We start from the raw sequence: 72,089 nt of genomic DNA on the forward strand, positions 1-72,089 counted from the left end.
CGCCCGAGCCTTTGGCCTAAACCATAAAATTTTAGTGTGCTCTAGAGGTGCCACGTGGTAGCCCATAATTAGGCCATGTGGCACCATTCCATTAATCAACACAAAACCAATCAAATTTGATCACCTACATGAAATGGAGCTTGAAACTTGGAAGCACCCGATTGGTCCATACCTCTACAGTCACCCTGGATGATGTAAATTGTACGGAAGCCCAGTCAGTAGATCTGCTCAGTTTTTTAGTTGTTAGTCCAAATGATCAGAACACAATGACTTGAGCATACGGTGTCAAATTGAGGTGAAACAAACGTCATTAAATTTAGAACGATGAGCACTTCGACTGGACTCTGGTTTCAAGACTTTCAGGGAACTTTCATTTTTGAGCTAAAATTTAATCACCTTATCGACAATGTCCCTCGTTGTTAATAACAACCCAAAGTTTTTGGCTCATAAATATTGAAGGTAATCCATTATGAACCTATCAACTGTTACTATTCAGTTTGCAAGAACCAATTCTTAAACCCTCATGGAATGCCTCTTGTCATTTTTTTTTAAGTATAGAGCATGTCATCCAATTTAGTGATTTCTTGAAGGTGTTACATATAACTAGAATTCCATCTACCTTACAAAATCACCATTTCTTCTTTCAAAACTTTTTGAGTAATTAATACCTCATTCCTCAACTTGTTAACATACAATACACTTTAGTCAAATCAAAATGACTATATATTTCAATCACCATTGTTCAACATGTCGGGGCTATTAATAATAAAATTTGATTTGCATCAAACAAGGAAGGGTCATTGTATAATCTACCCTACAAATCAATAGTTTAGCACTAACAGACCTCTCTGCCACCTTATATTTTGTGAAAATTTATTCTATTTTCTTTCAGTCATGGAAAACCAAACTTTTAGTCTTGCATGACTTGGAGACATGGATTAGAGACACAAAATTGGTCTATGGAGGGAAGAAATCAATATTACAAAACACTGGATCACCATGACTTTGCTCGCCATGGTGGTAAATTGGTTGAATACTCTTCTCTCACATTGTAAAAGGGAAAGAGAGAGTTGAACTTTAATAGTTGGGATTGTAAGTTTTGCTTCCTTGTCTATTAGAATATTACTTATGCTGATGTTGGGACAGGGTCCCCTAGGGTCGATTTTAGGGTTAAAAGCCCAAGTTTTGGGGCAGAAAGCCCAAGTTTTTGTATGTAAAGTGTAAAGTCTTTGCAATTTGTGGTCACAGAGCGCATAGATGTAAAGTGTCATAAAGGGTTTCCACCCTTCTTTTATGTAAGTTTTGTCGGCTTTAGAAGATCTACCCATGGTCCGCGGACCATGGGATTGTATAAAAATGAGAGTCTTAGAAGAGTTAAAGGGGGAGTTCAGATTTTGGTATGATGAAGGTAATGGGTCATTAGCGAAAACAATGAAGAGTCTTAGAGTAGAAGAGAGGCTCTGCAGCTGTGTGCGCAGAGGCCTAGGGCAGAAGTCGGCAACGGAGTGCACGGACCCCCGCAGCTGAGTGTGTAGGGTAGTTAGAGTCTGTAAGAAGATTTGAAGCATTAATAAAGAAGACTATTCTAGAATTATTTGTGTTTTGATATATTTACTTATGTTATGAATGAATGCGATTATGTTTTGCTGAATAAAGGGGTTTATGATTTAATGCTATATTGATGTGCAAATCTACATGTTTACATTGTTATCTATCCACAAATAATAATATCTGTTTACGCGAAGAATATCTTAATGCATGTTGAAGTTATCATATATTAAGCTGATTTGGGTAAATACAAAGGTACGGGTAATTATAGAAGCACGTAAGTAGATAAATCACCCGTTTAGGGTCTGTGAATGATAGTCATAGACCTTCGCGAACGTCTAAAGGTTGATTAAGGGAAGTATATTGATAAGCCCTAAAAGGCTTATCGATTTGTGTGAAGGCAGAGTTGGGGCACAAAACGACATCAATACCATCTCTGGGTGCGGAAAATTGGTTCCTGCATCCCCCCATACTGCTTTGGGTGAGAATTTAGTCCGCGCTCCACGAATTGATGCCGAAAGGGCCAGTAGTGTAGGGATTTGTTTGGCTAATTAACGCTGAACTTTGGTCAGGGCCCACTAAGCCAACAAATGGTTCCGTTGTCGGGATCGGGATCTGCATAAAGAAATGTGTGATGTCACATCACTGGAATCCAACTAAGAAGGAAATTGAAGACTAGTTGGATAGGAAGATCCACGAATTCGTGGCGCAGGAAAATATAAGTCCGTGATTGACAAAAGAATAGTTGTTGGATAGATATCTATACACACAGATACACAAAATCTTCTTATGTTCCTTCCCGGTTGAATTATACTAGTGGATCGCTAAATTCGCAGAAGGACAAGGAAGGTGGAGGCTTGATGGTTCGATAGTGTGGACCCCGGAGTTAGTGTGGAGATTGGAAGCCTCAGAAGATAATATCACACGCGCTGTCGATCACTGGCTCGATCGTATCATAGGAGGATTTGTGACAGAGTTCGCAGTCGATACTTCGGTCAGTTGCAACAAAGTAGAGCGTTGCTTGTTCAAGGGACCACAAGGTAAGTATTTAAGGTCTTTAAATACTTGGATTAAGATGCTCTTGTGTGAAAAGCGGGTTATGCAGTTACCTTGATGTTTGGAGCTATGCAAAGTGGAAAGATCTTCAGGGATAGAGGAAGAATAGGCCTTGAATATAGCCTGTTGATCGAACCTCCTCTGAGTGACGATGAGGAAACAACACAGGCTTCACCGCAGAGCGTTGTTCAGTTAATAAAATAAGGGTTCTCGCGAATACCCCATCCACCTACCACACCTCCGCATTCAGATCCACATCATACACCTTTGCCCACACCGCCATTGTTCAACATGGCGAATGCACTAAAGTTGCCCGTTTTCAAGGGGGGGGGGGAACTGAGGACCCAGACCAGTTTTGGTTTGTCACAAAGGCCACATGGGAGGCTGAGGGTATAACGGACGATCAAATGAAGAAAGCAACGTTGGGCACTACTTTATAGGAATGCGCGCTGACATGGTACATTAAGTACTGCACTAATAACCCGATGGTTTCACTAGCAGATATTCAGACGACACTGAATAAGGAGTTCAATAGGCCTAAGTCTGAAGCTCAATCAATTCTAGAATTCAAGGAGATCATGATGAAGCTTGGCGAGAAACCTTTGGATCTGGATCAGAGAATGAAGTGCATGATCTGCGAAGCCAACGTGAATCTTACGGATGGGCAGCATCACGAATGGTTTGTGGCTTCATTCTTGCCTCATATAAGGGTTGCTTTATCGCAACAAAAGATTGGGACCCAGGTGGAAGCCCTGGAGATTGCAATAAGATTACATGAGACGCCGATGCAAGATGCTAATTTGGGAGTTCAATAGATTCATGTGCAGTTGCAGAACCTTTGCCCAGAGTTTCAAATTTTGAAGAAGGATAGAGCAATTTGGCCAGAGGTGTGCGAAGAAGTTTGGTGCCTGAAACGAAAAAGCAAGGGGCATGACAAAGAGCACTGCCTATTCTTTGCGAATTATGTTGCAGCAGGAGGGTCGATACCTTTGAGGCCAAAATATCAAGTAGGGGTAAGTATAGGGCCCGCGCTATGGTGTGCTATCTGTTAGATGGTTGGAAGACATGTGATAAACAATTGTCACCTGCTGCAGAAATTTGTACAGACACTATAACTGCTCTTCTGCAACTTCTGTCAATTGGTGGGTCATGATGAGCGTAACTGTTGTAGCTATGAGCTAATGATGGATAGAACGCCTACATATAGAGTTCAAGAAAAAACTTGGCCTTTGTATCAAGGCACTAGGGGAGCACGAGGAGGATTTCAGGGGCGCGGGCAAGGCCAAGGTGGAGGAGGACCTAGTAGAGGTCGAGGACATGAGATTTTCTACAACTGTGGGGGACCAAGAAACTATGCAAGAATTCACGAACCCGACGTGCCTATCGTGCATTTATTGCACTCAGTTTGACCAAGTGACAGAAGATTACCCTGTATTACTAGCTAAGATACATGAAAATGGGACATAGCCTCAACATCATACCCAGAATCTGCAGATGATGAGGGTTGAACCTCGTGAAGAGGATCCTAATATGAACATCTTGCTATGAAGTGGAATGACAACTGGTGAAGACAAGGGAAAGAATCCTGAAGAAGGTGAATGGGTTTGCAAAGCTCCACAAAAGGAGGTTGGCTTTGATTTGGAGCATGTGAAGGAAACCTTCATGGAAGCAAAGAAAAGCTTCGCTGAGGCTTCTACCTTAGGAAGTCAGGATAAACAGTTTGAAGAAATGGACCCATCCATGCTTACTACATTTTTTGAGACTTGCATGAAGCTGCTTTGAGATAGCAAGGCTGTAAAGGGATTACAAGAGTTGATCAATAAATGTGCTGGTAATACTCCTGACGGCCCATGCGTGGTCAGGAAGATTGGTAAGCATAAGGCAAGAACAGGGCGGGAGATGAGACTCACCGCACAGATAGGAGAATATGAAATGGACCAAGTTATTCTGGATCTAGGGTCCGACGTGAATGTTTTTCCTAAACAGACATGGGAGAGAATGGGGAGACCTGCGCTGTAGTGGTCTCCTATTTAATTGAGGATGGAAAATCAACAAAAGATTATCCCCATGGGAAGATTACAGGGAGTGACAATCGATATCGAAGGCACGAGCACATTGGCCAATTTTGAAGTAATAGAGATTGTGGATGATAGCAATCCCTACCCTACGATCCTTGGGATCAACTGGGCTATCGATATGAATGGGGTAATTAATTTGAAGAAGCGGATGATGTCATTTGAAAGAAAATTTCTCTGCATAGTAGTACCGTTGGACCCTACAAAAGGACCATGCTACACTCAACCAGTCCATGATTACGAAAGTGATGACGATTTGGACTAGATTTATAAGATAATGGCACGTGATCAAGATTGGGTGAATTTGACAGTTGATGGATGTCTTGCATGGGACCACGAAATCTCTTGCACATCAGACTTAGACAAGGAATTGGAACACTGACAGAATAGATTGCACGAAGTATCTACGCTATGATGTAACATGATGACCAAATTGCTGCGCTATGTGTCATCAGAGGTAAGAAGTATGCCTTATTATGATGGTTTAACTAATGTTGATAAATTTTTGGATGCATTTGAAAGAGAAGTGTCGGAGAAGCATCACTTCCAAGCCTTGGACTTGGCGCTGTGCGCTACGCCTATAAGATGGTGGGGTACACATAAAGACAACTTCAATGGATGGCACGAATATAGAAGAATGATGAGGGTGCAGTTTGGTCGCCCAATGGTACAGTTGACAGAAAAATACGATGGAAGGAGTGATCTGCTCGATCACTTAGCCAAATGGACTGATTCTTATGGAGTAGAACCACAACTGGAGTGGGTGCATCTGTTCTGTCACACCTTGGATGTAATACCTATGAATTGGTACTTGGAGACAGAGCTTCGCCATGGCATGGACAAATGGGATATTTTGAGATAGGGATTCTTGATGACATTCAACTTTAAAGATGGATTTGAGTGCATTGATGAAGTGCTCCATGAGGTCAAAGCATCGATATTCAGAATACTAAAGGATCCCTTGAATTTGATTCAACTGGATTTGACCATCCAGCTGCGCCACGTGCTGGAGTTCTACAATGTGACTGCTAAAGAGAAATATGAGGATTTGAGGAACATTAATATCCCAAAAACAGAAGTTCACTGCGAAGTTGAGGGGCTACAAATAGAAAACCCAGATATCACCATGCTGCTGAAAACAAGACAAGTGAACATCAGGAGGGAGGTGGAGCCAAATTTTGCGAAGATAGGGGACTACTGGGATGATGCTATGGTGGATAAGGCCACTAAGTTGCTCTGCGAATACCAGGACTTGTTCCCTACGAAGTTCTCATACTTATAGGGGACTTGGGAGTTATGAAAATTATGTTGAAACTGGACGCAAAGCCGATCAAGCAAAGGCCTTGCTACCTCAATCCAAAGTATAAATAAAAGGTCCACTTAGAGTTGGATAAAATGCTTTCGGCAAGTATTATTGAACTAGTGGAAGAATCTGATTGGGTGAGCCCAATAGTAGTTCAGGAAAAGAAGCAAAAGGATGAAATAAGGATATGCGTAGATCTTAGGAAGTTGAATGACGCTTGCGTGCATGATCCTTTTCCGACTCCGTTCACCGATGAAGTGTTGGATAATGTAGGAGGACATGAAGCATATTCGTTCACTGATGGGTTCTCGGGGTACCATCAGATCAATATTGCGTCGGAGGATAGAAGTAAGACGACCTTCACAACCGAATGGGGATGCTTTCAGTATACTGTAATGCCTTTTGGACTGAAGAATGTGCCGACGATCTTTTCATGCGTAGTCATCGCGGCGTTCAAGGACTTCATTCACAAGTTTTTGGAGGTATACTTTGACAATTGGATGGTGTTTGGGCTGGTGAAATGCCATGTAGCCAGCCTACGCTTGATGCTAGATACATGTCGAAGGTATCAAATCACACTGAATTTGAAGAAATGTTTGTTCTGTTTTCCTTTCGGAATCTTGCTAGGAAATGTGGTGTGTAGACAAGGATTAATTGTGGACCCAGCTAATATAGTAGTTCTAATTAATTTGGAGGCACCAAGAAGTGTGAAACAAATGCGTGCAATGTTGGGGCATATGAGATACTATAGAAAGCTCATCAAGAATTATGCCCAGATTACCGTGTCGATGGAGAAGCTGCTGAAGAAGGATGCTACATTTTGTTGGAATGAAAAATGTCAGCGAAGCTTGGATGTGCTAAAGGAAAATATGGTCACCATGCCGATCCTAGTCTTCCTAGATTGGAAGAAGGAATTTCATGTGTATGTGGAAGCGTCATGTATTGCGCTCGGAGCAGTACTGACACAAGCCGTTGAGGGAGAGTTGGATCACCCTATAGCATTTGCAAGTAGGAAGTTATCTAAATATGAGAAGAACTATTCAACGACAGAGCGTGAAGGTTTGGCTATGGTGTACGCACTCTAGAAGTTCAGACACTACTTGCTAGGCGGACACTTTAAGATGTATACAGACCATTCTGCATTGAAGTACTTGGTTAACAAGCCTCTATTGGGGGGGAAGATATGCAGATAGCTGCTGCTGTTTCAGGAATATGATTTCGAAGTCATTGTGAAGCCAGGACAATTGAATCCAAGACCAGATCATCTGTCGCGCATTGAAATAGGAGAGGAGCCTACTAATTTGGAGGACGCACTTCTTGATGCGCAGCTCTTTGTGGTGCACATAGCTAACAATCACTTTGCAAATATCATACACTTCCTGACAACGAGGACGGCTCCAAAAGGGTATACAAGTCAGAAAAAGAAGGCGCTGGTGGTGCACGTGGTAGATTTTTCGGTCATTACAAGACATTTATATAAAATGGGCTCGGATGAAATTCTGCGACATTATGTACCTGGGTTTGAATGGAACAACATCCTCGTTGAAGCTAATGGAGGAGCTACGGGAAGGCATTATGCAGGAAAAGCAACAATGCAAAATATTTTATGTGCTGGGTTGTGGTGGCCAACACTGCATAAGGATTCCAAGGGTTACTGTAAGGCATATGATGCATGTCAGAAGATGGCCAGGCCATTATGGAGGGATGAGCTACCTTTGAATCCGCAAGTGTTGTTACGTCCATTCGAGAAATGGCCCATTGATTTTGTGGGCCCGATTCAGCCTCCAGGAAAGAAGACAGGTGCACGGTATATCATCACCGCGATAGAGTATTTGACCAGATGGGTGGAGGCCCAACCCATGAAGGACTGTACAGTGGAAGCAAAAATGAAGTTCCTCTTTGAATATGTGTTGATTAGGTTTGGTTGCCCAAATATTTGATGAGCGATTGTGGTACACATTTCCTTAATGAAACGATCATCGTGCTGACGGACAAATTCCAAGTTTATCATCAAAAGAGCATGCTATATCACCCGCAGGCTAATGGGATGGTTGAAGCATTTAATAAGATATTGGAGAATGCGTTGACGAAGGTTTGCAATGCACAAAGGAATGATTGGAATGTTCACGTACCTGTAGTGCTATGGGCTTAGCAAACTAATTGTAAGAAACTGACTTGACAGACACCCTTCAGGCTGGTTTATGGTGTAGAAGCTGTGATGCCAATGGAGTATATTGTACCTAGTCTACGCATAGCAGCGTTCACAGGAATGGTGGATCGCGGAGCCCTGGAAGAGAGGATCTTGTAGCTGACAGAACTTGAAGAAGATAGGTTTTTGGTTGGATTCCATCAGCAAGTTCAGAAGGAGCACGAAAAGGTGTGGCACGATCAACACATCAAACTGTGCACCTTCAAGGTAAATGATTTGGTTTTATTATATGACAAAAATTTTGATAAGTTTCCAGGAAAATTTTAGATGCATTGGCTGGGGCCATATGTCGTCAAAGAGATTACCAATGGTAGAGCAGTTCAACTATTGAAATTGAATGGAGATCCATTTCCCGGAAAGGTAAATGGTAGCTAATTGAATCCATACACTAGGGATCCGACCAGATGACTATATGATGGAAGCATAGTCTTAGCGCTCCAGGCAGCTGGAAGGAGGTGCGGAACTATAGACTACACTACTTGTGTTGTAGTGCTGCATGACTGGGGAATTGTGCAGGATGGAAGAATGTCACAACATCAGCAAACGCACGAAGGGAGTTGCACTATAGGAGGAGAGACTGTGCAGGGCAACCAAAAAGTGACCGTTACTGTCATTGTTCATGATTTGATAATGAGAAAACGACTAAGAGGAGCAGGGGGGGGGGGGGGGAATTTAAATGCGATATATTTGAAAATATGCTGCCAATCTAGCATTTATGAACGAATTTTGGGTGGAATGGTCAGATTTGAATTCCAATTTTCTTATAAATTACAGATCGCTTCTCAATGAAAAACACTTTTCATTTTGAGAATTGAGGTGTCGAGCTATTAGTTGCGTATGAACCTTGTGAGTTTTGAGGCTTTGGTGGCCAGTTCAGTGTTTGATATGTTGCCTAAGGAAACATAGGAGATCCTTAATAGCCTGATGTTGGCGCCCATAGAAACTGCAATTGCTAGAGGATCGATGGCCTCTGAGGGAGCTGCCCCTGAGGTCGTAAGTGTGGAGATGCCCACAGCGGTGCCAAAATCACCGAGGTCGCGTAGGCCGAAGCCTATGCTGGCAGGAGAGGATTCCAAGATGAAGAAGGAAAAATAGAAATCGACATAGCCAGTGCGCGAATCGCCAAGGAAGCACTAGAAGAAAGATAAGCCCACAACGCAGGAGAAAGGCAAGGTGGTAAACCTAGAATTCGACGAGGGCACTGAAGAAACTGGTATGGGTGCAAAGGACATTGACATTAAGGGTGTAGACCCTATCTCAAAGCTACATGAATACATTCCTTTGCTTTGGGGTAAGGTGAAGATCCTAAAGGACCCATACGAGGGAAAGTTTATAATTAATACACCCATGCTGCCAGAAAAGATCGTGTTTGAAGGACGCACTTGGCACGCATCCCCCACCTAAAACTTGAAGATTGGGACTTGGCGGACACGGAGTGGTTCCCCCACTTGGCTACTGATAATTTCATGCAGAGGGTATTCTATAAGGATTCAGGTGTCATCGCACTAGAGCTAGTGAAGTGGATTCGTGGGGTGGAGAAGGCAGGATTGCTGAACTTGCTATGGGTGCCGTATTACCACTGCACACCCATAAACTTGATAGTTATCAAACAATTGTTGTGCCTGGTGCATGACAGGTGCCTTTGGTTAGAGGAGCCAATCCCTATAACTGATATGCTGATCCATAGGATCACCCAGCTACCCCACTCAAGAATAAATCTGGCCAAGGCATTTGGCGAAAAGGTGGGCGAGCGCGACCCCACCAAGAGAATGAAGGACAAGTTTAAGCTTGTCAATAAGCTGCGCGGATATTAAGTTTCAAGCATAATCGACCCCACGGTGAAGGTAGCTACCTTGATATTAGCTGGGAAAGTAATGTAGAAGTGTCGCGCAGATGAGGTGTTGACACCGGTAGTTTCATTAGCGGCCAAGTGCGTGGAGGGCATACAATTCAATTGGGCGTGCTACCTCTGCAACAATTTCGTTACCAACTGCAGAGAAGCACAAGATCACAATAAGACGTTCCACTACTCTTGGCTTTTATTATCAATTGTGTTGGTCATATGGCAATTGCCGGAGGATGGTCAGTTTTCCCCGATCACAGCAAATTTTCCAGAAGCAGTGAAGTTTTCTTCGCTATGGGCCCCGAAGGACACTAAGCGGGTCCGCGAGAGCAAGGTCTTATGGGTTTTGATGGAGATGAGCATCAATGTGGCCATCAACCACAAGCCAAGACTATCACCAACTGTATTTGAGAAATTGTTGAGATATGCAGAGTTCAAAGTGGATTTCCACTGTATCTCCATTTGGGTGTGGAAGGACATAGAACATAAATGGTATGATCTCCCATACCTTTCAATGGATGATGCCATAGAAACAGTCCTCGATCGTTGGCCAGTCAAGTGGCGCACGAACTTAGATCTGTTAGCCAAGTCTAGTAAGTTCGCAGGAAAGTAGAAGAACGAAGAGGCCTGGTTGAAAATGAAGTAGTTGGCTGAAAAAAGGAAAAAAGAGATTGAGGAAAAAGCAAGAGTAGAAGCGGAGTGCGCCGCGAAGGAACAAGAGGAAGAGCGCGACTCTGACAGAAGTTAGAAGTCTCCTTTGTCGTAAACAGAGGAAGAGGAGAAATCTAAACAAGGAGACCAGGAGAGCACCCCCTTCTGGGTGAAGCAGAATTGGGAGCAGGAGAAAGAAGGGCCATAGAAGAAGACCAAGGCTACTAAGTCATTGCTCGACCCAATCACCTTGAAAGAAAGTGACTTAGATGACATTAGGGATAAGGCCTGAGATGCGACTGCGGAATTGCTGCAGCAGTTCGAACAGTGGCAGAAGCAAGCCTTGGTGGCCATTCAAATGGGTCTGCACGAGGTGCAGATCCAAACTACTCAACTGTAGGACGATGTAGGGCAGGGCAGCGTGGTGTCGACTAGTTTGGCACAGGGGACCACTGGAGCAGTGCAGATGGTTCGCTCCTTGGATCCTTGGGCCGTCGTGCTACTTGACGGAGCCTAAGCGCAGAGATAGAGGCTAATAGGGTTGCTTTAAGGAACATTGGTCTCAACTTGGCCGTGATCCCAAGCAAATTACTTCACACGTTGCAAGTCGGTTTGATCACGGAGTTGAGGGCCCACGAGCAGCACGCGCTGAGTGCGATCAACGAGCAGAAGGTTAAAAATGAATAATTGTTCGCTGAGAAAACACCAGCGATAGAAACCTGGAAGAAGGTCCAGGAGAAGAATGAGCACACCATAATGGTGGTAGTAGAAGCGTGCAGAATCATTCCGAAACTGTACATCCCCGAAGAGGCGCCTATGGAGGCCAAGATTCGGAAGTTGGCTGTAGGTGTACGCGATGCTCAGACCCAGATGGCCAAGGTTCAGTTTGAGTTGAACCTCAAAATTACAGAGCTCGAGTTGAGGGCACAACCTTCAACTCCACCAAAGGTCAGAGAACAATGTGAGGCAGCTGTCAAGAATGCAGTTGCTACAGTAGATACCGCGGTGGCAGATTGCACTGCGCTCTTCGAGCAATCACTGGAGGTACTTACCAGTTTGCAGGAAGATCCCAACCTGCAGAGGTTAGCAACCAAGGTGAGGGAATTGCAGCAGCGGTATGACGAGGCAAGAGAAATGGTGTGTACCGTCACTATCACACAAAAATTGGCAAAGCTACAGGAGGTGAAGGAATTGAAAGAGCAGGTTGATGCAGCGCAGCGAAGAGAGGCAGTACTCAAGGCCAAATTAGGGCCTTGGCTAGATGAGGCTTATTTTCTCACCACCACCATTGAGGAAACGTTGACTAGCCTGAAGACAACACAACAGAAGATCTAGGCAGATAGCACAGGACCAACAACGGAGCAGCTGGTAGAACAGATTAAGCAGGCAACGATGCAGTGTACCATTGAAGTTGCAGTGGTGCAAGTGGAGATCTCCGCACCAGCAGAGTGACTCGGGGGCGAGTCACCGTATTTGTGTTGGGGGCCTATTGGGACAGGGTCCCCTAGGGTCGATTTTGGGGTTAAAAGCCCAAGTTTTTGTACGTAAAGTGTAAAGTCTATGCAATTTCTGGTCGCGGAGGGAGTATATGTAAAGTATCATAAAGGGTTTCCAACCTTCTTTTATGTAAGTTGTGTTGGCTTTAGAATATCTACGCATGGTTTGTGGACCATGGGATTGTATAAAAAGGAGAGTCTAAGGGGGAGTTTAGATTTTGGGATGATGAAGGTAATGGGTCATTAGCGAAAAGAGCGAAGAGTCTTAGAGTAGAAGAGAGGCTTTGCAGTTGTGTGCGCAGAGGCCTAGGGTAGAATTCCGTAGCTGAGTGTGCGGATCCCTGCAGCCGAGTGCGCAGGGTAGTTAGAGTCTGTAAGAAGATCTGAAGCATTAATAAAGAAGACTATTATGGAATTATTTGTGTTTTGATCTACTTACTTCTGTTATGAATGAATGCGATTATGTTATGCTGAATAAAGGGGTTTATGATTTAATGCTATATTGATGCGGGAATATATATGTTTACATTGTTATCTGTCCGCAAATAATAATATCTATTTACGTGAAGAATATCTTAATGCATGTTGAAGTTATTAGATATTAAGCCGATCTGGGTAAATACAAAGGTACACGTAATTACAGAAGCACGAAAGTAGATAAATCACATGTTGAGGGTCCACGAATGATAGTCGTAGACCTTCGCAAAGGTCTAGAGGCCGATTAATGGAAGTATATCGATAAGCCCTAAAAGGCTTATCGATCTGCGCGAAGGCAGAGTTAGGGCACAAAATGACATCACTACCATCTCTCGGTGTAGAAACTTGGTTCTTGCATCCCTTGATATTGCTTCGGGTGAGACTTTAGTCCACGCTCCGCAGGTTGATGCCGAAAGGGCCAGTAGTGCAGGGATTTGTTTGGCTAATTAATGGTGAACCTGGGTCATGGCCCACTAAGCCAATAGTTGCATATGAATTTGGAATGAAGCCAAAATAAAATTATGTATGTTGATACTTGTAGAACCTCACAACGAATCAATTCGTTTTCCAATAGATCATTGAAAATATACTATACAATTAAAGTACTGATTTTGTAGACTTTAAAAGTGTTGCTAAAGTTCATAATCAAAATCAAAATTGCTAAAGTTCCATGTTATTCTAATTTAATCACTCATAGGCTCCTAACTTTCTGTTTTGTGATCTGGATAGTTTGTTCTATACTATGGTTCAAGTGGGAACACCCAATGTAACCTTACTTGTAGCACTTGACACAAGCAATTACTTGTTATGGGTACCTTGTGATTTCCTAGAGTGTGCTCCTACTTCTGCACCTAGTTATGGACCTGTATATATTGCATTGCCTTAATGTTGTATTTTATTCTTTTAATCAACAATGATGTTAAATTGCACTGGTTGTGAAATCTACTTAGTCTATGGTGTCATTTTTCTTATCAACAATGGGCTATCATGCCCATTTGTTTGGTTTTTCCATGGGCTAGTGCTGATGCAAACATTAAATGGAGAAAACACAACCCTTCTAAAGATATTTGTGAGAGTAAAAAGTTCATGATGGTTGAAAATTATTCGTAAGTTAATCTCCAGTTATGTCTGCTTTAATAGGGTCAAAACACAAGGGTTTTAGGTCAACTACACTCAAGGTAGGGACTTGCTCCCCCGTAACCCCCCTTGTTTTGATTAAGAAAATGAGATAAGAAATTCGACATGTGAATGCACTTTAATAATTTTGAATTTAAATGGGAGACCTAACTTTTCACAATTAATAACTCACTCACATTCAATGTCTTATTTCTATTATTAAGCCAAATTAAAACTTTTCACTACTATATATATATATATATATAATTTTTTTCATATTAAATAATAGTAGAAATTGTTGATCTAAAGATTATCTGAGGTTGTCATTGATGAAAACCCAAGCAACACCAAGGATGACCCTAAATTTCCATGGCACATTGGGCATCATCATTCATGGTTTCTTGTCTCATAACCATTATAGGAATACTCTACTCAAAAATATCTTTCTATCGGTATATAGCTCTCCTCGTAATTCCTCATTGTTTGTAAGTTATTTAAGATTGAAGTTAGTAACCCCAATTAGTGGGCTAAAACACCATTAGGTTGTGGCATGACATTTATCATTGATTTTGGTCATTGAATAGTCAATAATTAATATTTTTTTAAGCTCCTAAAATTCCTCCAACATTCTCTTTAGAAGCCCCTCTCAACTCTATAAAAAGAAATCTCATATATCTTCCACAAGCAGTGATCATGGAATTTTCACTATAACTCTATTTCTGCGAAGTCTTAGATGCTAAAATTAAAACCCATTTGAGCCAAAATCCTGATGAACATTGTGACCGAAATGCAGATATTTTTCGCTATATGTTCGGAGATATGATCTGTGGAAGTTAGGGTTTTTGTAGGCTCCTGAATTTCATCTCAAAGAGGTGACCTTGGGAAAATCATCATAACTCTCTCTCTGAGAAGTGGATTGAAATTCTGTAAAAAGTGGTGGATAGTGCACAAACTGTAGTTTTCCGTGTATCAATTTCAGAGCCAAAGGAGGAAACATTGACACGTTGCATGCCATACAAGTTTGCTCTACTGAACTAGTTCATAATTAGATCATTGTGAGAGATTGGGCATAACGTTGCCTTGAAGAATCCAAATCGAGTCAGACCCATGGCATTGGAAAGAAGACTCAGAGGGCTACTACACAACCAAAGATCACATATTTGGGATCTGAAATAACAGAGACACATCATATTCAATATCATGCTCCTAAAAGGCAAGAAAAAAAACTAGATCAAGTGTTGTCAAGGGGTGAAAAGGACCAAACTTTCTACGGAAGCAAAGAGCAAGGTGCAGAAAAATGATGTAGCAGAGGTAAGCTCCAGATAAGTATCTTCTATATATGAATGTTCATATTTTAATTGCATTAGGTTCTTTGTATTCTAATTTGTAGTTTTTGTTTAGCACTGACATATGCTTTGCAGGATGAGGTAAGTTTTGCTATTATCATGTCATGGGTATTTCCTTGAAGACTTTTTGCAGGTATTATATATTCATCAAGAGAAGAATCAATGCATAATCTAATGTTCTGAAGAGTGAGAAAGGGTAGCATGACAAGAACAACAATCAAGGTGCATAACAACAACAAGAATTTCACCACATGAAGTCTTCAAGTGGGTAGCACTGCATACAACCATTGTAAAAGTATCATTGTACAAAGTCATTGTAAAATAGTCATTGTAAAAGTTGTACAAGTGTCTATCTGCCAAGAGTTGAAGAGGTAGTGTCGGGATGCCTAGGATCATCATTAGGTGGTTGTGTCATAGTTGGGTTATGATCTAGTGTGTCTTCTTCTTCTACATCATTCTATATCATTGTTAAGTGGACCATTTTCCCTAGTATGGGAGTCCATTCTTCTTTTATTCTTCTATAGGGTGGTAGGGTGGGGTTAGGTTGGTGCATGAAGTCACCAATAGGTTCAATCGTGTGAAAAATTCAGGGTGGTAGGGTGGTGCTAGGGTGAGTTGTAGCTCATTGGGTGTTGGGGCATCCGTTCAATTACTACTACTAAAGAATCTCGGGTGTTGGAGTGTCCATCTAGTGGGAGCTAGAGAAGAATGCTTTTCTAGATTCTAGGAAGTTGGAGCTTTCTTTTCAATTGGAGTTGAAGATTAAAGAATTATTAGAAAAGTGTTTAGGTGGTTTTTGTACTGGAGGGGGTTTCCACCTTAAAAATTGTGTGCATTTGTGTTCCTTTTGTTTACTGCTATTATTGTACAAACGCTGATAATAATCGAAGATTAAATAATTCTCTGAAAGATTAATAATAATACTAATTGAAAGGAATACTGATTCACCCCCTCCCTCTCAGTATTTCCAACAATTGGTATCAGATCATGGTTCCTTCAATAGTAGTTTAACAACTGGAAGGAGTTCATGGAGCATACCAAGAATGATGTACCTATGTTCAATGAAAATAATTATCCACTCTGGAAAGGAAGAATGGAGGTCTATCTCTTGGTGCAAGGTTATGAAGTATGGGACACTGTTCAAAATGGCTTTACACCAACCGTGGATGAACAAGGGAAGAAGAATTCAGTAAATGATGCAAAAGCAAAGAATATTATTATCAATGGACTTATTGAATCTACTTATCATAAGGTGTTGGGTTGTAAAACCACCAAAAATGTAAGGGAAAAGCTTTAGAATATATATGCAGGTGACTCAAATGTTAAAGGTAGCTCATCATTCGATGAAGACAATGACATTGAAGAAGAATCCAATGAGAGAGTATTGTTTATGGCCAAGCACAATAAACAAGGTATCAAATAACGAAGAAGAAGGGTTGACCATAGAAGAATTTTCTAAGGAGGCAATCAAGCTTATAAAAGAGTTCAAGACTGAGAAGATCCATTCCAATGCTTTTGAAGAACAAGTTCAAGGTCTCAAAATTGAAGTTGAAGAAAACAAATGTATTGAAGAGTCACTTCAAAATAAGTTGGAAGAAAGCAACCGAGAAAGGGAAGCATTAGAAGCTAAAGTAGTCTCGCTGCGTAACGAAGTGAAGAAGGGAAACACTGTCCAAAACTATGCCAACAGCTCAAAGGCATTGGAAGAAATCAATAATATAGTGACATGAGACCTCAAGGGAGAAGTCCAATAGAAGCAATAAGAACTTGACACAACATTTGCAAAGATTAGCAGGATCACACAACAGATGCAGGAAACATAAATTGAAAGGAAGGAATCTGATCAAAGATACATATCCGTTGTTGACCAAAAGCAAAAGGAATTAGAAACATATTCAGTAGAAATAAGCAGGCTCAGGATTGAAAATGAGAAGCAGAAGGAATAGATACAAGTTCTCAACAGAGAAGTAGAGAAGATCACTCTTCTCAAGCTATAGGTTGAGGAGGCAAAAAAAAATAAGGAAGATGTTGAAAAGATGGTTTCAAGAAGATCTTGCTCAAAAGCAAGAAGAACTTGATGCAACCCGTGATGAGATCAACAAACTCAAGGGATCACAAAAATAACACTTACAAGATAAGATAGATGAAGAAGCAAAAATGAAGGCAATTAAAGATGGTAAAGCTCTAGTTGATGAAGCTACACGATTCACAACTTCACAGGATGATTCTAAGAAGGAAGTTGATCAAAGTAAAAAGCCAAAGAAGAATGTTGCAACTCCAAAGAACAAGACAAAGCAATCAAGAACAAAGGACCAAAACAAACTATAACACCGCCTCCAAAGAAGAATGGAAAATCTTCTAGGTATGTTCGCTTATTTAATGGTTATTGCTTTTTATGTGCTAACTATGGACATATGGCTAGGGATTGTGAAGTTTTTGACAGGTACAATCATTATCTACAAAACCCTAGAAGCAAGCTTGCATGATCATGAGATAGGTTCCACGATGATTTTGTCAGAAGAGAATACGTGCTAGATGGGCCAAATATTAAATGTTTCAAATTCCATAACTATGGCCATAGTGCTCACGGTTGTAGATATCAGATGGAATCGCCTATGGACAACATTGAATGCTTCAAGTGTCATAACTATGGGCACATGGCTAGAGATTGTAGGAATAAGAAGGTATGGAAAAGGAAACAGGTACAGGAACACAAAGCAGATAACAAGGTTTTAGCAGTTATGCTTTCAGGATTTGTAAAAGAAAAAGGTAATGAAGAATCCAAATCGGATCAGAACTGTGGCATTGGAAAGAAGAATTAGAGGGCCACTACAGGACCAAATATCACATATTGGGGATCTAAAATCACATAGATACATTAGATTCAATATCGTGCTCCTAGAAGGCAAGAAAAAAAACTAGATCAAGTGCTGTCAAGGAGTGCAAAGGAACAAACTTTCTATTGCAGCAGAGAGAAAGGCGCAGCAAAATGATGCAACAGAGGTAAGCTCTAGGTAAGTATCTTCTATATATGCATGTTCATCTCTTAATTGCATTAGGTTCTTTGTATTCTAATTTGTAGTTTTTGTTTAGCACTGACATTGCTCTGCACGATGAGGTAAGTTTTGCTATTATCATGTCATGGGTATTTCCTTGAAGACTTTTTGCAGGTATTATATATTCATCAAGAGAATACTCAATGCATAATATAATGTTCTGAAGAGTGAGAAAGGGTAGCATGACAAGAGCAGCAATCAAGGTGCAAAACAAAAACAAGAAGTTCACCACATGAAGTCTTCAAATGGGCAACACTGCATACAATCATTGTAAAAGTATCATTGTACAGAGTCATTGTAAAAGCATCATTGTAAAAGTTGTACAAGTGACTATCTACCAAGAGTTGAAGAGGTAGTTTTAGGGGGTCTAGGATCATCATTAGGTGGTTGTGTCATAGTTGGGGTTATGGTCTAGTGTGTATTCTTCTTCTACATCATTCTATATCATTGTAAAGTGGACCATTTTCCCTGGTATGGGAGTCCATTCTTATTTTATTATTCTAAAGGGTGGTAGGGAGGTGCTAGGTTGGTGCATGAAGTCACCAAGAGGTTCAAGCCTGTGAAAACTTCAGGGTGTTAGGGTGGTGCTAGGGTGAGTTGTAGCTCATTCGGTGTTAGGGCATCCATTCAGTTGACTACTGAAGGATCTCGGGTGTTGGAGCGTCCATTTAGTGCGAGCTGGAGAAGAATTCTTTTCTAGATTCTAGGAATTTAGAGATTTATTTTCAATTGGATTTTGAAGATTAAAGAATTATTAGAAAAGCGTTTAGGTGGTTTTTATCCCGGAGCAGGTTTCCACCTTAAAAACTGTGTGCATTTATGTTCCTTTTGTTATTGTACAAACACTGATAATAATTGAAGATTAAATAATGCTCTGAAAGATTAATAATAATACTAATTGAAAGGAATACTAATTCAAACCCCCCCTCAGTATTTCCAACAATTATACATTTAAAAAATGATAAATATAAATTTAAGATAAAATTATTTGATTTAAATATATATATATATATATAAACATTATAAGATTAAAATACTTGATATATATAAATAATGAAGAGGTCCTCGCGCATAAACCTGTTGCAATAGAGCTTCCCTCTGATCCCAATGAACCTTTGAAAAACATGCCTGAAGAAAATCAAGTGGATATCCTCTGGACCAAAGCCGAGTGTAAAACAACCTCCTGAGCTCTGAAAAACCAGACTGACTGCTTTCTCGAAGAAGATATCTTTTTAATTCATTGACCACAAATGCCACTTTTTGGTGTCGAGGATGCCAAGAAGTGAAAGGAATGTACTGATAAGCATTCAGAGGCTTCTGATAGCATTTTGTAGAAAGATTTCTAGAGGTTTGAAAATTAGGACCTTTGAAAAGCACAACATCCAGAAAATTAACACTTGTGGAAGAAATACAAGATGTGATATGAATATTATCAGGAAAAATGGACTGATAACATTCTAAGTATTCAAGCAATCTATCTTTGGAGCCTAACCAAACCATAAGTGATCCAAGGTCCGGGTGTGAAGAAGGACCTTTCCAAGACCTTTTACTTTCGTGATGTGTTAAAATTGAATTTTAAAAGAACATTAACAAATACAGCTACACACTGTAAATAAGACGAACATAACAACCATCAGCACAGGAAAAAAATAGCTGTTGATAACAGAGTTCGTTCAGGAGGGACTACGTCTCCAGGGCCCGGTCAAGATGGTGTAGGCCGCTGCATTAAGTGCTGTTAATAATGGTGATGTACACAAGATATGATGTCTCAATCATACAAGGAAGAATGCCCTCACACAGGAGTGGCTCTAAGAGATGTTCCACAACTATAACTCCCAATCAAAAGACTCCTATCAGTATGACACAAAAACAAGCATGGTGCGCATCCCGCCAACATGGCACAAAAGGGATGTCAAAGAAAAACACATGCATGACGACAACAAGAGTATCCAAACAACATACAAAAAGGGATCTCAAATCATAACATGATAAGTTATGACAAAAAGTACATCACATAAAAAGATTCCACATAACATGAAGCAAGGAATCATGACAACATGAAATAAACAAGACCCTGCATCAACATCAATCATGGATCTGTACAACATAATGCAAAAGGAAGAAGTACATGAACACATCATATACCTCACAACCAAGGGCCATCTGAAGAAGTGGATGTCTCACTGCTGAAGCTACTCAGACCATTTCTCTCACAGCATCGATCTCATGAAGATGGCTGCTCGCACATGAATGTGGACATCTGCACTGACACTTAGAAAAGTGACTAGAAGAAGAAACGAGAGAATAAGAAATCTGAAGCCACCATCAGCTTTGTGGCGTCGAGTAATGATGAATCGACTGTCCAAAATTCGAATATTTAGAAGTTGAGAATTCTGGGCTCAAGGAATCTTATAGATTCCCCCAGGATTCCTCAAAGATTATGTTCCATGGGTGGACTGTAAATCTGCAACTCAGATGAAAAATCTGGTCTTGCCATTGCGATCCCTGCAGGAAACCATGAAAAACAAGTATAAACTTGATTATATTCTGGAATGTCAAAATTTTACCTCGGGAAAATTTCATGGCTCATGGTTCCGCTCCCTATTTTTGTTGAAATCATGGTTCCACATGCATTTTGGAACTGAATGGAAAATGCAGACCTCTGTTGAAAAAATGAAAAACACCATTGTGTTCATAGCAATGAGAGGTGTGAAAACCATATAAAACTTGTCAAATTCTGACAAAGTGAAAATTTGCCCTCTTGCAAAATTCATGGTTCTTGCATTAAAATATTAATTAATCTACTGCCTTGAAATTTGTGCCCGTATTCTTGCTCGAAATTCGTGCCTATATTCTCTCTCCTCCTCGAACTGTTTTTAAAGGCAAAAGTCTGAGTTTAAATACAAACTCATCAACAAATTTCCCAATGGGAGTGGTTGGCACATTGGTAATATTAGGCGGATGGTTGAGGAGAGGTCGGGAGATCAAATCCCACCTCTTCCTTATATAAACCTTTTATCAACCATCAGCCTCGAAAATCCTACACTGTTGCTTTAATATCAGCGATCGGCAGTTGTGACCGGCGACTAAAATGGGCGTTGGCACATATATCGGCCCGATTTCCAGGAGTTCGCTGATCCCCATATCGGCGGTCGGACTTATCGCAATCAGCGGTCGGCACGGCGGAGGTATCGACGCTTTTATCAAAGATTTCGCCGATATACATATTGGCGATCGGCGCGGCGAGATATCGACGCCCTTATCGGGGGTTATGCCAATATATGATATATATATATATATATATATATATATATATATATGTATGTATGTATGTATGTATGTATGTATGTATGTATGTATGTATGTATGTATGTATGTATGTATGTATGTATGTATGTATGTATGTATGTATGGGTTTGCGGCAGTCGTGGAGGGTTCGGTGGAGGTTATGACCGCCGACCCCAATATATATATATATATATATATATATATATATATATATATATATATTGTTATGACATATATGTGGGTTATGTGGAGGAGGGTTCGACGGAGGTTATTACCGCTGATCCTGATCCCATATGGAAATGTTTATTGTTGCGATAAGGTTTGTTCAAAGGGTTTGGCGGGGTTTGTTGCCGCTGATCTCGAAACCATGTGTTTGGATGGTTTTATATAGTTATTTCAATAACTATTTAAACATTTCGTTATATGGTTATTTATTTAACCATTTCCCATGATTTTTGTCTCTTATGCCAATTTTTAGGAGACAAATGAGAGAATGCCAAGTGTCAATGGCTGATGGGCTGCCATGTGGGTCCCACCTGCTTATTGGGATGCCATGTGGCACACTGTGGGCCCCACTTCCCCCTGTCATGTCAAACTTTGAAGAGCTCTATCTTTCACATACAAGCTCGGTTTGATGAGTCGTTCGCACCTCCATGATCAGGACGACGAGGTATTCGATCTGGTCCTGGTTCGAGCATAATCCAAATACTTTGATTTTTGAGCCATCTTTGTCCTGTGTGTCTCTCTAGAGCCACCTGGATCAATCCTCCCCACTGAGGAGGTTTTGGTCCTCCAAAATCATGGAAAATAATCTGCATCTTTCTCTATACCTTGTCCGCATCACAAGCACCCTGAAAAGGTCTCGCTTCCATCTCCTTCACCTTTGTTCTTCGGAGCCTTAAGTGACGAACCGACACCTGCTACTTTTGCAATGTGTAGTACACTATTTGCAAATCACATGCTTTGAATAACATGACCAAACTAAAGACCCAAATGTCCCCTACTTGCCACAAGTTTATAACACATACTCAGTGGACAAGTTTACAATAAGATGGACGTAATACTCCAGATATGACAACAAGGCCAACTCATCATGGTTGCTTCAAAAAGTGATGGAAAACACATCATCACTGCAACACATGATTTACATACATAAGGCCAAACACTATTGTTTTGAAAAGTGATGGAAACATAACATCACTTTCAGAGTTTTAACATGCGACTCAAAATACGACTCAAAACATGACCAGACATCATTGTTTCTGACCAAGTGATGGAAAATCATCATCACTTTTACACTTTAAAAATGCAACAAATGATTTACAAAGAATGACCATGAAACGACAGCAAGTAAAAAAAAAACATTTTTCACTTATCAATGTGAATGGGTCACCTCCTTGAGGTGGTTTTGCTTGTCGAACAACTGCTCTTCCTGCTTCACGCACTGATGCTTTGTCTTTAAGGCACTGCTCTGGATGGAGCTTCCAGCAAGTGGCTCTCTGATGGCCATTTATGTCGCAATGACTGCAGTAGGCTTTCTTCCTTCATATCTTCTTAACCTGTTTCTTTTCATGCAGTTGAAAGGGTCTTTCACGCCTCATGAGTGCTACCATTCTTTTCCAACACTCAGAAAAGGTATGGTTAGGTAAACCACAAAAAGTACATGTTTTCCGATGCCTTAGTATTCATTCATTATTAACAACATGATCATAATCAAAATGAACATTTGAAGATCGAAAGTGGTTATACCTTCTTTTGCTATCTTTGATGTCAATATGGCGATGAGAGCTTGCCTCAGCTCTCTCCCTGAAATGGAAACTGCCATGGGATGATGGGGATGTTTTCCCATCATTCTCTTTCCTCGACGATGTCTCGAACAAATCTGACACCTTTGAGCACTCTCCTTTAGTGTATATCGAGCCTACAAATTGATGTTCATGCACATCCTCCAAAGGTTGAGTGATGCCTTGGTTGTTAGCACCAAGCTCTTTCTCCTCGTGCCTCGTCTTTGTAAGGAGCCTCATGTTTGTCCCTGTAATCGGGATCTCCAAATCTCCAACAGACATCATACTATGAGAAGATGAAATCAAAAGGAAATCAACATCTTTTACCTTCTCTTTCAATTTGGAAAGAACTGATGAGGGCTACTCATCATTCGATGTTGGTGGATCTCATTCGCCAACTTCTTTCCTGACATACCCAAGTCCTGCTCGACACGGTAATTCCTCTACTTGGATGGGGTTGACAATGCCTTGGCCATTAACACCCAAGCCTTTTCCTTCATACCCCATTCTCTTCAGCAGTTTGGAGCCAATTCCTGTGGTATGATTTTCAAACATAGCGAAATCATCATCAAGAAACATACATGAAGATGGAGAACTACTTTTACCTCACATGAGTCTCGCTGCAGCTTTTCCAAGGCCTAATCCTTTGCTTGCAACTGTAGTAGCAAATTCTGCTTCTCTTTTTTCTCTTCATGTAAGCGCATCTTCAATTTATCATTCTCTGTTTGAAGATTATTTCTGTCTTTCTTCAGTTCTTTCATGGCCTCTTCTGTGGCTTTCAATTGAAGCTGTAATCGCTCCTTTTCCTCTGTTTCTTTCTGTAGAGTTTTATACATGATTTCCACTTTCTTGGAAATGTTAAGCATGGTCTCGTACATTGCTCTTTCGTCCTCTGTCATTGTTCACACTGCAATTCACATCAATGTTAAGACCTGCTCTGATACCACTTGATCCAAGGTCCGGGTGTGAAGAAGGACCTTTCCAAGACCTTTTACTTTCGTGATGTGTTAAAATTGCATTTTAAAATAACATTAACAAATACAGCTGCAGATTATAAAGAAGAGGAACATAACAATCATCAGCACATGAAAACAATAGCCGTTGATAACGGAGTTCGTCCAGGAGGGACTACGTCTCTGGGCCCCGTCAAGATGGTGTAGGCTGCTGCATTAAGTGCTGACAATAATGGTGATGTACACAAGAGATGATGTCTCGATCATACAAGGAAGAATGCCCTTGCACAGAAGTGGCTCTAAGAGATGTTCCACAACTAGAACTCTCAATCAAAAGACTCCTGTCAATATGACACAAAAACAAGCATGGTGCGCATCCCGCCAACATGGCACAAAAGGGATGTCAAGGCAAAACACATGCGTGACGACAAAAAGAGTATCCCAACAACATACAATAAGGGATCTCAAAGCATAACATGATAAGTTATGATAGAAAGTACATCACATAAAAAGATTCCGCATAACATGAAGCAAGGAATCATGACAACATGAAATAAACAAGATCCTACATCAACATCAATCATGGATCTGTACAACATAATGTAGAAAGAAGAAGTACATGAACACATCATATACCTCACAACCAAGGGCCATCTGAAGAAGTGGATGTCTCACTGCTGAAGCTGCTCGGACCATTGCTCTCAAGGCATCGATCTCATGAAGATGGTTGCTCGCACATGAATGTGGACATCTGCACTGGCACTTAGAAAAGTGACTAGAAGAAAAAATGAGAGAATAAGAAATTTGAAGCCACCATCAGCTTTGTGGCGTCGAGTAGTGATGAATCGACTGTCCAAAATCCGAATATTGAGAAGTTGAGAATTTTGGGCTCCAAGAATCTTCTAGATTCTCCGGGATTCCTCCAAGATTCTATTCCATGGATTGACTGTAAATCTGCAACTCATATGACAAATCTGGTCTTGCCATTGCAATCCTTGTGAGAAACCATGAAAAACAAGTATAAACTTGACTATATTCTGAAATGTCAAAATTTACCTCCTTGGGAAAATTTCATGGCTCATGGTTCTGCTTCTTGTTTTTGCTGAAATCATGGTTCCACGTGCATTCTGGAACTGATTGGAAAATGCAAACCTCTGTTGAAGAAACGAACAACACCATTGTGTTCATAGCGATGACAGGTGTAAAAACCATATAAAACTTGTCAAATTCTGACAAAGTGAAAATATTGCCCTCCTGCAAAATTCATGGTTCCTGCATTAAAATATTAATTGATATGCTGCCTTGAAATTTGTGCCTGTAGTCTCTCTCCTCCTCGAACTGTGTGTAAAGGCAAAATTCTGAGTTTAAATACAAACTCATCGGCGGATTTCCCAATGGGAGTGGTTGGCGCATTGGTAATATTAGGCGGATGGTTGAGGAGAGGTCGGGAGATCAAATCCTGCCTCTTCCTTATATAAACCTTTTATCAACCATCAACCCCGAAAACCCTGCACTGTTGCTTTAATATCGGCAATCAGTAGTTGTGACTGGCGACTAAAATGGGCGCTGGCATATATATTGGCCTGATTTCCAGGAGTTTGCAGATCCCCATATCAACGGTCGGACTTATCACAATCAGCGGTCGGCACGGCGAAGGTATCGACGTTTTATCGGAGATTTTGCCGATATACATGTCGGCGATAGTATAAATCGGTGATTGGCGCGGTGAGATATCGACGCCCTTATCGGGGGTTATGCCGACATATATATATATATATATATATATATTGGTTTGCGACAGTTGTGGAGGGTTCGGAGGAGGTTATGACTGCCGACCCCAATATATATATATATATATATATATATATATATATATATTGTTATGACATATATGTGGGTTATGTGGAGGAGGGTTCGACGGAGGTTATTACCGCCGATCCCGATCCCATATGGAAATGTTTATTGTTGCGATAAGGTTTGTTCAAAGGGTTCAGCGGGGTTTGTTGCCGCCGATCCTGAAACCATGTGTTTGGATGGTTTTATATAGTTATTTTAATAACTATTTAAACATTTCGTTATATGGTTATTTATTTAACCATTTCCCATGATTTTTGTCTCTTATGCCAGTTTTTAGGAGACAAATGAGAGAATGCCAAGTGTCAATGGCTGATGGGCTGCCATGTGGGTCCCACCTGCTTACTAGGATGCCATGTGGCACACTGTGGGCCCCACTTCCTCCTGTCATGTCAAACTTTGAAGAGCTTTATCTTTCGCATACAAGCTCGGTTTGACGAGTCGTTCGCACCTCCATGATTAGGATGGTGAGGTCTTCGATCTGGTCCTGGTTCGAGCATAATCCAAATACTTTTATTTTTGAGCCATCTTTGTCCTATGTGTCTCTCTAGAGCCACCTAGATCAATAAGAACATCATCAATGAAACGCTTGAAGAGTTTGATTTCTGGAGAAGGCATTCTTCTATTGACTTCTTTCTCAATATGGCAGAGAAAAATACATGCATATACTACAACAAAATTGTTTCCCATAGCAATGCCTCGAATCTGCTAATAGAATGAGCCATTGAATTGAAGAAAATTCCATTTGAGAACCAAATCTGCTTCGCTGACCAAGAAATCAATGTGCTCTGGAGTAAAAAAGGCTACACTACTTTGAGAGAGCATATCATGCAAGGCAAGCAAACCTTCCTGAGTAGGAATACTTGGATAAAGGGACTCTATATCAAAGGTTACCAGAAAAGAATCTGCTGGAAAGCGTTTTGTTTCAATAACTTGCAGAAGAGTGAGAGAGTCTGGCAAATGATTTGGTTGTGCAAGCAAAGTGCTCAAGAGTTTGTGATGCAAGAACTTGGAAAGAGGTTCTAACATAAAACCATTATATGAGCAAATTGGATGACCAACAGGAGGGTTTTTCTACACTTTCCAAATGAAGTACAAAGTACAAGCTCTGGCATGTTGAATGTTGATTTGCAAAATATATTCCCATTGGTTGACAGACAACAGGTTTCTGAATATGGCCTGAAGATGTCAAAGAGAAGCTCGAAGATCACCCCATGGAACTGTTGCAACTGGTCAATAAACATTATGATCAGATAGTTGCCTATGATCTTCAACAAGATATCTGTATTTATCGATAATAGCAATGCCCAAATTCTTATCTGCAAGTTTAATTACAATTGGAAAGAGCAAGTAGTTGAGATCTGGAGAATCTGGGTTTGAAGGAGAAACCTGAGGAGGCTACCCTAGTATGCAGAATATTTAAGCCAGCATGAAGGGCTTGGTTTAAATTGGGATCATTGATAGGGGGTTCCCAAGTAGGATTAGGCAATCTGAAGGGATCATAAGAATCTTCAACATAAAGTCTAAAAAATCATCTAATTCTACATAATCTAGAAAACACATCATATTCTTTAAAAATGTCATCAATGCCCATAAGGGGAGGCCTAGGAATGTACTTATGCCCAAGACCCAACAATTTAACTTGACTGAAAGGTAAATGAATAGAAGATAAATTGTGGATAGAAAGATTGCTAACCCGACGATCTAACTTAGAGGGTGTCATCTTATCTAAAATATACAACAAGTAAGAGAAGGGATTAACAAAGGGAAACCAGTACAGATGGCAATTTTGGCTTAGTTTTGAGAAGCTTGGCCTTTGTTCTAAGGCTGAGGACAAGCCCGAGGCATATTTGGTTGTAGTGGAGCAAATGGCGCAGCCTCTAGATTTAAACCAGAGTTCAGGAAAGACTGGTTTATATGAGAAGCTGACTACCCAACTGCAGATGGAGTAATATGATTTTGATTCTGCGGTAGTGGCCTTGATTGCCCCATTTTTTGGTAGAGGAGGCTGTCGAGATTTCTCAATATGCTGAGGCTACTATCGTTGGCGAGGCTGCTGAGGCTGTCGAGGCTGTTGTGGTTGACGAGGCTGTTGGAGAGGCTATCACTGTTACCGATGTTGAGGCCGTCATTGTTGAGGAACTGATGCGGGATCTGAAGAAGCTAAGCCATTGGACTATAAAATTGATGAAGAAAGCTAATTGATATTGAAGTGGGTTTAGGGTCGCATCAAGTTTTTGCTGTTGAGCCTGAAGATATTTGGAGACTTCTCTTTGGACCAGAACATAAATAGCCTCCTCTCGAGGGATGTCAATGGCTTGTTTAGCAACTTCTTCCCGAGTTGCATTACGAGCAAATTGAGCAGTAGAATGAGCAACGCGTCACTCAACTAGATCTGTTTGAAATTGGTTGACTTGACGATTATATGAAGTGACAGCAAGAACTACCCATTGATCAACAATCGTACTAATAGAGATGGGACCAGAAGAACTAGAGTACTGAATGTTAGCAAAAGGAGTGACAAGTTCACGAAGATTATCATGAAATGTTGCAAAAAGCCTTTGAAGCTTTTCTTCATTTTTTGCGAAAATAGTTCTTTCGTGTTGCTGATAGAATATGTTATCACTGAAAATTCTGTTGCCAAAATTGCTCAGACTAGCTTAAGGACAAAGTGTTTTCGCAGCACATAAATCCTTTAGCAGTTTCGCAGCGCAACCTGTTTTAGTGATTTCGTAGCGTGCTACGAAATTGGGGATTTGTTCGAATCCATAGGAATTGTCATGCAAAATAGCTCTGGGGTGGATGCATTTTACAGGTGGCATGTTCTCAAGCTCCTGCGTGTATGCTTGTCATCAGTTCTGAATCTGAAGGGAAAAGTCTGAAGTGTTGCAGCCGCAAAACAACCTAATCCCCAAAGGTGCAGATATAATAAGATACAGGGACTACTTTAAGGATCTTGGTAAGAATGAAAGGGTTGAAGTGATTGCACTACCGAGTTCCTTAGTGCAACATTCTGTTTTTCAATGCAAAGTGATGTACCTTGAATAGGTACTTGAACTTCTTAAAAAGAATCCTGAATGTCTATCAGATTTGGAATCATCTAAAGAAGGCCGTGATGAAGCTGATATAAATGATGAAGTGCACTACCTGATTCGAGATCTGGTGATGCATATGCATGAACAGGAGCAAGACCTAAAGAATAGCATTTTGGTTTTCCTACCAACATATCGGTCCCTGGAGCAGCAGTGGCTGCTTGTAAGACATTCTAGGATGTGTTTCAAGGTCCACGTTCTTCACAGTAGCATTGATATTGAACAAGCAACAAGAGCTATGCAAATTTTCCATTCTTATAGAAAGGTAATACTTGCAACAAATATTGCAGAATCTTCTGTGACCATACCTGGGCTATCTTACGTTATTGATTCATGCCGCTCATTAGACATATTTTGGAATGACGACAACAAAAGACATGTGCCACATCTGGTTTGGGTGTCAAAATCTCAGGCAGATCAACGCAAAGGAAGGACAGGCCGTACATGTGATGGTCAGGTTTTCCGATTGGTTTCACGGCATTTGTTTGATAGTTTTGATAAATATGAAAAGCCAGCGATGCAAAAGCTGTCATTGAGAAAGCAGGTTCTCACGATTAGCTGTGCTGCATCAAAAGCCATGAATGACCCCAAAGTTCTATTTCAGAGGGCCCTTGACCCACCGAATTTGAAAACTATTCAAGATGCACTAGATTTGTTGGTTTCTTTAGATGCTCTGAAGGCACCATCTCATCATAGGGGAAAGTATGAACCAACATTATATGACAATTTGCTTGAGAGTCTCCCCCTTTCTTTGGAGGCATCAATGCTTGTCATTAAGTTTGGTCAGTGTGGGTTTCTTAGAGAGGGTGAAATAATTGGTTCATTGATGGATGCACGACCAATGCCTATCATACAACCATTTGGGCAGCAATCTTTGTTCAATAAATATGTGGACAGCTATTATAATGATGCTAATGGATCTGTTGGTTCTTCATATCATACAAAGACACTTATGGCAAATTTTTGTGCAATTCTGTTTTGGCAACGGATTTTGAAGGACAAGCATCGATTGCAACGACTCATTCAAGTGGCTGGCGATGAGATCTTCACAACTCAGACACATGATTTTGCTTCAATTGCTCTTAGGCTTGAGCAGGAGTGGTCTTCTTTCCACCATTTGGTGTCGTCATCACTTCATGCTATTGCTGAGACATGTCCAAGTTTCTCTGCATTTTGGAAGGTCCACCATTGTATTACAATGATTATGATTTCAAGCACACATGCTTTCTCTCTCCAGGACAACTTGAAGCAAACCTGAGTTTTGTCGTTGGCGCTGAGCTAGCAGATGATATTGTTACAGATGTTTGTATTCAGGCTTCATATGTTGACTCAGGGTCCTTGAACACTTCAAGTATAGGAAATGAGCTTACAGGAATTATCAAAGAGATAAGAACCCAATGTACACAACAGAATCTTTCATATTCTGAAGGACAATATTTCCATGACCAACCAACAACTGCCACACCTGTCTGCAAGTTCTTTGCCAAGGGAATATGTAAAAGGGGGAATAGCTGTTTTTTCTCACATACTGATCATGCTAAACAAGAGCTTGTGACAGTTGGAAAATGGAGAGCCACCCAATATTCAGAGGCTGTCAAGGCTGAACCACTTGTAGCTGGATCAGGGCAGATAAATCCGCCAACTGTTCTGGCACCTAGGGTTGCCAGACCAGTGCCTTTGGTTCCTGATGTGCTTACAATTGCCCCATGTCCAGTATCAGCTGAACCTGTAGCTACCATGACTGCATTCAAAGCCTGTTTGCCTGGAAGACTTTTAGAAAATGGGGATATTGAGCTTCCTGTCGAGACCAAACAAAAGTAATGGTGTAAGTTGAACAGTCCTTCTAGGAAGTTGAGGATGCCTAGCGCATTACTCTCAGCATTTGATAATCGGTTTTGGATTCCAGTAACAAACATTCTTCTGCGGCTTGGTAAAGGTTCTGGATTCAATCCATCATGAATGAAATAAAACAGGGCAAATAAACACTGTTTTAGCAAAAACAGCAGTTTCGTAGCGCGCTACGAAACTGCTGTAGGTGTTGTTTTATGATGAAGACAAACAGTTTGATGGTAAGATCAGCAAATTTTTGAAGGAAACGCCTAAGGGACATTTAGGAGACCACATGAGGCTAGCATAGCCATTCAGATAATGACAAGTGTACCTTTTTGAAAAGGTGAAATGTTTTGTCTTAAGTTAAATCTTTGATAAAGGTACTTTATTACCGGTTGTTAGGGTTTGGAAAGAGGTGAATACGTAGAGTTTTGGCTTGCACACCTGTTCAATCAACGAAGCTTCCAGCACATTTGGGAATATGGTGATGTTCATCATCTTTGGGGTATTAAAAAGAGTTGGAGACATGTTGCTTGAATTCGGAAGAGTGGTGGAAGACAAGGACCGGGAAAACAGGGGTCTATCCTAATATTATTGAACCATCAACGCATCCAGCATCCAATGCTAACCTGGAACATTGAATCCTCATCTCATGCTATCACAGCCGCCTCCAGAAAGAGAGCAGATGTCAAAGAATGAAGTTTATTGTAATTAAAGCCATCAAAGCTATCGCTGTAGTAATCCACTTGGCAGAGAATGAATCTTGATTGTAATAAATGCTATGTCCAGCATGATGCAGAATTAGAATCTTATTTGTTTTAGGTTTCTAGAGCTGTTAATTAGTAGTAAGTGGCTTTTGTTAGTTAGTTTAAAGGTGAATAGGTGTCATTAGAAAAGGACTTCGAGTTCCCCTCAGGTGAATCGGAGTCAGGTAGAAGAATTTTATAAATAGCTGAAACAGAAATAAACAAAGGGTTGGATATTTGAGAGAACAGAGTTTATTTTGGCTTGTGTAAAAACTTATTTTCAGTAATGCAAATGACTACTTTTTCTTCTCAGGATTCATACAGTGTTTCAAATGCTCAAGATATAAGTGGTTTTGTTTTATCCTTTATGTTTTACAGCTGTATAGATACACAATCACTCAGAATTCACTTTGCTGCTCTAACTTCCTGTGTGTATTTGTAAGTTGAGGTTTCTATGAGAGGTATTTTGAGTGTTTAAACATTACATGCCCTGACTTCTATGAATGAGTAGTTTTATAGTTTGCTGAAATAATGATAAACTCCATGAGCCCAATGGAAGTCTTTGTAATGTCTGTCCAGCCAGCATGTTTGTTAAATTCACCTTACAAGAGTTAGCCATCTTATCAATATTCAAAATCTATAACCTTTTGAGAGAGCCCTCTCAGGCTAAGGAGGCTAAGCCTTAGTCAAAAGTCTGGTTTGAAATAGTTACACAGAGTCTGACTGATTAGTAGCCTTCAGTGCTTGATTTTGTGATAACAAAAGGAGTGACAAGTTCACGAAGATTATCATGAAATGTTGCAAAAAGCCTTTGAAGCTTTTCTTCATTTTTTGCGAAAATAGTTCTTTCGTGTTGCTGATAGAATACATGGCATTCTTTTTGGTAGCAGATAGTAATATCTTCGAGTCCAACCTTGAGGCTAAAAGATTCATCATGATCGTAAGCAACTAATATTGGAGCTTTAACCATAAGGATTTGAATTACATGGTTGTCTTGCTCTAGAGATTTGAGCTTTTCCACTAGTGAATGAGATCAAAGAAAGATTTCAGAAGCTTTTTGAAATTATTTAACAGTGCAGTGCATCACTTCTTCCCATGATTTTGGCATGGGTGAAAGTTAATTATCGAACAACAGCTGGCGAGCGTTTGAAGTTTCAGAACCTGATCGATAGTGGGCCTTTGTTGGCTTGCAAGAGGATTCCGCGGAACAAAAGGTTGAGCGATGTCATTGAGGTGACTTGAAACGTCAACACCAACAATGATCCTATCCATCAAAATATTCGCGGAGGTAGAATCTGAACTTTGCGCATCTACATGAAGTGTTGTTTGAGAACGAGTAACGGGGCGGGAAGAATTGTTGATAAACAGAGAGTTGAGACTGCGATCGTTAGCATTCACCGTGGAATGAGTATAGGGCTAATTTTAAATAGAGAGTAAGGCTAGCAGTAACAATGCAGAAACAAGAAACTGAATCGACAAGTAAATGGGAAAAAAGACACTTAAGAAATATTATGCAAAAAGAAACATAATATACAAGAAAAGATCTTTATATTATCAAACTAGTTTCGTCCAAAAGGACTCATCAGTGATACAAAGAAATGCCATTACAAAATGTACTTATATAAGAAATGGATAAGAGAAGTGCTCATGAAACGGTCAAGAAATGAATCGTTTAGGAAACATAAGTGGTTAGGATCTCCTTGAAAATAAGGCGGGAAAGATGTAACCGAAACAACAAGTGGACCAATTGGTGGAAAAATCACTGCAAAATGCTTGAATAGATGGGCGCGAACCATTGATGAAGAGTGCTAAAAATTAGCATAAAATATGCTAAAAATAACAAAAAATATAAAAGAACGGCTCCAAAAATTTGCCCCTCAATCGCTCGGGGGGGGGGGGGGGGGGGTAAATTGCAGACTGGATCAGTTGTGTTGTGGATTGAATCTGAAAACTGCTCCTGAAAGAATATATTAAGTCCGAGGATCTGAACTGCTCATAATGAAGGTTCCAAGCTTGCATGGATTTCTCCAACAAATCAGAGGTTTAGGAATATGCTGCAGCAAAGGGTAACGCTGGAAGTCTCCATAAAGTTTAGGGTTTAGGGTTTAATCTCATAATATATATATATATCTATATATATATATATATATATATATATATATATATATAAATCAAATAAATTTATCTTAAATTTAGATTTATCAAATTTTTTAAGGTATACTTTCTATTATTATTTAATATGAAAAAAATTAATATATAACATGAAATAAACCATAAAAAATATACCATAAAAATTTAATCCATCTTATATTTTATACATCGAGATTTAGAATGAAATTATATTAGGAGTTGTCCTTAGTGCGACTTTTTGGATTTTTTGGTGTTGGCTGAAAAATTTGAGATAAAATCTTGATTTGTGTTATTTAAACTGGTTTTTTTACTGTATATATGGATTCAAGACTTTGAAAAACCCCTAGGGCTCTTCGATTGTGCAAGGGTTACCCATCAAACTTGTCATTTCAATAAATTCCTGCCGGATTTTAGAGAAATTAGACTGGAAAAACCCACCAGAAAAGCTTCCAAAAAGTCTCACTAAAGACAACTTGTTTATATTAATGTTAACTAATCTCTTTTAGTTAATGTTATAATTTAATAACAATATTTCTATAAACAATATATAAATATGGTTCCATTCTTGTAAGTGATACAAACTAAAGAAAATTATTGGGCCTAGAAGCTCTCCAACCCAGTATGGTAGAGATGTTGTAATGTATAAAAATAAAATAAAATAAAAAAATAAAAATAAAAATAACCCTATAAAAATACAATAATAATAAAAACAAAAATGCGCTATGGTATTGTATTGCGAACATATGGTATTGACCTATAGTATTCATGTGGAATATAGCCTATATAAAAGGAAAATTAAACTAGCCTAGATCCATCTTAACTTAGAATCTATGAGGTATAAGGAGGGATCAAATCTGTTTTCACTCTAAAATAAGTTTGTGTATCAAGAGATTTGATCCTCTAAACGCTTGCCTTTAATAAAGATCCAAAATTAAGATAAATCTAAACTAGTAATCAACCAACTATTAACAATTTAATTTTTAATTCATATTTAATAAATATTATTAAATAAATAATTTTAATAAATTAATTTTTTTCTTATATTTTCAAACATTTTTTTTTTTTTTTTTATGTACAATATGTGAACATAATTTCACTCATATAAGTGACTTGGAAACCTATATGCCTTTTAAGATGCAAATTAAATAAAATTGTAATCAACCAACCCATAACAATTTAAACTCATACTCACATTTTATAAACAATATTAAATAAATAATTTAAAAAAATAAAAATGAAATGACAATGTTTTTCTTTTTCTTATTGGATATTCACTTATTGGACAACAATTTGTGATATTTACCTCTACTCCAAAAGGTTTTTTGTAGTCAAATTTGATGCACAAAAAAAACTGGACTTCATTCTTAACGAAGGACCATGGTTTTGGGGTAATGTTGGGTTATCAATTACTCCATGGTTTCCTAGTTTTGATGCAACATCCATGGTGGTCACTTCCATGCCAGTGTGGGTAATTCTCCCAAATCTTCCCCTTCCCTTTTGGAACAATCAAGTTCTCGAAAACATTGGGAATAAACTTGGAAATTTTAAAAAATGGACATGGAGAGAATAAAAAAAGGAATAATCACTTTTGCTAGGATTTGTGTGGAGATGGATCTTAGTAAAATGGATTACCAGACCACATCATCTTGAAACATAACAAATTTCAGTGGACTCAATATTTGGATTATGAGAACACAGTTTTTAGATGCCACGTGTGTTTTCAAACAAGACATCTACAATACACTTGCTCTAAGGTGAAAAAAAATTCCCCAAAGGAAAACGAAGCAACCAAATAGACAAAAAGGATGTTAGTTTAATGATTGCCCTCTTTTGGAAGATGAAGAGGGGGATAACCGAATGCAACAACTTTTGGTTGCAGGAATTGCGGTTAGGAAGACTCCTTCAACACTTAATTGTCAACCCGGGGGGTTTCGTAAACTTAGAGATGAAGCACAGGAAATGCCAGAAATGATATGAAATTTTCCTATCTCTGTTCCTACTTATTTAATTGTAATCTTGTAGAATCAAAACGAAAATATCACCCATAATTTACACCAAATATATTCTAGTGCTGGAATGTGAAAGAAAGTACTTTTGCAGGAAAATAAATGAAAGGAACTCTCAAACTTCTTGCAAACAATCTTGACTAATGAAAATGTAAATCTATGTTTATCTTCAGTATAGTTGTGTGCCAGGTTAATAATTGGACCCTTGAATATATCTGACTTCTTATAGATCTTTCTCCCTACACTAAGCTATTATTCTTGTACTTATGCAATGTGCTTGCACTAGTACTAGAACAAAGTTTAGGTGTTGGAAGTATATTTTACACATGTACTAAAGATTTATGTCTTCATGTAGGAGCTCTAAGCCTCAGGACTAGAGCACTCTATTCCTATATCAGGATATCGATTCCTGTATCGGAACAAAGATTCTTGCACCAAGTTTTCCAATCCTTCTTATAAGAAAATAAAGAATGTGTTAACTTAAAGAAAGAGCTTGCAAAGGTGAACAAAACTTCAGAATAAATTCCTCAAACAAAAAGATGCTTCAACCAATCTTAATATCTAAAATAAGAATTAATTTCCAAAGTCAAAGCACACCCTTCTTTAATCAAGGAACTCCTTCATGCAATCTAAAGAAATCATCTAATTGTGACAACAGGCTTCAATCCTGTAATAGTTATTCACACGAACTGATCTGCATTCATAACCTTCTTAACTCAGAAAGATTCTCTTTGAAAATAATTACACATAGAGTCTGATCTTTCCCTAAACAGTATGAAGTACAGGTACAGATTAGTGTGTCACAATGACATTCAATCTTGAATTACCAAAGCATGTTTAGTTCGAAATATCAAGAACACTTCGGAATGAAAATCACGCACTACAGAAATGCATTAAGGCTCATCAATCATATAAGAATAAAAGACTATTACTGTAATGAACCAAAGGAATCAATATGCGAAACTGTAAATGCACTAGTGCAGGAATGTGTGCTTGCATGATCCAAGCAGAAACAATATTAAACTTTGAAGAAAAGAAATCATAAAATTAAACTCAGTCAAGCATGTACACACGAATCCGTCACACATTGATGAAATCAGATCTAAACTTTGTAGAAGAATAAAAGCATCTATTTAATTCACACTTTGCATTAAACAAAATTAACACACCTTAATTGAAAAAGAAGAATACAAGGGAGAATAAGCTGGGTTGGCTGGGCCCTAGCCAACCAGCTCTTTTCTATTTTTAGGAAACGTAAAGATTCAGCTCTTAATCAACACATAATTAGAACACAATATTGAGAAATAATGGTGCAGTCCCTTTCTATTAATAATCAACAAATGTACATCATGAGTTTGAATCTAGCCTAAAACGAGGGAGATACCAACAAAATAAGAGAAGAACAAAATTACAATATCCTTGCTATAGCTATCGCTCGCTACCATTTTCTATCTAAATCCTATATTTTATACATTTGTTCAGGCATATGGCCGCAACCAAATTACATCAAGTGTTCCAATCTGAGCCTTTTGGCTATAAGAAAATAACAATAGCAGTTCATACTAAGCCTTTCGGCTATAACAAAATGCTAATTTAAGTATTTAGACGGCGACCCAATCTCCACCATATCCCTGAATTTTCTCCACTCCAAGCCCAACTCGAGTTGATCGTTCTAGAACAAGGTGTTCACATTAGGTGGTGAGCTGTCACAACAGATAAAGATTCGCCAGCAGTGTAGGAATCCTACCCGCACTCGACCATGCTAACAAGATGATCAATACATTGCCTATCAAATACTTTAGGAAAAGAAATATTAGTTGCAAAGATTATTGAAGGTACAAAATCTATGAAAATGATTAATTAAGCACATTCGTAACCCTTAAACATGAAATATAAAGCTAGTACAGGAAAAGGCATGATTCTTGGACTAGTGCAGGAATAGGGAGGTTTTCAAGGTTAAAATAAAGGTCTAAGGTTATGGTTTTGAAGGGAAAAGGGGTTAAAAATGAAGCAGTTTAGCCTACCAACATCCTCTCCTTCTTAAGATGTTGTGGGTACTCACACAATCTTTACCTGTTGCAAAAAACCAAAACAGAAGAGCCTCCCTTCAATTCTGAACTTGTATGCTGATCCCTACTTTCACTGTCTTTGCCTTCCTGCTTCGAGCCTTTTTAAGTTTCTTAGTCGCCTTTTTAGGACGCTCATAACACTTCGAGGCTCGAAACTTCCATATCTTAACTTGTCTTTTTTGCTCCTTCACTTCAACTGCCAACTCTGCATTTGCTCGTTTTTGCACTGTATTCTACTCTTTCATGGCTTGGTTTAATACCTCCAAGCCATAAACATGTTGCTTGAGATCTTTTATCTGACTGTTCAGATAGAGGGTGGAGTTCTCCACTCCCAATTCCCCTGGCACAGAATTCTCGACAATCTATTCCAGATATGTGCCGACCTCATCGAGGTCAAGGTTATCCTAGCCACCTTTCAGTTCCTGCATTTCAATATCATCAAGGGTTTCAACACTCGAAGTCTCAATGTCACTAAGGGTCTCAGTGCCCTGCATTTTTACTTTATCAGGGGTTTCAGTACCCTGCTCATCCAATTTACCAGGGGTTTCAGTACCCTGTTCTTCAAAATCATTGAGGGTTTCAGTACCCTATTCGTCCATCACACCAAGGGTTTCAGTACCCTGCTCTTCAAAATCATTGAGGGTTTCAATACCCTGCTCGTCCATCTTACCAAGGGTTTCAGTACCCTGCTCTTCAAAATAATTGAGGGTTTCAGCACTCTGCTCTTCAAATAATTGAGAGTTTCAGTACCTTGTGCCCTGTCATCCACTTGACCCTCTGTTGGGTCCTTGCTTGCACTCGACATCACTTTTCTTTTCTTCATCCTACCAAAGAGGACCGACAAGGGTGTGTCGTCCTCCTTGTCCACATAGTCACCGTCAACCATTGTATGGGCCGCTGCCTCAACAAGGACTGCAAGATTATCGTAACTTGGTGAAGTAGGTGGCAAGTCATCCAACAGTATTAGAGAGGTCGACTGAACATGACCCGCCCTCGAAGAGGCAATCCTTCTCTTGGCCGACCTCCTGGTCTCGGTAGGATGCAGGGTCAACATTTCCGATTTCTCCTTCTTGCCCACACTCCTCTTCTAAGCCGACTTTCCTACACTCTTCTTCCGAGTTGACTTTTTTGCACTCTTCTTCGGAGTCGGCTTCTTTGCACTCCGCCCCTGGAACTCCTTCAAGAATTCCTCGCAAGTCACATTTTTAGCTTCCAGCTCCTTCTTAATTAAGATTGTGAACATCCCGTGGTGATATAGTTTATATGTGACTTGACTAGACTTACCTTTCTGAACCCCTTTCACCATCCTTTCTAAGCTTCAGAGAAAATAATAAGGGAAATTGATGAGCTTACTAGACTCATTACTTTACCATTCTATCATTTCACACGACATTTCACACTTACTGATGCTCAACCTGTGCTTCAAATCTGCACCGTTGATTTGTTCCTTCAGATCCAACAACTATCACGTCGTCCGCTCATCAACTAACCCAGATGATCTCTACTGTTGATCTGCTCCATCTGATCCAACGACTGTTGCGTCACCTGATCAACTTTTGTGCGGCCAAATCTCCACTGTAGATCAATCCTATTTGATCCAACGGATATTGTGCAATCTCGCGCTCCAACTAGCACGACTGATAAAATTTTGGAAGCACGCGAGAAAAGTTGTTTTGCTGTGCTACATGGCACCTCCATGTTTTATCGCGTAGAATTTTGAAATACCACTTACAGCCTTTAGGCCGCGCGAGATACCACTTCTGCCTTTGGAAAATTGCTCACGTGCTCAAATCAAAACCTTTAAGGAAAATGCTTAACCAAAGGTTTAGTGCTTAATCGCAATATTAACCCTTAATGCTGACACGTAGTTTACTCTCCAACATTGCTCTTCTGTCATTGTTATTTGTCGATCTGGCTAACCCGACGGTTTCCGTGCTTTGCTGTTTGATACATTCTACATCGTTGATATTCCATTTGGCTCCTTCCTGAGCTTAATTACAGCCCATCATTGGAACTGTTTAACCTCTAATTTTCTATGTCATAGTGCTCTGTCCTTCTTGATTTCGTTTGCACACGCATATCTTATGCAAAAACACTTCGTTTATAAATAATTACAATTTAATCACATATGTACTCTACACAGGTTTGAAATCAAATTTTTATATTCGTAAACAAGTATTTACACAATTTCTTCTCTCAGGCCTGATTTCCAATATCAGTGTCCTCTGTTTCCCTATCTTCCCGTAGGCTTACAATCAAACTCCTCTAATTCCTAACTCTCTAACTAACTAACTCTCTCTATGCCTTTTAGGCTTACATTTATACAAAAGGTTCTGTAACCCATTTCGGTTCAGATCCTTAATCTACTCATCAAGTCCTAAAAGCTTTCAATGATCCCTTGGGCATCTCAACAACTCAACTAAATCCCAAGGATTCTCTTTAATCCCCAAAATCATGAAACCAATTCTTAATCTAAGATTTACAATATTTCAAAATCTCTCAATCCTCACTAATCACTCATCATCACTCATGTTCTCCTACATTCGAGAACATTTACAATATTCCTCACAATATCTAATTAATTCCTATTCTTAATATCTCTCATAAACTTACTTAAAAACCTCAATAATTACATTAATTTAATACTCAGGAAACCAACTTCCTTAAACCGCAAGACCCCCTATGTCTACTAAAATACAATGATATTTCTGAGTCGAATGCTCCTGCATCAGACTCCCAAGGTTGAAAACATTCATGATCTCCAAATCATGTGTTCTCATATGTTGATAGAAAAACCTCCAGGGTCCCAAACCTTAGTTTGTAACTACCCAAATGCCTTGCACCTTTGCTATTTCTGTATATATGTTGTCTTTTGGTTCATCTTCCTCTCTTCAATCAGTTTTAAATTCTGATTGGTCACTCCTCCTACTATCATTTTCCTCAATCTGGACTGTTTCATCATCAACTACCATAATTCTTCAATCTCCATCTCCAGCACATCCTTGGGCTGGTACATACTCTACCATTGCATCTCACTGCACGTTGTCCATTCATATTTAAACTGTTGATTACTTTGTTCAGCTTTTACTACTTCCGCTTTTGCTATTACTCTTGAGATTGAACCAAATACTGCTATAGATATTGCTTCCACCCAAACTTCCTGAATATCCTTGAAGATATCTCCCTCTGCAACATGTAATTTTTGCTCCTTGTCTGCATATTTACTTTCCAATGATTTAATGTTTTCATTCCATGGGCCAAGTACTATCATGGAATCTTCCTTTTCCTCCTTCATTTGACTGTTCTCCTGTGCCAAATATTTTTTTGTCTTTGCAGCAGTATCTTCATCACAACCTGCAATAATACACCAATTATCAGAATTAAAAATATAAGGCCTCATTTCCTTTTCCTTCTCTGGAAACATCTCAATTTGATGTTCTGATTTTTCCTCTAACTCCTTTGTCAGCACATCAGTATGTTGATTTAAATTCTCAAAAGAATTCATGAGACTGTCAGCTAGTCTCTCTTCCACACCATCTGCTTCAATGATGTCTTCCTGCTCTTGTCCATTGTAGTGAACTTCTTCATTCTCATTCAGCTCTGATTTTACAACCTGAACACTTACTCTTTGGTTTTCTAGCCTTTTCTCTAAAAGACTTATCTCATGCCATAAATTTTCCATCTCACTTGGGATTTCTCCTAAAAGCTTTGTACAATCCTCACTATCTTCTTCTTTGTCACAAGTATAATTTCTTGGTGACACTACTTCTTCATTCTCGATCAGAATAAAATTCTGATCCTCCATCTTTGTGATAGTTTTAGATGTCTATCCATCACTCTTCCTTTGGCCATTTAAGAAAATCAATTTCTCTTTGTCCTTACCAATAACAAATTCCTTATCATAAGACATAACTGTCTCATCTCTACTGAAGATATTTCCTTCACTAAGCAAGGAATTTATGAACTCTTTCTGCTGTAATAACTCAACTTGATCTTCATTTGAAAGACAGTCATCATCATACTTTTCTTGGCAACTTTCAGCTTCACTCAAGACAGTTCCATAGGATGGTTTGTCTTCTGCAATACTTGCATTCACACACAACTTGTCAGTTTTAAAACCACAAGACCTCATGATCTCACTTGATGATTCAATCATCAAGTCCTCCTACTATTCCAAGTCCTCTACATGACTCAGAAATATTTCGATGGTCTTCTCTTCAATCTCCTCAAGTCCTTCACTTGGTTGCTTGATATCCTTCTCCACTTCTTCCTGCTTTTGGCCATCATCATGAGTCAAACTTCCTCTGCTTTCAGTCCTTGCAATATGCTGAAAAGTAAAACTTTTCCCCAACTGTGTACGGGCATTTACATGAGACCTATCTATCTCATCTTCTTTCAGAACAGAATTTAGATTCTGCCTGTCTTCTTCCTCCTTTACGACAATATCAGCAAATTGTCCTTTTTCACATGTTTCACCTGCAAACATACACAAATTATCATATTTAAAATCATGTGACCTTTTGGCCTCACTTGAAGCTTCAATCTTCAAGTCTTCCTCCAAATACTCATTTATTCTGAGTAATTCTTCCTTCAGTCGAGCATTCATCATTTGCTCTTTCCTCTTCTATAGTTTATGCCACCTTATCTTTCTTCTCATAAGAAAACCACACCTCTGGTCTTTCTCATTCCTCTGTAACAGTTCCATCAGTACTTCAAGATGGACTATTATCTCAGCCTTCTCCCTCTCATATTCTTCATCATTCATCTGTCTCCATATGCCATTTGCTTTGGCATCTTCTTTCTTCACTTTGTAGCTTTTCTATGAACCTCTACAATGAATATCAGTAGTCATCTTCTTCTCCATCTCTATGAGTTCTTCATCCACTCACTATGAGCTACACAAGCCTCTGCAACAGCAAGTCCTCCCTGCTGCATGATACCTCACTAAGCTTCTCTCCTCTGAGCTCAGCCTTTTGGCATCTTTCTAGTTCTATCCTATGAAACCATATGAGCACTCCATGCTCTAGACTTCAACTCATTTGCACTTTTGAGAACACAACTGTCCTCTTGTATTTTAGACACAAATGAAATACTAGGTTCTGGCCACTGATCTCTCTCAGAAACGCTTACCGACTTCCTTCATCACTGCTCTTCAGGCTGAGATCTTCTTGCTGAGATGCTTCACTAATTACTGTTACCTGAATATCAATGATATTTAAAACAAAGATCATTCCAAGCTTTCAAAAGCTTGCTGCTGCCAAATTTCTATGGCCACTTTAAAATTCTTCTGCTCAACTTCCTTGTGAGAAAACTCTTGTCCTCTCTGTCCAACCTTTAGTAGGATTCTTCAGGTTCACTACCACTTTTTTTTCCAATATTTCATTCACTGTGTTTTTTAGAACACATACAACCTTCCTTGTCTATCTGCTTCCATCAATCTTTACTTTGTCTTTAACCTACAAAACTCAAACCACATAAATAAAACAATACCTGTATGATTTCACAAGCAGTCTCCATCCACTCTTCACATTCACATGAATCTCCATTTTCCTCAAGAAAACAAACATCAATGTGCTTTCTTTATGCTTCTGCAATCTCTTCTTAAGAGTATCACTTACTCTCATCTTATGTCATGCCTTCTACTTATCAGATTCAAATAACCTGATCTCCTATTTCTTTCACAATCACACTTGCATTCTACACAATTCTGCTTTAATTAAAGAGAGATTTGACTAGCTCTAATACCAAATGATGCAACCTTAGCCGCAAATATCCACAATATGCATACAAATGCATGTCATATTCATGTCCCAGGAATTTCCATCTCATACTTAGGAAAAACTCTCTTAAATCAAGGTTTAATGTTCTTAATTAAATGCTTAAGTGGAAACGTTTGATTTAGCTATCCAAGGTCTAAACCTTAATAAACCTTTGAGCGGAAACTATACGACCCTTCAATATCTTTGGTTAACTCTTATTACCCGTGCATATTAACCATAATATATTTATTCTGCTTTATTTCTATTATAACTACAGTATAATAGAAATTACACATGAACCATTTAACCCTTCATTACTTTAGCATTCTACCGATTCACACGACTTTGCAAATTTACTGATGCTCAACCTGTGCTTCAAATCTGCATCGTTGATTTCTTCCTTTAGATCCAATGGCTATCGCGTCATCCGCTCATCAACTAACCCAGATGATCTCTATCATTGATTTGCTCCATCCGATCCAATGGCTGTCACGTCACCCACTCAACTTTTTTACGGTGAAATATCTACCATAGATCAATCCTACGTGATCCAACGGATATCGCGCAATCTCTCGCTCCAACTAGCATGACTGATAAAATTTCGGAAGCACACGAGAAAAGTTGTTTTGTTGTGCTACGTGGCACCTCCATGTTTTATCGCATAGAATTTTGAAATACCACTTACAACCTTTAGGCCGCGCGAGATACCACTTTTGCCTTTCAAAAACTGTCCACGTGCTCAAATCAAAACCTTTAAGGAAGATGTTTAACCAAAGGTTTAGCACTTAATCTCAGTATTAACCCTTAATGCTAACACGTAGTTTACTCTCCACCATTCCTCTTCCGTCGTTGTTATTCGTCAATCTGGCCGATCCGACGGTTTCCGTGCTTTGCTGTTTGATACTTTCTACATCATTGATCTTTCATTTGACTCCTTCTTGAGCTTAATTACAGTCCATCATTGGAACTGTTTAACCTCCAATTTTCTATGTACGCTGTCTTGGCGCTCTGTCCTTCTCGATTTCGTTTGCACACACATATCTTATGCAAAAACACTTCGTTTATAAATAATTACAATTTAATCACATATGTACTCTACACAAGTTTGAAATCAAATTTTTATATTCATAAACAAGTATTTACACAGTTTCTTCTCTCAGGCCTGATTTCCAATATCAGTGGCCTCTGTTTCCCTATCTTCCCGTAGGCTTACAATCAAACTCCTCTAATTCCTAACTATCTAACTAACTAACTCTCTCTATGCCTTTTAGGCTTACATTTATACAAAAGGTTTTGTAACCCATTTCGGTTCAGATCCTTAATCTGCTCATCAAGTCCTAAAATCTTTCAATGATCCCTTGGGGATCTCAACAACTCAACTAAATCCTAAGGATTCTCTTTAATCCCCAAAATCATGAAACCAATTCCTAATCTAAGATTTACAATATTTCAAAATCTCTCAATCCTCACTAATCACTCATCATCACTCACATTCTCCTACAGTGGAGAACATTTACAATATTCCTCACAATATCTAATCAATTCCTATTCTTAATATCTCTCATAAAATTACTTAAAAACCTTAATAAGTACATTAATTTAATACTTAGGAAACCAACTTCCGTAAAACACAAGACCCCCTATGTCTACTAAAATACAATGATATTTCTGAGCTGAATGCTCCTGCATCAGCGATTTCCATAGCTGAGTCGAATCCATCGAATTTCCACATAAACGGGAGGAACCCAGATTCCTGCAATATTAAAAGACTATTCCTATACTCAACTTTCTGTTCCATCTCTTGTATGGACCATGGCTCAATCCTTACAGGTGCCATGTCCATTCGAATTCACCTAATCTCTGTATCAATTTTTGAAAATATTTTACAACATAAAGAACTCGAATGATGGCCGAGCTATACATTCGCCGCTATATTAACCACTTTCCCGAATGGTCATGCTTCATCATTAAAACTACATGGATGTGAATACAAATTGGTTCAAGTACAGGTAGGCGATGATGATTGGAAGAGGCAACGGTTTAGATAATAATTCCATATAACAGTCATGCAAGGTTGGATATGGAGTAAGGCCATTATTATTAGGTGATAAGTTTTTCAAGCAAAGGTAAGCATTGGATTTCGAAAGAATTTTACCATCCCACATTCACTCCATGATCTCACCTAAGGTTTACTTAGTGTTCATTAAAAAGATGAGATTTCATAACCTAAAATATCGTTGTACTTAAAAGATTTCTTCCTAATTTGGTAAATGATAAAACAAAGTGTTAATCATAATACAATTGAATGCCATGATCTGTAGGTGGTACAATTATTCTACGTGTACACAAGTTCATAAAACAAAATATAAGCTTTCAATACACATTTTTGCACCAGGCGTTCCTACACCAGAACATGTGTTTTTCGAATTAGGTGTGCTCAACAGTAAGGATTCCTGTACTGAACGTGCCTTCACTAGACGTGCTTGCACCAACCATGCCTGCACCGAGCATGCTTGCACTTAGACATGCTTGCACTACCCATGCTTGCACTCGAACACACATTCCTGCACCAGGAATATTTGTAGCATAACGGGAACCAAAAGAAAATTATGATAAGCTATAATTCATAGGCTGGATTAAAAAAATTTGTTGAATATACAAAGGAGGTTTTATTCGCCATTCTTTGGTGTTGACATATTCCTTTCAATCTGATTTGTGAGTTCACATCAGATCCTACAATCGATCCATGAGGGAAAAAAAAGTGGGAAAAAGGGTAAATTTTTAGAATGGGAAAGAAATTACGACAGGATTGCAAGATTGAAACCACCAAGAGGGACAAATCGAAAAAGGGATTTTGGGGAAAAATATTTCAAGGGAAAAATATGGATTTACGAAATCGGATAGGGAAAATTTCTTTAAAGAAAGGGATGGTAAAATTTATGGGATAAAAAGAATAAAATAACGGGATTTTTTCTTGTACGAAAATGGGAATAGAAGAAGGGAATAATTTCACTTGACATCTATCTATATAGTGCTGATCCATAAAATAAATGCAACAGGAATTGAGTGTTGCTTGAATAAAAATTTTCGTGCCAGCTATCCCAAACTTGGATAAGGGCCTGGTTCTTGTACTTGAACCTGCTTCTTCTTGGTGACAGTTAACACATCTAAAGATCAAGCAACATTCCCATTTTATTAGAACTGATCTTCTTGCCAACAAGCTGGTTTTTAGGTTGATCCTTCTGCAATCATGTCAGTAAAACTGAATTTCACAATCACAAGAATTTTTTTTTTTAATTCCTTTTTTCTTTTCTTTTCTTTTGATTATTATATATATATATATATATTGGATTTTCTTTAAACTTTATTTCAAGAGAGAAGAAATCAGATTACAATAGGCTGGCATAGCCACCTACCAACTGAAGTTCAGACTACTGCTGCACTTGCTGCATGAAGTCTTCCTTTGTGATGAGATGAAGATATATTTTAAGCCTATGCCCATTGACAAGGAAAACTAAATCTCTCCCATCAATAGTTTTGACTTCTACAACCCCATTGTCGAAAACTTGAATTACCTTATATGGTCCCATCCAATGAGTATGGAACTTCCCTTTAAAATTTTTAAATCTAGAGTCATAGAGAAGTACCCAATCACCTAGTTGAAACTGTTTTTTCCTGATAAACTTTTCATGCCACTTATTGCATTGTTGCAGCACCAAAATATTCTATTGAACAACATCCCTTCGAAATTCATCCAACTTGTTTAGCTACAATAGATGCTTCTACTATGCTTCTGAGAGATCTAAACCCAACTAAACTATAGTTCTGAAAGTCTTTATTTGAAATTCAATTGGCAAAAGGACTTGTTTTCTGTACACCAACTCATATGGTGTATGCCCCGTTTTGTTCCTCCAAGTGGTTCGATAAGCCCATAAGGCTTCAGGCAATTAGCTAGCCCAATCCTTCCTGTGCATGTTTATTGTTTTGGTGAGGATGGATTCGATCACCTTGTTTTTGGATTCCACCTGGCCATTTGCTTGTGGGTGGTATGGTGTAGATTTCCTATGCTGAATCTTGTACTGATTCATGACTTCCTGTACCAAGTTAGAAACAAACTGCGGTCCATTGTTAGAAACAATTTCTCTAGGAACACCAAATCTAGTAAAAATTTCATTGAACAAAAAATCAACAACAAATTTTTCAGTGGCAAAAGAAACAACTTTAGCCTCTACCCATTTAGTAACAAAATCAATACAAACCAAGATATGCTTTTTATTTAAAGATGTGGGGTTTATGGGTCCTACAAAATCAATAGCCCATTTTTCAAAGGGCTCTATCATGACTTGAGGACATAAAGGCATTTCATTGGCTTGAACAGGTTGACCCATTTGTTGACAACTATCACAATGCCTAACATATTGCTTGGCATCCTTAAACAAAGAAGGCCAAAAATAGCCAGTGCATAAAATTTTATATGCAGTTCGCTTGTCAGCGAAGTGGCCATCGCAAGGTTCATCATGGGAAAATTTTAAGATATCAAACATTTCTTCCTCTCTTACACATCTATGAATAACAAAATCTGGTCCAGTGTAAAAGAGGTCTCCCTATATCCAAGAATATGAAGCACTTTTTTGAATAATATTCCACTTTTCACAAGCAGATAAGTGAGGTGGTGTCTTTCCAGTGACTAAATAGTTGGCTATGTCAGCAAACCATGGAGATTTTGCTGACATAGAAAAAAGATGCTCGTCAGGGAAATCATCATCAATAGGAATTACTTCACCAGGATTGTTTAATCTAGAAAGATAATTAGCTACAACATTAGACTTTCCCGGTCTATCAATAATTGTAACATTGAATTACTGTAATAGAAGCAACCACCTAGTCACTCTACCGCTAATTAAAGGTTTATTCATTAAATATCTTATAGTAGAATGATTAGTATGCACATACAATTCATATCCTTTAATGTAATGTCTGAATATTAATAACAAAAATAATGGCTAAAAATTCTTTCTCAATCATTGTATAGTTAAATTCGGCAGGTGAAATTTTTTTATTGATGTAGTAAATAGCATAGGACTGCTTATTCTCCTCTTGTCCTAAGGCCACGCCAATGGCAGTGCCTAAAGCATTGGAGGAAATATGAAATGGCAGGGACCAGTTTCGTCCTCTCAAAACTAGTGTCTGTACTAGTTTTTCCTTCAATGTTTCAAACGACTGTTGGCAAGCCGTGGATCAGGTGAATTCACTATCCTTAGCTAGTAATCCAAAAAGGGGGGTAGCAATCTTGGAAAAATTTTCAACGAATCTCCGGTAATAACTAGCATGTCCCAGGAAACCTCTCACTTCCCTTTGGGTTTTGGGTGCAGGTAGACGAATAATGACTTCAATTTTAGCGAGGTCCACCTGGATACCTTTGTCAGAAACCAAATGGCCAAGAACCACTCCTGCTTTGCACATTAATCTACATTTTTTATCACTCAAAGCAAGATGGGCCTCTTGGCAACGTAAAAGCACTTTTTTCTAGATTTTTAAGAGCTTCATCAAATGAATTACCAAACATAGAAAAATCATCCATATAAATCTCAACACATTCAAGATCAACAAAAATAGCCAACACAACCCTTTGAAAGGTAGCGGGTGCATTACACAACCCGAAAGGAAGCACTCGGTAAGCAAATGTACCCCAAGGGCATGTAAAGGTAGTTTTGTCTTGATCTGAGGGTGCGATCTGGATTTGGTTATACCCACTGAAGCCATCTAAAAATGAAAAGTAATTTTTATTGGCAAGGGTATCTAGCACCTGATCGATGAAAGGAAGGGGAAAGTAATCCTTGAGAGTGGCTTTGTTTAATTCTCGATAGTCAATGCAAATACATCATCTCCCATATTTCTTAGGGACTATCACTAATGGAGAGACCCACTGACTGTCAGAAATGGGGTATATGAAATTGGCATCTAAGAGTTTTTGTAATTCCTAATTAACAATATCTCTGGGGTTGTGGGATAGGTCAGGCTCCCTCCTTGATATAGATATGATGAGTACAATTCTCAGGAGGAATGCCTTTCATGTTTTCATAACTCCAAGCGAATGCATCTAAGTGACCTCGTAGCAAGGTAACAAGTTGCTCTTGCTGAGATGAATCCAGGTCTGAACTAATGTGTAAAGATTTGCCTAGAATAATTTCAACAAGAGTGGTATTGAGCTCAAGAGTACAAGAAGATGATTCCACAATATGGGATAAGGAAGGTTGGGAATCAGAATTTTCTTGGAAATCCACGCTAAAGATCTAATGAAGTGTATCAAAACTAGGCACTGTGTCTAGATTGTTCAAGAAATCTCGTAATTCACCATCCTTGGTAGACTCAGTATGCTGCTGAATCAAAGAAATAGGCCGGGTCAACTCATCACTACTGTCATAATCTAACCATACAGTATCCTTGAGTTCCCGAATAGATCTAGCAGGTGGGTATAAGGTGACTTTTTTCCTAGAGTCTCCATGTGAAATGTACATATCACCAGAGTGACATCCAATATAAGCATCGACCATGGCAAGCCACAGTCATCCCAGAATCAAAGAATGTCTTCCCACTGGATTCTTTGGTTGAAGCACAATGAAATCCGTGGGGTATTCCCATGAATCTATAGAGACAAACATGTCATCCAATACTCCATCAGGCTTGATTTTAGATTTGTTTGCAAGTTAAAGCATGGTGGGTGTAGGATGAATATGACCCAACCCCAGTTGTTCCATGGTTTACCTGGTCATAACATTGATAGCTGCCCCTAGGTCTATTAATACATTAGAGACAAGGATATCACCTATCTAGATAGAAACAACTAGGTTTCTAGGATCTGTGTATTTCTCCATTGATACGCATCTTGTCAACAACTTAGCTACTCTACCAACAAATTAAATGGTCTGAGGTTCTACTCTCTTCCTCCCTGGATTTTTAAGACATAATTCCCGAATGATCTTTGTACATATGAGAATTTCTCGGATAGCCTGAAGTAAAGGGACCTATATATAAAGATTCCTTAATTCAAAAGCTAGAGTGGACTCGGGGTCACTCTTCTCCATGACCAACCGCTTTGGATAGGGGGTCTGGTTTGAAGAAGATGGTGAATATGAAGGTACGAGAATGGGCTGAAGGGTGACATTGTTCTTTGAATGATCAAGAGTTACCTCCTCATTTTTCTCCTCAATAATCACTATGGATTGTTTTTGTTTTTCTGGTTTAACTACCCTTCTCGATCTCAATTGAAGCTCATTTATCCCAACTGACAGGGTTGATAGGTAGGAAGAGGGGATGGTCCAACCGAATGAATTAGTTGTACTGCCTTATTATTAGGATCCAGTACTGGTTGAGCAGGTAGTTGAGGTGGTATAAATGGCGGTGGCAAAGGCAATGGTGGGAATGATTGACTTTGCCGAGGTAGAGATAGAAGAAATGGTTGTGACATATGGTGTGGTGCATAGGAAGGAGGATATGATGGCATCTGAGCAGGAGAGGAATGATATGAATGGTTTGGCCCTCTCCATCCTTGTTGCCAAGGTTGAGAGGACTGTCCATGATGAAAATGATTCCCGTGCTATCAATGTTGAGAGTGATTATTATTGTTATAATAGGAATATGGAGGTGCATTATAACCATAAAAATGGGGTTCAAGAGCCATACCTGCACTTACCTGTGGCCAGTTTCTTCGTCCTCCCATGGCATGTAATGGTTCAGGTTCAGATTACTTTCCTTTGAGCACAAATTTTAATCTAGGTATGGAGGGGCACTCCTCGGTGGCATGGTTCTCTACACAAATCACACATTTATTAGAATTTTTCATATCGACAGGACACTCTCTTAAAGGATGCTTTTTCCTACACTTTGGACAAAAAATAAACAATGGCTCTTGTTCTTTTTCAAGTTTTTGTTGAAATTTCAAAGAGTCTATTTGTTTGCTAACAATATTCATTATTTCAATTTTCATGATGTCCATTTGATTCTCCAAGCCAATGATCATAGCATCTGTAGATCCTAGTTTGTTAGTTTTACTTCGACCTCCTCTAGTGGATCAAGATTGATTTCTGGAGAACTTCCTGCACAAGTCACAAATTTGTTCAAAAGGTTTCTGAGCAATGTCTCATTGTCCTAACAAATTCAGATTATTTCTAGAATCCTCAGTAATTCCTCGTAGGAACAAGGTTTGAATAATACTTAAATCAAATTTGTGCTTAGACCTTCGTAGCATATACACAAATCTATCTAAGTAATCCTCCAAAGTCTCATCATCACCTTGTACAATGGTGAAGATCTTGTCCTGCATTTCTCTAGTTTTACAATATTCCTGATATTTATTCAAAAATACTCTCTTCATTTGGTCCCAAGAACTTACAATGTTTCCTCCTAGTCCCATGAACCAGCGCAAGGCTAAATCCTTGAGAGTTGCAGGAAACAACTTTAATTTCTGGGCATCAGAAGAATAATCATAACTCCGACACAATATATCAAACTCAAAAAGAAATGAATCTGGGTCTTCATGCACCTTACCATGAAAGTGTGGAAGAGCTGAAGGTGAAATATTCTTCATTTGTACATTCACTTCTGAGTTCACTATTGGAAATCCAAAAGTGGATTGCTCTTCATTTACCTGGTTCTCGCCAGTCCCCTCTGCATGGTCTTCATGATCAACCATTGTTGTGCCTCCAATCGGACCACTTATAGAAGATGAAGGTTGACTAATGCTGAATTGAACTTTCCAATCACCGTTAGCCTCCTTCTTCCCCTTTTTGGGTTGTGTCACACCTGAATCACTGTTTCCAAAATCCAAGTGGACTATTCCAGCGTGATGAGTCTGGGTTTGCTTGGACTTTCTACCTGCAAAAGAAGGTCCAATATGAGAAGAGTTTTCATATTTTTCAGTATTTCGTCGGCCCTTATTGGGCTTTAGACCCCTACCTTTCTTAGGCATTCATTTTAAAAATAAAATCCAAAAACAAAATTCAAATGCTTATAAAGAAAAAGAATATGTTAATTGCTGCAATAAATAAAAATCAACGCTCGTAAACTCCTCAAGACAATAGAAGCATACCACAGAAAAAATAATAGCAGACTTACCCCTATTGCAGAAAATGGAAAGTTCTTACCAATTTCAAATCTTCTCCCCGGCAACGGCGCCAAAATGTTGGGTGCAGGAATTGCGGTTAGGCAGACTCCTTCAACACTTAATTGTCAACCCCGGGGTTTTGTTAACTTAGAGGTGAAGCACAAGAAATTCCAGAAATGATATGAAATTTTCCTATCTCTATTCCTACTTCTTTAATTGTAATCTTACAGAATCAAAAATAAAAGATCGCTTGATAATTTACACCAAAGATATTCTAGTGCTGAAATGTGAAAGAAAGTACTCTTGCAGGAAAATAAATGAAAGAAACTCTCAAACTTCTTGCAAAAAATCTTGACTAATGAAAATGTAAATCTATATTTATCTTCAGTATAGTTGTGTGCCAGGTTAATAATTGGACCCTTGAAGATATTTGACTTCTTATAGATCTTTATCTCTGCACTAAGCTATTATTCCTGTACTTATGCAATGTGCTTGCACTAGTACCAAAACAAAGTTTAGGTGTTGGAAGTATATTTTACACCCGTATTGAAGATTTATGTCTTCATGCAGGAGCTCTAAGCCTCAGGACTAGAGCACTCTGTTCCTATGTCAGGATATCGATTCTTGTACCGGAACAAAGATTCTTGCACTAAGTTTTCCAATCCTTCTTATAAGAAAATAAAGAATGTGTTAACTTAAAGAAAGAGCTTGCAAAGGTGAACGAAACTTTAGAATAAATTCCCCAAACAACAAGATGCTTCAACTAATCTTAATATCTAAAATAATAATTAATTTCCAAAGTTAAAGCACACCCTTCTTTAATCGAGGAATTCCTTCATGCAATCTAAATAAATCATCTAATTGTGACAACAGGCTTTAATCCTATAATATTTATTCACTCGAACTGATTTGCATTCATAACTTTCTTAACTCAAAAAGATTCTCTTTGAAAATAATTACACATAGAGTCTGATCTTTCCCCAAATAGTATGAAGTATAGGTACAGATTAGTGTGTCACAACGACATTCAATCTCGAATTACCAAAGCATGTTTAGTTCAAAATAGCAAGAACACTTCGAAATGAAAAGCACGCACGACAAAAATGCATTAAGGCTCATCAATCATATAAGAATAAAATACTATTATTGTAATGAACCAAAGGAATCAATCTGCGAAACTGTAAATGCACTAGTGCAAGAATGCGTGCTTGCACGATCCAGGCAGAAACGATATTAAACTTTGAAGAAAAGAAATCATAAAATTAAACTCAGTCGAGCATGTACACACGGATCTGTCACACATTGATGAATTCAAATCTAAACTTTGCATAAGAATAAAATCATATATTTAATTTAAACTTTGCATTAAACAAAATTAACACACCTTAATCGAAAAAGAAGAATACGAGGGAGAACAAGCTGGGTTGGTTGGGCCCTATCCAACCAACCTGTTTCCCTGTTTAGGAAACGTAAAGATTCAGCTCTTAATCAACGCATCAACATAGAATTACAACGCAAGATTGAGAAATCATGGCGCAGTCCCTTTCTATTAATAATCAACAAATGTACATCATGAGTTCGAATCCAACCCAGAATGAGGGCGATACCAGCAAAATTACAGAAGAACGAAATTACAATATCCTTGCTATAGCTATCGTTCGCTACCATTTTCTATCTGAATCCAATATTTTATACATTCGTTCAAGGCTATGGCCGCAACCAAATTACATCAAGCATTCCAATTTGAGCCTTTTGGCTATAACAAAATAAAAATAATAGTTCATACTAAGCCCGACTATAACAAAATGCTAATCTAAGTATTCGACCTTCGACCCAATCTCCACCATATCCCTAACTTTTCTTTGCTCCGAGCCCAACTCGAGTTGATCATTTTGGAACAAGGTGTCCGCATTAGGTGGTGAGTTGTCATGGCAGTTAAGGATTCGCCAGCGGTGCAGGAATCCTACCTGCACTCGACCATGCTAACGGGATGATCAATACATTGCCTATCAAATACTTTAGGAAAAGAAATATTAGTTGCAAAGATTATTAAAGGTACAAAATCTATGAAAACGATTAATTAAGCACATTCATAACCCTTAAACATGAAATATAAAGCTAGTGCATGAAAATGCACGATTCTTGGACTAGTGCAGGAATAGGGAGGTTTGCAAGGTTAAAACAAAGGTCTAAGGTTATGGTTGTAAAGGGAAAAGGGGTTAAAAATGAAGCAATTTAGCCTACCAACAACAACCTTAACAAACTGAGGATAAAATGGAAGGTGGGGCAACGGTTCAAGATGCTTCAATCTCACCTCCCCCATCAGGTTTGGATCTAGGAAACCAACAATTTTCGGCTGTGGTCAAGGTGACATTAAACGAGCACATGTTTCAGAATCATTAGAGTCGAACAAAGAGTCTCCTCGTCTAGATGGGGGCCAAGAACTTGCTTAAAACTTGATAGTTCCAGATCCTGAAGGATGGCAAAAAGTGCAACATAGAAGAAAAAGGAAAAAGGAAAAAATCAGCACAAATGGTCATCCATATTTTTATTTTTATTTATTTTTATTTTTATTTATTTATTACAGCAAAGCTTGGCATGTTGGTTTTATTGCCATGATGTATATACTTTCTGCTCTCTTATGCTATGTTTTGATAGATCCAGATCCTGAAGGATGGCAAAAAGTGCAACATAGGAGAAAAAAGAAAAAGGAAAAAATCAGCACAAATGGTCATCCATAATTTTATTTTTTTATTTTATTTTATTTTTTTTTAATTTTGTTTTTTTTCAGCAAAGTTTGGCATGTTGGTTTTATTGCCATGATGTATATACTTTCTGCTCTCTTATGCTATGTTGAATCTCTTATGTGATTCCTAGTGCATCCACACTATGTGTGTCTACAAAGTGTAATTTTTATTTTAATTAATAAAAATTACGAGTTTTTTCTGCAGGAAAAAATATTTATCTTATTAAATAATTTCTTACAATAAATATGGCTCAATTTTTTTAAAGGAAAAATTCAAACCAGAGATAATTTCATCAATGTGTATAATTTCATTAATGTCATCCAATTATGCACTTATTTGCTTTGTATGTTAGAAATGCTATCCATCTATTTTATCACATTGTTGAACGTTGTTTTTCTGTATTCCATGTTAGGGATTCAAATATTAAACTTCAAATTAAGAGACGCAACATCGTGACTTTGTTTTGGTGGTTTTCATTATAAACTTTTAAAATCTTTTAACAAAAACTAGTTGTATGGAAAATACTTTGATTGTACATCCATACAATCTTATTCAATACATAACATCAATCAAAATTTGAAAGACATGTAAGGGGAATTTGCATTAATGGTTAATAAGGCTTAAACATCTTGTATAAAGTCTTCAATAGCATTGGCATTCAACCATCCGTGCACTTGAGCCTTAATGAGATCACAATTCATTTGAATAAGCTTCTATAGCAGACATTTCCTCACATCCTAAATTGGCAGCACAAATTTCTTCATAAGATCCCTCACAAACATCAGAATATCCCTCACAAACATCAGAAGAATAAAATGAATCCTTTAGTAGTTTGACAAATAGATCTTCAATATCCTTTGCATTTGACCACCCATGCACTTCGGCCTTAACTAGATCACAATTCTTCTTAATGAGCTTCCACAGTGGGTATCTGTAAAAAAAAACAATAAACACCACATGGTGCTTTATAAGAAAACATTGAGAATTGATAACGTAACATGATAATAAAACAATAAACACCACATGGTGCTTCATAAGAAAACATTGAGATTTGATAACGTAACATGATAATAAAACAATAAACACCACATGGTGCTTCATAAGAAAACATTGAGAATTGATAATATAACATGATAACCCATTACACTCCATGTTTTCTTGCAATTTTCCTTTTGCAAGGAAACCCCAAACTTTTCCTTGCAATTTAGGGATGGTAACTAGTAGGGACCTTGAGTGAGGCATGCAACAAAGGCGACTAATTAAGGAGATTAACCCTAAGACCTTATGCATGAAGCTCAAATCATTGAATTGCTCGAGCTAACCCATTGGGTCATTAGAAATCGACATAGTAAAAATATGATAAATATAATTATAGTGGTCTCACTTACTCTTTTCTGGGTAGAATGTGATCACCATCCCTCAACTTCAAGATAGGGCAGAAATCTCCATTTCCATCTCCCAAATAAATAAATTGCTTCTTATTTATTGATTCTCCTTCCAAGGAATTTTGTATCATCTCATCCGACTCTCCTTCAACAAAGGACTTTTGTATCATCTTATTCGATTCTCCTTCAACAAAAGACTTTTGTATCATTTCATTTATTATTGATCCCTGAAATCAAATAAAGATGAAAATGGTTAATCCAATTTTCACATACTTATACCTAATCATTCACTACAATGTTGTAAAATTCTATCTATCCACCAAATACATATTCCAAATCCATACAAATAATAGAAAAACCAAATATTATAACACTTTATATGCAACCTCCAACCTGGCCATATAAAGTTGCTTACCCAAATTTAGATGTAAAAGTGCTATTAAATCAGATAGGAATACACCCCCAAGGAGCACCATGCATCATTTTATTTTAGACTGTAAATATGGTGTCAGGAAAATCTTTATATCTCTGAACGTTATATTGATTAGGAATTTGATCCTATATTCTTTTTAGCAAATAATAAAAAACACAACAACCTCAAACTTGAAAAACCTCAATATGCATATCATATAACACTATAGATGAAACCTATGTGCTAACCTTCCAAAGTTCATATCATACCCAATTCAAATGCGTATTTGTTAATTTACAGAAGCAAAGCCTGAACAGAATTCAATGTATACGTGTTAACGTACAGAGGCAGAGCCTAAACAGAATTCAAATGTATGTGTGCAGAGCCTAAACAGAATTCAAATGTATGTGTGCAGAGCCTGCACACATGATATTACAGAACAAAGGCTAATAACCAAAATTCCTACTTATAACTTTCAAAAACTATACTAAACAAAGGCCCATAACCAAATTTGTTACTTAGAAGCAAAAAATCGAACCCAAATGGAGTATCAATGCCTTACACATATTGGGAGGGCAATGAGAGTGCAATACCTTACACATATTGGGAGGGCAGAGGGTGCAGCCATGAGGAGGGCCTTCAGTAAATGGATGAAACGGCTTTATCCTCAATCTACCAGTCTCATCAACAAACGCTGGGTTTGTCTTAATTTCAGTGAAGTATTCAAGGAGGCCATGGGCTTGAAGAATAGTCGTTATGAAGAACAGATTAGCATCGCTCACAATTCGAAGATCACACCTGCAGCAGAACAACAACCAAAGTATGTTTGACTACAATGAATACATACTCTTTTAATGAAATTCGGAATTGAGGCTTCTGTGATTTGAATTGATTTGGGTTTCATCTTCCAAATCCACCACAAAGAGAACGAGCCACGATATCTATTACTCACCCCAAGGAGAAGGCAAATTCGATTGCTCTTATCATTTCTGGATGGAGAGGTATGGTCTTCAAGCTCTCTTCAATGTCGCTTATTGTCTTCCCCTGCTGGTGCAGCTCCTCCATCATTTTATCCTTCACCCAACAATCAAAACATTAATTAATACTCATGGCAATGGCAGGATTTATACTTCTCAGAGTTTGCAAAACTAAAAATCATTGCTTACCATGAGAGTATTCCAGGGAAGAGTGGGGAGCAGAGACCGGAAGAGCTGAGTGGCTCCAAGCTGCTCAATAACCCATGGATCACTGTCACAGTCAATGATGGTGAGATCAAAATCAAACACAATCACAGTATCACTGTTACTCTCCATGGAGCAAATTGTCCTGTTTCAACAAGAAAGAAGCCAAGGGAGAGATTTGCTGTAAAACCAGGGATGAAGGGGAGACTTCTTATAATTCAAGATGAAGAAGCATATTCATGGAAGGTTTTCACGCAAGTTTCAAAGGGCAAAGCAGGAGGCATAAAGGGATCTTCCCCAACTTGGGCTAAAGGCTAGACGGCATAAAACACTTTTTCTTATGATGTGCAATGCAACAACAGCCGAGGAGGGGATTGCACGGCCAACTGCACATTGTTCTCTCGAATATTATGGATATGCTTGCTTTCCTTTGATCCTCAATTGCTCCTGCTTGGCTCTCTTGTTGTCAACTCCTCATCACCTTTTTCTCACAGGTTTGGAATTTCGCTTTCATCTTCTTTATCCGTGTTGCCATGGAATTATATTCTATCAATATTGGAATATGGCAGAGTGACAAGGCCTTTAAGTTGTTTTGAGAATCTTGGTTGTAGTGTTCTGCACCATGGGAGGTCTATTATGTAAGTTATCAAAATGATTAGTGATTTGTAAAACCTTAGAAATTTATTTCATAGTTAGGTTGAGTAACCAAATCATTAAAATAGGAGATGGGCAAGCATCCCTGGATTGGGTGGTTGTTTGTTTGATTAGAAAGGAGTAAGCCACAATTTTAGCTTAACATACATGCTGTTACAATACATGTACTCTGATATGGTGTTAAATATGGTAGCTCTTATTAGATCTTAGACTTTTGTGATTCATATTGATAATGATATTGTTTTTCCTAATTATAGTAACTCTTGTTCACTTGAGGGCTTCTTTGCTGTGACAATGTCTAGATTCCTTTATGATAAGGCTTGTAACTCTTGAGAACATGTAACATTACTCTACGTGGCATGCAGGATGTTTGGCCTTTTGGTTTGGTACTACGACAATGGATTTACACTTGGCTTTCTGTTATGTTCTTCTACCCTACTTCCCCTTCTCCTCCTATGACATTCTTTGCTTGCTTTGTGCTCTAGTTTGTTGCCATTGGTCTTTGCTTATCCTTATGGTTCCTTGTCTAGCTTGCTAGGGTTGGCCTTGTGTTCGTCACACGAGGGTTGAGCTTAGGAAGTGTGTACCGAGGCGGAGGAATTGCCCAGACAGCGAAAAGTGGTTGGAATCTGGGCAAAAAAAATTAAAAAAATCTTGCCTTAGCCGTGTTTGAATCATGTTTTTGATGGTGGAAATGGATTTAGCACAGTCAAAAACCTTTGGGGCACCCAAAACCTTGAAGTTTGACCACTGTAACCTGGTTTTACAAAAATCCCTGCCAGATTTTATCAAAATCTTGCCAGGATTTCCATGATTTTCAGGGCAGAAAAACAATCTAATTAAACTATGACTTGAGCTTATTGTTGGGGGCGCTGCCCAATCCTTCCACTAGGTAGTTTCTCTCGTAGCTCGAAAAAATAGAAATTACTGGAAGAGGAAATTAAATTTGAGAGAGGTTTCATCCTTGACGATGAGGCTATCTAGATTGAAATTGTGGAGTTAATCCTTGAGATGGGTTTGAGTTTTTCCCACAACACTAAATTTTTTACTTCTGAATTGTAAGGGCATACCAAGTTGTTGGTAGCACATGTATTTGCTGATTTGGAGCTAGAACAATGAGACCACCCCACTAACATTACAGAGGATGTGCCTTCAAGCTTTGATTGTCTAACGATGTAAACTCAAGTTTTTAATGTGTGTTTTACAAAATTTTTGTTTGGGCAATACTCACCTTACGAACAATATGCATATGTCACCTAATGATTTTCTCACAATTTTTTTTAGCAATACCGACCTTATATATCGTCAAGCTTACAAACAATATAAAGAAAAAAGAAAGAAATTTATTTTACCATCGATGAGGCTAAAGATAACTTATAGACAGATTGCTTTTATGTATATAGAACTTAATAATTTTCTCAACTTTTCTTTAACCTAAGTTTAGTTTCCTTATAAACAAACTTCTAAAACTTTAATTAGTCTCCTTATAAAGAAACTTTAATTACCTTATAAACAAACTTCTAAAACTTTAATTAGTCTCCTTACAAGGAAACTTTAATTAGTCTTTTAACTGGCCTAATTAAAGACATCTCGGTTCAAAAAGACCTCGTAACAAAATTTATATGAACACCTAAAAGTAGACTAGGCCATCCTACCTTTATATTTTTATGTATCAACTTAAATTCTATATGCTTCCCCACAAACAAGAATCGAACAACTTGTCAAAATTTTGGCTTAATGGTTTAGTTAAAAGTTCATATTTATTGGTATGAGTAGAGTAATTCTTGATATGATTAGTTTAGGAAATGTTTTATATATTAATATATATATATATATATATGAACTACTCTACTCATACCAATAAATATGAACTTTTAAATTAATAACCGATTTTATAGTTTATAAAAATGTTGATAATATAAATTTATTTAATTTTTAATTTTAATAAAATATATAAAGTTGTATTTTTTAAAATAATTAATGTATACAAATTATTTATATGAAATTTTATACAAAATTGGTAGCTTTTTTAAGCTTCATACAAGAGTTTGTAAATGTTACATTCTACTAATCTTGCAAGTAAATTTCTCAAACAAGATATCTAGTATCCTAATTATTTAAGAAATATAAGAAATTAGGAAAACATATGAGGGTCATTAACTTCTTCTTGATCTACATTGGAAAGAAGAGAAATTTGCTGTTCAATGTTCATGCCAACTTTCATTTGATGCACTATATCCTCCTCATTGGGATCTTCTTGAATAGAGTTGATTGACATCCTATGTTTTGAAGTTGTGGAATAAGAGTTTTTATTGTGATTGATGACCATGTTCCTTAACATACAACACTTTGCTTCCAAAACATTGATATTATGTCTTTGCTAGACCATAAAATTCATAATTGTTGTAACACTTTGTTGTTCACTCTTATGGGCTTTCAATGTCATTTAGAAAATAGAGTATCTATTCCATTAGTTAAACTTATCATGCCTTTAAAGAGTTCTTAGGATCTCCTGAAGGTCCTTGAAATCGATAATTTTCAAACCCAATATAGGGAAAGAAGAGGACTGAGTTGACTTTAAACCATCTGACTAGGGCTATATCCAACACACATGGAAACTATTCTACTCCATAGTCTTAACAATAATATAACTAGAGCATTTTGCTTTTATATTTTTCTATAACCTAAATTGAAAATACCAACACATCTAATCCCAAGTAGAGCTAGAAAGGTGTATCCAATGCATTTAAATACTCTAACTAGAGTATTTGGGGATATGATTCAAATATTAATAGGACTCAAAGAGGCAAAGAGATAAAAACCATGAGAGAACTGATAAAAATCAAGACATTGCATGAAATCTGATGCAAGAGCATCTGACACTCTTCATTAAAGAAGGAATCCAAAGCGGAGCAAGGAGGACGTGGACCATCGGAGCAAAATAGGGGAAAAATTCTGTTATAATAGAGCTAGTTTGATGGAAGCGATAAGTCTCTAGAAGACTTAATATATGTAATCTGCCATATGTATGCATATAGAGAGATTAGTTGAGAGATTTGAGGAAAGGATGTGATCGGATCCTTCACAGTGATCCAATCCAATGTTTCCTTATATATATATATATATATATATATATATATATATATATATATATATATATATATATATGATGAACCTGCGTGTTCAATAGAAGGGAGAGACATAGAGCAATAGACAGAAAATTGTGAAAACAAAAATAGATACAATGTAGTCGAGAGGGAGTTTGTTCTAAGGCTGAAATGCCTTAGCTTGTAATCGTTTGTATATAATAGAAAAGTGCGTGTTCAGTATGAATTTGTGCGTCTGTGTGTTGTTCATAGATAGTTTGAATATTTCGTGTTGTAGGTTTGATCGACCATCGATCACTGTAAGGATCGATGGCGATCCACTATTAAGTGAATGAATCGTTATATGGGTGTTGTGTGTTTAAAATAGAGTATGGCAGAAACCATGTTAAGTGCAGAGATCCATCAAATAGCAAAAGATCAACGACGTAGGCAAAAAGGAACGAGAACCATCAGATCGTTCAGATTGACGGACAGTAATGGCGAAAGGTGAAGAGAACAGGAAATAGATGTCGACCGTCCAATCAATAGATCAACAGATCGACGGTCATTGCATGACATAGGAGCGCAGGCGTTAATTGGCGGAAGGCGGTTTCCAAAGGTGGTAAACGGTATTTTGGGCGGAAAAAAAGCTGTAAGCTGTATTGAAGGGTAGTCACCCGATACCATTCATCGATTGACAAGTAGCACGAGGGTGGAGAGAGAAAACTGGTTTATTGGGCGGTTAATCCCTGTGCTTGTTGTTTACCCGAAATCTCTGACAGCCGTCGGATCCATTGAGTGCAGATCGACGGTGGAGGATTGACGTGAAAGTTGGTTGATTAGCGATCAGATATTGGAAGGTTGAGTGACAATGGACTGTGGAATGGCGATGCGCGACATTGCGACACGCCGATGGCTGATAAGCGATATGCTAATAGTGATAAGCGCCGATCGGCAATTGGAGATCGGGCTGATTGGAGCTCAAAGGAGTAGCGCAACTGAAAAGCGAAGGATGAGCGGACCCGACGATAATTACAGATGCCGGCTTATAGATTTTGAAGTCAGGCCCAAGGGTTCAAGCAAGGTTTTCCTTCGTTTCTATGTTTCCTGTGTATTGTGTCAAAATGGTGTGGTCTCGATTTTTAACCAAAAATCGATTAAGTTGGGTTCTTCTGGTTTAAAGGCTTATGGCCTAAGCGAATGAATAACGGTTCCGATAGGTTTGTGGGCCATAACCCACATGCCTCAGGATCGAAATTTATAAAGTAAGGGGAAATTGGTATACCCCAAAATATCCTTTCATCAAAATCCACCCTTTGTTCCAAAGTAGACCGTAATGGCACATCCCATATATTAAATTCCAAATGTGTTCCAAAAGATCAAAGTCCCTTGCAAATTATCTATTGAAATATTTGAAAAGACAATCCAAAGAAAGAGAGAAATTCTTATTATATGGATTCCACATTGAATGAGGATAGTTCAGGAATCATTGCAAATTCGAACTCTGGACGACTTCATTGCCCCACCTCATTAACAAAAAACCATGGAGAAGAGTTCAGTAGATAAGATGCTTATTGCTTCTCACATACGAATGAGCTAGGTTTGGATAATTTCATAGCCCCTGTAAATCTGATATGAGGGATGATGGAACATGTGTTAATAATGAAGATGGAACATGACTTAAGTTCACAAACCTCTGATGCTTAAGTGATTATATGGTGGAATCACACCCCATTTTTTCCAAAGACATCTTGATTGAGAGTAGTGGCTTCATTAGCTAACAAATTAGCTTAAGGATTAAATTCTCTCAAGACACAAAAGAATAAAGCCTTATTTAGACTATATACCTCGTTAATTTGAACAATGATAAAAGTGAAAATTGTTATCTTACCTAGTTGATTTCATAAGCATTAACTCAATAATGGCTTTAAATTTCTAGTAGTGATTAAAGATTTTATATTGGAATTTTTTTGTAAAAAAAATATTTTAGAAAAAAACATAAAACTTGACTCGTTTATAAATATTTTTAATCATAAATAAGCATTATTTTTATTTTTTCTTTAAAATTAATATAATCCCCACATTTATTACTCATAAAATAATACTAATATTATCCAGTTCATTAATTAAAAAAGACAAAGTAAAATAAATACTCTAAAATTATTTTTATATTTTAATTATTCTTATTCATAAATAAAAAACCATTTATATTCTAAAAAATTATTCATTCATATAAAAAAATAATAAAAAAATAATCATATATTAATAATGAATGAAAAATATTGAAAAATCTACTTATATTAATAAAAATTATTAATAACATTATAAATATTTTTAAAGTAATAATGTCTTTTAATTCCTAATCAATTTTATATATTTATGAGATTTTGTTTAATATATTTGAATTTCTTTTTACCATTCAAAATTGAATATGCTATTATCATTATTATATTAATTAATACTAAAATTATATTAATTTTATCAAAATTTAAAATAAAAATTTAACCCTACCAATTCCAAACTTACCCCTATTAAGTTTTCTACCATTTGATTACACAAATGATGCCCAATGGAACATATTACTCTAGGTGAATCATAGATCACCTATAGATCATTCAAAAATGACACAAATATTGTAAAAAATTCTTTGATACATAGAAAACATGGGCAGCGAGGGATCTGCCACATAAAAAGACATACAAATGAGATTGCATCTAGATATTCACCTTAGCATTAAAAATTGTCATTTTGACATGGATTTATCGTTCCTTTAAAGCTATTGGCTCCAAGGTAACTTGTAATTTTTACAAATTTCAAGAATATCGAAGCAGTAATGCTTTTTAAAGATGGGATTGGTGATATTCTCTTATCATAAATCATATATGGTGGATAATTTATTTATTTTTATCTTACTTAGTTGATTTCATAAGTATTAACTCAATAATAGCTTCTAATAGTCATTAAAGATTTTATATTGGATTTTAAAAAAAAATATATATTTTGGAAAAAAACATAAAACTTGACTGGTTTATAAATATTTTTAATCATAAATAAGTATTATTTTTATTTTTTCTTTAAAATTAATATAATTCCCACATTTATTACTCATAAAATAATACTAACATTATCCAGTTCATTAATTAAAAAAAATAAAGTAAAATAAATACTCTAAAATTATTTTTATATTTTAATTATTCTTATTCATAAATAAAAAACCATTTATATTCTAAAAAAATTATTCATTCATATAAAAAAAAATCATATATTAATAATGAATAAAAAATATTGAAAAATCTACTTATATTAATAAAAATTATTAATAACATTATAAATATTTTTTAAGTAATAATGTCTTTTAATTCCTAATCAATTTTATATATTTATGAGATTTTGTTTAATATATTTGAATTTCTTTTGCCATTCAAAATTGAATATGCTATTATCATTATTATATTAATTAATATTAAAATTATATTAATTTTATCAAAATTTAAAATACAAATTTAACCCTACCCATTCCAAACTTACCCTTGTTAAGTTTTCTACCATGTGATTACACAAATGATGCCCAATGGAACATATGACTATAGGTGAATCATAGATCACCTAAAGATCATTCAAAAATGACACAAATATTGTAAAAAATTCTTTGATACATAGAAAACATGGGCAGCGAGGGATCTGCCACATAAAAGGACATACAAATGAGATTGCATCTAGATATTCACCTTAGCATTGAAAATTGTCATTTTGACATGGATTTATCGTTCCTTTAAAGCTATTGGCTCCAAGGTAACTTGTAATTTTTACAAATTTCAAGAATATCGAAGCAGTAATGCTTTTTAAAGATGGGATTGGTGATATTCTCATTGTGAGTTATCATAAATCATATATGGTGGATAATTTATTTATTTTTTAATCTATATATTATTAGTGAAAATATAGATTAATAATATTATACATTATATGAGAGTGGAAATAAAAGTTAATTTTGATTTAGTTCAGGGTTGAATGTATATAATTGGAAATGGATTATTGTTTTATTTGTTATTTATTTTGATATGTTTTTTATGTGAAAATATTGAAATTATTGATATTTAAGGTTTATTTTATGGTAAGTTTTTTTTAGTGATTTAGAGTGTTATATATTTAGTTTTCTTACTGATTTACAAAGGCTGTAAGGGATTTAAAATTTTCTTTTTCCTTTTACTAGTTTGAGAATAAACTCTAATACCATTTTCTCACATATCTTTACTAAATTTACCCTAATTACATTTGCAATAACTTGATTTTCATCTCCCATACATTTTGTCAAATATTTTACAAGTAAACTTTTCTTCAAAGACTTTGTATAAAACCAATTAAGTAGTCTTTTCTTGTAGACATTTTGTATGAAATCAAATTACAAACATTGCTATGATTTCGCTTGTAACATACTAACTGAAATATGCCACTCAATCATGCATCTTCTTTCTTTGAGGTATTTTATGTTGGGAATCATGAGTGCCATTAAACCAAAACCCATCGGTGTTAGTCAACGATCACATTGCTAGAAATAAGTATCCATGAGAGGCAGTTAGTCCATGTCGCAAAACACAAGGGAAGCATTGGTTTATCCAACGTCCAATAATCTCCCCCCCAACGTGAGCCAGGTGTGACAAACTCGTGACCTACGCTCTGATACCACTTGTTGGGAATCACGATCGTCATTAAACAAAAACCCACAGGTGTTAGTCAACAATCACATCGCTAGAAATAAGTATCCATGAGAGGCAGTTAGTCCATGTCGCAAAACACAAGGGAAGCATTGGTTTATCCAACGTCCAATAATCTCCCCCCCAACGTGAGCCAGGTGTGACAAACTCGTGACCTACGCTCTGATACCACTTGTTGGGAATCACGATCGTCATTAAACAAAAACCCACAGGTGTTAGTCAACAATCACATCGCCATAGATAAGGATCCACGAGAGGCAATTAGTCCGTGTCGTGAAACACACGGGGAGCATTGGTTTATCCAATGTCCAACATTTTATTGAATAGTTTGTATGTAAATTGTAACAAAACACCTTTAACACATTTCTTCAAATGCTTTTCATGAAAATAGGCATAGATCAACTATGTTATAGGCCATTTTGTCACATTTTGTTAATATGTCTGCAAATCGTATCAATCAACATCCGTGAACATGTTGTCATCATCCCTTCACAAAGCCCTAATCATGACCTTTCCAAAAAGTCTAAGTTTTTGGGATTAATTGCTCAAAATGAATGTTTTTAGCCCCAGCACACCCTATCCCTTTAGCCACTTGCATTCAACGCTGATTGCTCCCTTCTACACCAACGCTGGTCAACACTAGTTGCTCCTTTTTGTAGGTGTGTTGATTCTAGAAATTTGGGAAATTTAAAAAATATTTCGAAGTTTCCTCTTCCAGAAGCTTCCAAGGGTTGTTTTAACTATTTACCATGGATAAGAGATCGAATCCTATCTAATCCTACCTTGGAGACTTCACCTCTTATCCCTTGAGCTCATCCTCCCATCATATGTGGATCTCAAACCCATAATGGTAAATCCTAAACTACCATCCTTCTCCTATAAATTTACTACCATCTATAGCATCAAGGTTGGATTTTGGAGATTTATTGTGCCCTTATTTTGCTACCTTGAACCTAAAGGAGTCATCATCTTCATGCATTAGGGTTGATATTGAGGTGTGCTTTGTGGCAAGGAAGGACAAGTCAACTTGGGGAGACTTCTACAAGATCAAATACTATTTATGGTTGTAAACTCTCTCCTATTTCTATTAATACAAAGAGTATCTTGTTTTCCTATATGTGATATATACGTTTGCACTCATTTATTTCAATGCCTTGCTGATTCATTGAATAGAGATGTTAGATTATACTACTTGGTTGTTGTAGATTCTTTGATTGTTTTAGTCGTGTGTGCAAGTTCTAATTATAGCCCTTGGAGCTACAATTGGATCTTACAAGCGAGGAGGAACAAGAATCTTACTACAGATTCATGGTAGGCCTCTTTCCCATTCTCTAACTTCTCTAAGGAAAACTTGTCTTCTGTTATTCTAAACCAGTCCATTGGGTCTAGGGAATTCACCTTTTTCCGCAATCGTAAATTCCACATAACAAATTGGCGACTCCACTGGGGATCAATTTTTTCCCTTAGTGGTTTCCTTGACCTTAGCACCTTTTTCACCTCTTAAACTGATCTTGATTGATTCACTCAGACCTTGATTGACCCTAGGAAAACCCTTCTATGAGCTTGAATTTTTTTTTTGTGTCTTATTTTGGTTGGATCTGCCTCAATACACCCTCTCCTTCTTTGTACCCACGCTACAGAGCATTGGTGCTTGTTTTGCACCTGCGTTGATCCCTGTAAGATGCAAACAAATTGATTTTCTTGCCTTTATCTATGATTTTCTTTGGTCCAACTTGTTTTCCTGCTGTCACTGAGTGTGTCCTTTTCTCTAAAAAGCCTTCACTTAGTTTTCTTTTGGTTTTTATAGTTTTTGATAAGAATTTGTTTGGATTTTGCTTTGTTCTTGTCATTTAGGTCATTGACGAACTTTTGCTTGATCATTGATTGTTTGAAGTAATTGATACTATAGTCATCATTCTGTGTGGTTTCTCTCATCAGTCTTTTAACGCACATTTAGTTTTCATTTTATTTGGAAATTAAGAGGATTAGAAAGAGAAATCTTGTCATTTTGCATTTTCCTTGAATTTAGGGTTTTGTGTGTGAAATTGGAAATTGGAACAGTTGCATAAGGAAATTCACTTAACAAATTTTGTTTGCTGCATTACTTTTTGTTTCTCCCCTCTCGTACATAGATTTTCATTGAAAAGAAAATATTTCATTTTATCATGCTAGATTGCATCTTTAGGATATTCACATGAAATTCGCGGTGAGCCTTGAAAATTGAAACTCAATTCAAGATAAAATTTAAAATTTATTGAATCAATCTTAAGGATCATTTGAAACATTAATGCAACATATAGAGGTGTAGAAAAGAGACGTGTTCCGATGTCTATAAACATAGGAGTTGTCATTTTTTTCCAGCGTTGCATTCTGGGGGTGATATCTCGCTCCACATACGTAAGTGTATCACACCGTTCTCCATATACCTCTAGGTATATCAGATGACACTCCACACATGAAATGTATATGGGAATGCTCTCATTGTACAATGATGGATTAGGCAACACTAACGCAGACTGCGCTTCCATGTACCTTCGGTATAGTTTGGAAGTCCACACTAGGTTGCTATCCTCACCTTAGGTAACTGAGTTGGTTGACTTGTACACTGTGATAAGCCAAACAAAAAATTAAGGGAGATTGTCTGCCCACACGTAAATCCTTCATTCTCAAAGGTTTTATATTGTAGTTCACAGTAGCTTGGTAAACCCTTTTCTCCTAGTTACTCCTTTTTGATTTATTTTTTGCTGTTAATTTCTAAAATTTACTAAACCAACGTGGAAGAACAACCCCTTCAACCCCATCGTTCGTGTAGGATGCAAATATTTCCTCCTCTTCCACCCGAGGCAACTCCTAGATGTCGTCAGAAGAAAAAAAGATGCATACTACCGTATCCACTTCTTCAGGAGCTACTCCTTTTGGTCCTCCATCTGAAATTGATCCACCAAAATCCTCTTTTCTTGTGAGTACTGAACCCAAGATTAATTCTCCACTAACTGATGACTCCGACATAGTCGAAATAGAAGCACCTGAGAATTCATTACTTGAGGTTATTAAACCTGAAGTTCTTAAATAAGAAACATTACAACCTCGGGTTATACAACCTGAGGCACCTTAGTTAACTACACTTGTTACTTTAGGCACTTCCTCTTCTCTTCCCTCTGTCTTAGACCCAAACTCATCCCATATATCTTCGACTTGACAATGAACTACTTGTCTTGTGATCATTGAGGAGATTCCTCAAGAAGAGCCTCAACCTTCCTCTCCTATCCATTTGAGAGGGACTCATCTTTACCAGGCCCATCCTTTTCCTTCTCCTCATACTTTGTCATAAGTTCCTTTTTCTTGTTCATCTCCTTTCAACTCACCCTTGAATTTCCTCCAATGATCCTCTTTGGGAAATTTAACCATGACTGAGTTATGGTTTCTCAACCTGTATCTACTACTATAACCAAGACAACCCATGTTGTGAATTCTTCTATGTTTGCAACATCACCAGAGACACATTTATATGGTGGCCTGTCCATCACGCTTGGTTATCAATTGTTATTTGGTACCTTTTCTGGTGCAGCATCCAGTCCATGGAATTCTCCCATGTCATATTATTCTAGAATCCCATTTGGCACTTCTTTTTTGAGCACTACACAGTTTTCTCCTCCTCCCTCTCAACCTTCAGTAGAGAAGCAATCTGGTCCTTATGTTAGTGGGTATGGACACCTACAACAACCCAATCCACCTCATATTGGGAACCCTCCTCTTGGGGGGAAGTTGCCTCCGTATTCCCCTCCTCTTCCAGCAGGGGGGAAACCTATTGTCAGAATATTCCCATCTTCTAATAAAGTACCACAAACTAGTGCTCAAACTCATTCGAGTCTTCCATATCTGGGAATGATTGTCAATTATTGGAAACCTACATTACCCGTATAACTTGGCTCGGTTGTGAATCAAATTCAAACTTCTCAACCTGTTCCACCTACATCATAGATTCATATTTGTCAACCTGTATCTCAAACTGTTCAAGCTCCAATTCATGTAAATCAACCTTTACAAGTTGTAATTTTAACCCAACCTTTTCCACTGGTATCTAGGGTTTCCCAAGTCCCACTTACTCAACCTCTTGAAGGTGCCTTACAACCTCCACTGCTGGGTTACGCCATTCCTCAAATCCAAATAGGAAAACGTGTATATGGCATGGCACAAACACACTCTGTCCCACCCTACATAGGGATGATGCAAAATCCCATAGGGAAACCATATCAAGATATTCCTCAAATGCCTTACCAAGGTCAAAAAATGCAAACCCATCCATTTCAACCTTTGCAAGATTATACTGGAATTGGACAACAAGGTTATCCTAGAATTGGGCAGTAGGATTATGTTTATCCAGGTTATCAGAATCCTCCCTATGTAGGAGCACAAATACTTATTGCTCAAGCCATCACATCTTACCCAGGATACCCTCCACCAGACATTAATCTATAGTTTCCATTTGTGGCAACCCTTGAATTTCCAAATATGACCCGACTTACAAATGATCCTATTTGTCACTCTCCTTAGTGGCCAGTTATTTCTATGAAATTGCCTAGTGATATCCAAAAGTCCAATGGAAATCCTTGTTAATTTAGGGATATATTGTTCTTTGCTTTGATAATTGCATTTCTTCATTAACACATTAAGTTCACCCCATAACATCGTAACATTATTCATATTTACATCATTATTCAACAACATATGCAACTATATAGAAAGAAAAATATCATCATCATGAATTCAGTGGAAGATAAAGGAACAATAGAATAAAAGCATGTACACATAGAGACACTAGGATTGGTCAGAGACCAGGGAAAAACCCTTTCAAATTATTATTCTTATTAGATTTTCATTAAATGATTCAGGAAAAGAGAGTAAAATGATCTATATATTCATCCATACAACTATCCAACAAAAGAAACTACATAATATCCATGAAATGAACCCAACAATGCTTCTACTCAAAATTCTGATTCTGAAACCTAAACTATCCATGTCTGCGGTCAACTTCCAAACGCTGCGGTCATTGAGCGAAATCTTCAGACAACTGAAATTTCATCATTTAGGTCCTGGTCATATGGAGGAGGAGTCA

At 37.8% G+C, this 72,089-nt stretch overlaps 1 protein-coding gene and 1 pseudogene across 1 annotated transcript; one reads left to right on the plus strand and one right to left on the minus strand.

Annotated features, from left to right (window-relative positions):
- The first annotated feature begins 3,089 nt into the window (after positions 1–3,089).
- LOC149157154 (DExH-box ATP-dependent RNA helicase DExH8-like) lies at positions 3,090–30,968 on the plus strand (annotated as a pseudogene).
- A 25,140-nt stretch (positions 30,969–56,108) lies between these two features.
- LOC149157155 (thiamine phosphate phosphatase-like protein) lies at positions 56,109–58,734 on the minus strand. Its single transcript, XM_089439146.1, has 5 exons — positions 58,501–58,734; positions 58,287–58,408; positions 57,928–58,132; positions 56,926–57,149; positions 56,109–56,468 (listed from the first exon to the last, which is right to left on the minus strand). Exons 1-5 carry the CDS (start codon positions 58,645–58,647, stop codon positions 56,228–56,230), a joined length of 939 nt encoding a protein of 312 aa, XP_089295272.1. The 5' UTR covers positions 58,648–58,734; the 3' UTR covers positions 56,109–56,227.
- Positions 58,735–72,089: the final 13,355 nt, after the last annotated feature.

The sequence above is a fragment of the Pinus tabuliformis genome, chromosome 9 (assembly GCF_031772625.1).
Source record: "Pinus tabuliformis cultivar Carrire ecotype Pingquan chromosome 9, CPIR1, whole genome shotgun sequence".
Taxonomy (NCBI): domain Eukaryota; kingdom Viridiplantae; phylum Streptophyta; class Pinopsida; order Pinales; family Pinaceae; genus Pinus; species Pinus tabuliformis.

Bases quoted from the DNA above. Each gene is read 5' to 3' on its own strand.
- LOC149157155 (XM_089439146.1), bottom strand. From the start codon at position 58,647: ATGGAGAGTAACAGTGATACTGTGATTGTGTTTGATTTTGATCTCACC. The intron at 58,133-58,286 runs GTGAGTAATAGA...GTTCTGCTGCAG, and splicing joins GAATTTGCCTTCTCCTTGGG to GTGTGATCTTCGAATTGTGA. The intron at 56,469-56,925 runs GTAAGTGAGACC...TTTTTTTTACAG, and splicing joins CACATTCTACCCAGAAAAGA to ATACCCACTGTGGAAGCTCA.